Below are 72,089 nucleotides of genomic sequence, written 5' to 3' on the forward strand. Positions count from 1 at the left end.
CTTCCGACAGTTGGGGGAGGCAGAGGAAGAGGATGGCTTTCTGCAGGACTTTGAGCGGCAGTGTGCCCTTCATCAAGTGAAGCCGGAGGATTGGGTTTAGATTCTGGCCAGCAAGCTGACAGGCCGGGCAGCGGACGCCTATTGCACGGTACCTGATGAAAATTGTATGGACTATGAGCGGGTCAAAGAAGTGATCTTGGCCGGTATGTGCTGAAACCAGAGGCATACCGCCAAAAGTTCTGCGGACTTATAAAACAGGTAACAGATACCCACGCTGAATGGGCCTGTAAACTGCGGTGGTCACTGCTACAGTGGGTACAAGGGAGCCAAGCAACCTCTAAGGAGGACATCCTCCAGCTCTTCTTGTTAGAGCGATTCTTTACTGGACTAAACCCCGAGACACAAGAATGACTTCGGGACAGACGGCCAATGACTCTTGAGGAGGCCGCTCGTCTGGCCAATGAACATCATGATGCCAGGAGGTCTCAGTTGTCAGGATCAAAGACTGTCACTAGGGGCCCTCCCATGTGTCTGGAGGCCCCTAAACCACAGAAGATTGTCGGGGGACCAGCTAAAACCCCGGCTTACCAGAGTCCCCCTGGGGTGCGATGCCACACCTGCCATCAGCTGGGCCACCTGCAAAGACAATGTCCCAACCGGACTCAGCGTACCTAGTGGCCAAAGGCGGGAACAGCTACCGTCAACCGGGCCGCTGTACACTACTACCAGGGCGAAGCTGACCCGGCATTGGGGGCTATGACTAATCCGGGGATGAAAGAGATGGAGGAAGTGCTGCATGAAGTAGAACCCGTGCAGGCAGCCCGGGCAGATAATCGACAACAGCATCGACAGGCGGTGTGGGTTAATGGGAAATGTATGCAGGGACTAAGAGATTCCGGAGTAACTTTGACCCTTGTGAAGCCTCATCTTGTCCGGGACCAAGAGAAGATGGACCGGACAGTGGCCGTCTGTGTAGCAGGGGGAGCCATACATCAACTGCCCACTGCCAGGATTCACCTGAACTGGGGAGTTGGGGTTGGCCTTGTTGAGGTCGGCCTGATGGAGGATTTGCCTGCAGACGTCTTGCTGGGAAATGACTTGGGGCCCATGTTGTCTGCATTCTCGGTCTCCCCTCTGGCTGAGACCTATCCTGTGACTACCCGGAGACAAGCTCGAGCTGCGGAAGCAGAATCACACTCAGAGGAGGCCCAGATAAGACACCCCAGCCCTACACGTATCCCCATAGCCAGACACATTTCTTGGGCCACCCCAGCTGAGTTTAAAAGGGAGGTACTTGAGGATCCCTCATTACAGGGGTATCGTGGGAAGGCACAGGAGGGAAGAGGAGTACTGGAAGGGGAACAGTTTGTATGGCATCAGGGACTCCTCTACCGGGTTACAGAGCAGCACCACACAGGGACGAGCCCCACTATAAAACGACAGCTGGTAGTTCCCAAGAAGTATAGGCTGGAGCTACTGCGAATCTCTCATGACATACCCTGGGCCAGGCACCTCGGCGTCAGTCGCACCAGGCATCGTCTGACACAAAACTTCTTTTGGCCGGGGGTAATGTTGTGAGTTCATTTTCCCCTTCACCGTTGATGTCTGATGAACTCCCTCTGCTGGTGAAGAGAGGTAGTGAAATTGATTGGGTTGAGAAGAACCTGTCATCTGAACAGGTGGAGCCTGATTGGACACCCGGAATCACTGAGTGGATATAAGGCAGCCGATGCCCTACAGGGGTGCTGGTGATCCTTTCTGCTCTGAGCTCTTGCAACCAGTTAGTCCTGTCTACTGAAAGCTAAGTTTTTGCTCTCTTATTTTTCCATGAGATTTTGTCTGTTTGCTTAGTGTTTTGTGTTCATCCTGCCTTTGTTGGGACTGGCTGAGCTCCATTTTTGTCTCTGATCAGTTTATCTCTTTGCTCTGTTTTCAGAATATACCTGAGTGCTGATATAGTGATTTTGAAGTCTAGCGACTTCAGGGCCTTTTTTCCCTATCAGACGGTCGGAACATTTTTGGTAGGGTTTTTGCGGATTGCAGCCAGCATCTTTTCTGTCCTTTCCTATTTAGTTAGTTGGGCCCCATCGTTTGCTCAACCTGTCTTTCTGTCTGTGTTTGTGTTTTCATCTGCTTTTCACCGACAATACATGTTGGGGGCTGTCTATTGCTTTGGGGTCTGCTCTGGGGCAGTTTAGATTTCCCCTTTCTTTCTTTAGGCTTATTTAGTTCTCCGGCTGTGAACGAGGGGTCTAGGGTCTAGGGCACCGTAGGAACCCCCCACGGCTACTGTTAGTTGTGGTGAATAGGATTAGGGGTCTGCAATCCGATAGCTACCAACCTCTCCGGTTTTCTGGACTTAGCTTGTATTTTTGTTTTTTCCTCCTTCGGTGACTCATTCATAACAGGGTAACCTATGATGTTCATCAGTACTGCCAGACCTGTGACAGTTGCCAGCGCATTGGCAAGAGGGGAGATCACTGCAAGGCCAAACTACACCCCCTACCCATTGTGGAGGAGCCATTTAGTCGAGTAGCGGTCGATCTGATAGGGCCGTTAGCCAATCCCAGTCCGTCAGGGAAAAAGCATATATTGACAGTGGTAGATTATGGCACACGGTATCCAGAGGCGGTTGCATTACCTAACATACTGGCAGAGACAGTGGCGGCTGCCCTGCTCCAGGTTTTCTCACGGGTTGGAATTCCCCGGGAGGTTATCTCGGACCAGGGTACTCAGTTTACAGCAGAGGTGACCAACCAACTGTGGAAGCTGTGCGGTGTAACGTCAATTAGAAGCGCCCCGTACCACCAGCAAACCAATGGGTTGTGTGAACGTTTTAACAGAACATTAAAACAACTCATTGGGACTTTTACCAGGACCTACAGGGACTGGGAGAAATTCTTGCCACACCTCCTGTTTGCCTATCAGGAGGTGCCCCAAGAATCCATGGGGTTCTCCCCGTTCGAACTGTTATATGGGAGGCGGGTAAGGGGACCCCTATACTTAGTGCGAGAACACTGGGAAGGGGAGGGAACCATAGAAGGGATACCTATTGTGCCCTATGTGCTGGAATTCCATGACCGCTTACAGGAGCTGATTCAGGCTGTACGTGGGAACATGCAGGCGGCCCAACGGCGCCAGCGCGTATGGTACGATCGGAGGGCCAGAGAACGCACCTTTGAGATAGGACAGAAAGTCCTGGTGTTAGAACCAACTAGGCAGAACAAGTTCAAAGCTGCATGGCAGGGGCCCTACCAGGTAGTGGGGAAAATAGCCGACACCACCTACAATGTCGCAGATTGTGACGACCCCAGGGTTATCCGCATGTTCCACGTGAATATGCTGAAGCCCTACCGGGAGCGCCCTGAAGAGGTAGTGGCCATCTGTGCACCCGAAGCAGAGGATTTAGCAGGACTCCCCTTGCCTGATGTCTTAGGGGAGAGGACTCAATCTAAAACATGGGACCAGGTACACTTGGGGGAAAACCTAGGGCCCCGGGAGAGACAGCAGGCAGAGGCGTTGTTGAGGCAGTGACAGAGGATGTTTTCAGAGAGACCGGGGTACACCCGCCTGGCACAGCACAAGGTTGAGACCCAGGATCAGACCCCCCTGAGACAACCCCCCTTCCGCGTCCCTGAGTCTGTACGAGAAGGGATGCGACAAGAGATACAAGAGATGTTGCGTTTAGGGGTCATTGAAGAGTCAGTCCCTGGGCATCCCCCGTAGTGTTAGTGCCCAAGAAGGATGGGACTACCCGGTTTTGTGTAGACTATCGCAAGCTAAATGAGAAAACGGTGACGGATGCGTATCCCATGCCGCGTGTGGATGAGTTGTTAGACCGGCTGGCGGGGCCAAAGTATTTGACCACCATCGATCTATGCAAAGGCTACTGGCAGATCCCCCTAAGTCCTGACGCTATTCCCAAGTCTGCATTTATCACCCCGTTCGGCTTATTCCAGTTTTGAGTTATGCCATTCGGGATGAAGAATGCCCCTGCGACCTTCCAGAGGCTGGCTGACCAGCTTCTGGATGGTCTCCAGGACTATGCTTGTGCCTACCTGGATGACATCGCCATCTACAGGGCGACATGGGATGAGCATCACCTAGAGACCGTATTGGACAGGATCCACAAGGCCGGAATCACCTTGAACCCCAACAAGTGTCACATAGGCAAAGCAGAGGTTCAGTATTTAGGACATTGGGTGGGAAGTGGGAAACAGCGACCAGAACCAGCCAAGATTGAGGCCATAGCCAAATGGCCCACCCCACGCACTAAAACCCAGGTCATGGCGTTTCTAGGGGCAGCAGGGTATTATAGGAAATTTCTCCCCAATTACAGCAGCGCAGCCAAGCCACTCACTGATCTGACCCGTAAGAACCTCCCCCAACAGGTAACCTGGACCCCCGAGTGTGAGGAAGCCTTCCGCCAGCTAAAGGACGCCCTCACAAATACCCCGGTATTGGCCGCACCCGATCCAACTAAACGTTTCCTGGTTCACACAGACACTTCTATGTTTGGATTGGGGGCAGTGCTGAGCCATGTCGGGCCGGACGGTCAAGACCACCCGGTAGCTTATCTGAGTCGGAAACTATTGCCCCGTGATGTATGCTATGCGGCCATCGAGAAGGAGTGCCTGGCAGTAGTATGGGCACTCAAGAAGTTACAACCATATTTGTATGGACGACAGTTTTCCCTCCTAACGGACCATAATTCCCTAGTGTGGCTTAATCGGGTCTCTTGAGACAATGCCAGATTACTGCAGTGGAGTTTAACCCTACAACCTCTAGACTTCACCATCCACTACAGACCCGGCAAACAAAATGGTAATGCCGATGGACTAAGTCGACAAACGGAACTTGTACCAACCCCATAGACTTCAGTCAACCCCAAGCCGATCCGTTAAGGATCAGACTGTGTATGCTGATCGCGTCGCTGAAAAGGGGGATCCGTGTTACAGAACCCCCCAGCACACCGAATAGGAGATGTATGCCCTTAATGCAGCAACAGACCGGCTGCGACCCCCTGGGCAGAGGTAAACAAGATATCCCTCTTCTGATCTCCCCCCACCTTTGTAAATCCCACGGCTATTGTAATGCATGTCTGGTGTCTTAATTGGAGCCTGTTATCTACTGGCACGACACACATTGATTGTCCTGCCCTCTGTATGTATATATATCCTGAGACCGATGAGTAAAATGTTGTCACACTGGAAATACATGGAGTAGCAGTGTCTTTTATATGTTCCCATGTTACAAAGCATTTCGAGCCAGCACCCTTCATTCAGAAGCGAGGAAAAGCAGAGTGGACCTCTTGAAACACGGGGTGGTAATGTAAGAGGTATTACAGCCCAGAAGACCCCATTACAGGGGCCAATCATAACAGGTAAAGGATGGATCCCTGCATACCAGGATAGGGATGGGGCCATGCAGACTTGGACGAGATGGGGACTCTGCATACCAGTATAGGTATGAAGGCGATCATTCCTGCCAGAATAAGGATGAGGTGGACCATTCCTACCAGGAGAGGGATGAGGAGCTATGCATGCTAGGATGAGATGGGGCCTTGCATACCAGGATAGGGATGGGGCCCTGCATTCTTGGATAGGGATGGGGCTCTGCATGCTAGGACGAGATGGGGACCCTGCATACCAGTATAAAGATGAGGGCGATCATTCCTGCCAGTATAGGGATAAGGGGGCCATGCATACCAGGCCAGGGATGAGGAGGCATGCATACCATGATGGGGATGAGGGCCATGCATACCAAGATGGGGATGAGGGAGCCATGTGTATCAGGATGAGGGGACCATATATTCCAGGATAAGGAATTTTAAGTACAGAATTTACCACACTTTTTGCTTCAGGTTTTTTTTCCCCCTAATTTCCTCCTCTAAAACCAAGGTGCATCGTGCAGTCCGAAAAATACAGTGTATATATTGGAAAACCCATTTAAATGAATTATGCCAAGTAATCCCTTATCCCGAGACCTATGTGTCATGAACACCGCACTGCACTTGCTCATTGAGCCAGTGTGCGTGTCCTGAGTACAAAAACAGTGCTCAAAGATACCTGTGGAGCGTAGAGAGAGCGGTAATGATGCGTGCTTCAGACTATCAGGACCTGAAGCACGTGACTGCTGGGGGCGTGACCTAAGCTCCACAGAGCTAGGAGCTGCAGGGAAACTCCTAGAAAAGTAACTACGGAACAAGTTACCAAGGGGCATAGACAGAGACATTAAACAGATCAAGCCAGGTCAAAGCACGAGATAGCAGGACAGTATCAAAGGGTTAGACAGAGCGAATAGTCAGGACGTAGCAATAGATCAAAAAACCAGAACGGGCAATGGACGGTACAATAGGGACAAACTGTAGTGGAGTAACATTAGCCAAGCCAGGAGGTCAGAACCAGAGAAGACAATAATACCAAAACGTGAGACAGAGAACTGAGTGAGGGGACAGACCGGGTCATACATGGGAATCAAACAAGCAATGCAGTATCCATGCACACCAGGGGGGTCAGAAACACAGCCAGAATAACAGTATAGCTTACAGGGAATCCTAGTCTGGCGCGAGTATAAATACCCCTCCCAGATCCAAAGAGAGGCCAGCAAAAGTTAACCCTGTGAGAACAGGACATTAACCATGTCCTAACGATGACAGTACCTCCCTCTTAATGGGGGGCCACTGGACCCCCAGGTTTCTCAGGGCTTCTGGCATGAAAAGCCGGTACCAGTCGATCAGTGGGCACCGAACTGGCCGGAACCCATGACCGATCCTCAACGGAATATCCCTTCCAAAGAATAAGGTACTGAATCAATGATGCGCCCTAGCACGTACTCCAGTTGACCCTCTACCAACACTGGTGGAGCCACAGATGAGGGATCTTCTCTAACTGTCCCCACAGGCTTTAATAGGGACCTGTGGAAGACGTCAGATATTTTGAAGGAGTGGGCAACTGTAATCTGTATGCCACCGGGTTGATCACCTCTACCATCTTGTATGGGCCAATAAATTTTGAGCCCAATTTCATAGAGGGTATTTTAAGTTTGATATTACGGGTGGACAACCAGACTTTTTCCCCCCACTGTTAACGCAGGACCCAACCCCCTCCTTCTGTCCGCAAAATGTTTGTACTTCTTCTGGGCTTTGGAGATGTTCCCCTGCACCTTCCTCCAGAGGGTTTTTAACTGTTGTACCATCCCCTCGGCACCAGGGCAATCCGAATCCATACGGGAAAATTCCCCAAACTGCGGAACAAACCCATAATTGACCTGAAAGGGAGACTTTCCGGTAGACTGATTAATACGACAGTTGAATGCAAATTCTGCCATGGGCAATACCTCACACCAGTCTTCCTGTCTGGAGGAGGCCAGGCATCTCAGAATCTGCTCCAACGACTGGTTGGTACGTTCAGTCTGTCCATTGGATTCCGGGTGATAGGCAGAGGAGAATGGCAACGTGACCCCCAACTTCATACAAAACGCTCTCCAAAACCTGGCCACAAATGGCACACCCCTGTCCGACACCATGTTCACGGGCACTCCATGCAATCAAACAATGTGCTGTATAAACAAGCGGGCCAAGGTTTCAGCAGATGGTAATGCAGGTAATGGCACAAAGTGGGCTTGCTTAGAAAATCTATCAACCACTACCCATACCACTGAGTTGCCCTTGGAAGATTAGTGATAAAGTCCATGGACAGGTGTGTCCATGGTTTATCCGGAATTGGCAAAGGCAACAATTCCCCGGCCGGACGGACCTGAGGGCTTTTAGAGCGCGCGCACACCCCACAAGTATTTACAAACCTTTTTATATCAGTACCCATAGAGGGCCACCAAAAACCCCTAGCTACTGCCCCCCGGGTAGCTGCAATACCAGGGTGTGCACTTAACACAGAACCATGAAATTCTTGAAGGAATGTGAGACAGAATTGTTCGGGTACAAACAATTTACCTGGAGGTTTATTCCTGGGAGCTTGTGCTTCCAGAATCTCTCTCTGTAACTCAGAGGAGATTTCGGCTACAACCACTCCCGGTTGAAGAATGGAGGAAGGAGGTTCTGGAGGGGACACAGAATCAAAACTTCGGGATAAGGCATCCGCCTTTACATTTTTAGACCCTGGTCGAAACGTGATGGTAAAATGAAATCGAGAAAAAAAAAGTGCCCACTGAGCCTGTCTGGGGGTCAATCTCTTAGCAGACTCGATATAGGCCAGGTTTTTATGATCAGTGATGACCAATAAGGGATTGAGCGGCCCCCTCCAAAAAATGCCTCCATTCTTCGAAGGCCAATTTAACCGCTAACAATTCCCTGTTACCGACATCATAGTTTCTCTAGGCCAGAGAGAACTTCTTAGAGAAAAAGGCCCAGGGTTTGAGGTTAGTCAGGGTAGAGGGGCCCTGTGACAATACTGCCCCCACCTCTGAAGCATCGACCTCGACGATAAAAGGTCTTGACGAATCGGGTTGTACCAACACAGGGGCTGTGGTAAAACACTTCTTTAATGTAAGGAAGGAAATTTTTGCGGCCACGGACCAATTTTTTACATCTGCCCCTTTAAGAGTGAGGTCCGTCAAGGGTTTCACCACCTGTGAGAACCCTTTAATGAACTTCCTATAATAATTAGCGAAGCCCAGAAATCGCTGCAACCCCTTCAGGTCATGAGGCTGCACCCAATTGGTAATGGCCTGAACCTTCCCTGGATCCATGCGGAATCCCTCCCCGGATACAATTACACCCAGAAAAGACAGTTCTTGCATAAAAAATGAGCACTTCTCCAGCTTAGCATACAAATGGGTCTCCCGGAGTCTCATAAGAACCTTACGTAAATGGTGTAAGTGTGACTGACTGTCCTCAGAGTATATCAAGATGTCATCCAAGTAGATTACTACATAACGCCCAATCAAGTCAGAAAAAACAACATTAATGAAGTTCTGAAAAACAGCAGGAGCGTTAGTGAGGCCGAAGGGCAAAACCAGGTTTTCAAACAGCCCCTCAGTTGTTAGGAATGCTGTTTTCCATTCGTCCCCCTCCCGGATCCTTATAAGGTTATAAGCCCCTTGTAGATCAAGCTTAGAAAACCATTTGGCCCCCGTGAGTTGGTTGCATAGATCAGGAATCAACGGGAGAGGGTACGTGTTCTTAACAGTAATTTTGTTCAGTTCTCGAAAGTCGAGGCACGGTCGCAACCCACCATCTTTTTTCTTAACAAAGAAAAACCCCGCTGCCACGGTGAGACCAAGAGCCGAATATGCCCCTTGTGAAGGCTCTCTTTGATGTATTCTTTCATAGCTTGGCACTCAGGCCCGGACAAATTAAACAAACGAGCCTTGGGTAATTTGGCTCCAGGTACTAAATCGATAGCACAATCAAATGGTCTATGTGGTGGGAGCACCTCAGCCTCGCTTTCGGAAAACACGTCTTCAAAGTCTCTCAGGTACTCCGGAATACCCTCCAGACCGACAGACGACACAGATACAGATCTTATCAGATTGACAAAGGAATCGGGTTACAACACAGACCCTTATCATTACATTCCCATCGGATGATCTCCCCCTTCAAAGAAATCAATGAGAGGATTGTGGCGTTGCAACCAGGGCATCCCCAATACCAGTCCTACAGGCAGATTATTCATAACGAAACAACTTAACTTTTCCACATGAATGGAACCCAGTTTCATAGAAAAAACTTCAGACATAAAGCAAATTCCATCCCGGGTAAGAGGGGATGAATCCACAGCCACAATTTTAACAGGGTCTTTTAACCTGATTGTTCCTATCTTATTAAAAGTCACAACTTGGGCATCAATCAGATTAAGGGAGGAACCACAGTCAACAAAGGCGGTGGTCATAACAGGACCGCCAGCAAGTTCCAATTCAACCTGCAGCACCATCTTTGTACATGAGGAAAAATGTACCTGGGAGTCTGGACAACCTCCTTGATTGTTGCCAGACTCAGTCGTTTCTCTGATGGTTTCTCTGAAGAAGGGCAGGAGGGGCAATTCCTTTTCCAATGTCCAGAGGCTCCACAGTAAAAGCATAGGAGGTTGTCTCTACGGTGCCTTCTCTCTTTCTCCTTAACCGAGACTGACCCAACCTCCATGGGCTCAGATACAGGTGCAGTGTCACACAATTTGGGGTACAAGGGAGACTCTTGTTGCATCATTCCTCTAGCACGGAGTCTCCGTCCATACGGACCGCCTGCATCATAGCATCCTCCAGGGTATCAGGAGGAGGATGTAATGCCAGAGCATCCTGCAGACGGTCAGACAGGCCCCTGCGAAACAACCCCCTCAGGGCGGCGTCATTCCAGGATACTTCGGCGGTCCAATGTTTAAACTCTGAGCAGAACCATTCAGCAGAGTTCCTCCCCAGTGTCACACTCATCACCATATCCTCTGCCAGACGCACTCTATCAGGCTCATCATAAATGTGCCCCAGAGCCTCAAAGAACAAATTCACAGACATACGTTCAGGAGCAGAGGAAGAGAGAGAGAAAGCCCATGCCTGTGGAGCCCCCCGAAGTAGGGAAATGACAACCCCCACCCTCTGGAACTCATTCCCGGAGGATCGGGGCCTCAGAGAAAAAAAAAGCTTGCATCCTTCTCTGAACGACCTGAGCTCCCTTTTATCCCTTGAGAAAGGGTCTGGCAATTTGACCGGAGATTCGGGGGATGCCAATGACACATCTCTATCCCCAGCACTAGGAGCCCCTGCAGCGACAGCCCCTGCACAGTAACCACCAACTGTTGCTGGGTATGGGCCATCGTGCGCTGTTCCACATTAAGTTTGTGGAACATTTGGGTCAGGTGCTTGACCTGATCAGCCAAAGCTTGTATGGGATCCATGAGGATAACGCACTTTTTTTTTTCCTTCAGAGGAAAAAAACCCTGAAAGGGTCAGCTATAATGTCATGAACACCGCACTGCACTTGCTCATTGAGCCAGTGCGCGTGTCCTGAGTACAAAAAGAGTGCTCAAAGATACCTGTGGAGCGTAGAAAGAGCGGTGACGATGCGTGCTTCAGACTATCAGGACCTGAAGCACGTGACTGCTGGGGGCGTGACCTAAGCTCCACAGAGCTAGGAGCTGCAGGGAAACTCCTAGAAAAGTAACTACAGGACAAGTTACCAAGGGGCATAGACAGAGACGTAAAACAGATCAAGCCGGGTCAAAGCACGAGATAGCAGGACAGTACCAAAGGGTTAGACAGAGCGAATAGTCAGGACGTAGCAATAGATCAGAAAACCAGAACGGGCAATGGACTGTACAATAGGGACAAACTGTAGCGGAGTAACAATAGTCAAGCCAGGAGGTCAGAACCAGAGAAGACGATAATACCAAAACGTGAGACAGAGAACTGAGTGATGGGACAGACCGGGTCATACACGGAAATCATAGAATCATAGAATCATAGAATCGTAGAGTTGGAAGGGACCTCCTGGGCCATCTGGTCCAACCCCCTGCTCAAAGCAGGATTCGCTACATGATCCCTGTCAGATGTCTGTCCAGCCTCTGTTTGAAGACTTCCATTAAAGGAGAACTCACCACTTCTCGTGGCAACTTGTTCCACTCATTGATCACTCTAACTGTCAAAAAGTTTTTTCTAATATCTAATCTGTGTCTCCTCCCATTCAGTTTCATCCCATTGCTTCTAGTCTTTCCTTGTGCAAATGAGAATAAAGTTGATCCTTCTACAATGTGACAGCCCTTTAGATATTTGTAGACAGCTATTAAGTCTACTCTCAGTCTTCTCTTTTGCAAACTAAACAATCCCAAATCCTGCAACCTTTCCTCGATAAGACAGGGTTTGCAGACCGGTCACCATTCTGGTTACTCTTTTCTGCTCCAGTTTGTTGATGTCTTTTTTAAAATGTGGTGCCCAAAACTGGACACAATATTCCAGATGAGGTCTGACCAAAGAGGAGTAGAGGGAAATAATGACTTCACGTGATCTAGACTGTATGCTTCTGTTAATACATCCTAGAATTACATTTGCCTTTTTTGCTGCTGCATCACACTGTTGACTCATATTCAGTCTGTGATCTATTAGTATACCCAAGTCTTTTTCACATGTGCTGTTGCTTAGGCCTATTCCTCCCATTCTGTATATGCTTTTTTCATTTTTATTGCCCAGATGTAGTACTTTTTCCCTGTTAAAAACCATTCTGTTAGTTGCTGCCCACTTCTCCAGTTTATTTATATCTTTTTGAATCCTCTCTCTCTCTTCTCTAGTATTAGCTATCCCTCCTAGCTTTGTGTCATCAGCAAATTTAATCAGTTTACCCTCAATTCCTTCATCTAAATCATTGATAAAGATGTTGAACAATACAGGGCCCAGGACAGAGCCCTGTGGTACCCCACTTGAGACATTCTTCCAACTGGATGTGCAGCCATTTACGACCACTCTTTGGGTCCAATCACTAAGCCAGTTATGAATCCACCTAACAGTTGCCTTGTCCATTCCATACTTAGTCATTTTTTCAATAAGGATTGTATGAGATACTTTGTCAAATGCTTTGCTGAAGTCAAGATATACTATATCAACAGTATTTCCTTGATCCACCCAATCAGTGATTCCGTCATAGAAGGAAATTAAGTTAGTCTGACATGACTTATTAGTTACAAACCCATGCTGACTCTGTTTAATCACTTCATTCTTATCCAGGTACTGACATACATGTTGTTTAATAATTTGTTCAAATATCTTTCCTGGTATAGAATCAAACAAGCAATGCAGTATCCACGCACACCAGGGGGGTCAGACACACAGCCAGAATAACAGTATAGCTTACAGGGAATCCTAGTGTGGAGCAAGTATAAATACCCCTCCCAGATCCAAAGAGAGCGTGCGCTGGTATCTAGGGTAAACAGCGAGTATCCAAGAGCTGCGCGGCTCTTAGTTACCCGATGTTTACGTTGGATACCAGCGTGCATGCTGGTATCTAGGGTAAACAGCGGGTATCCAAGAGCCGCGTGGCTCTTAGTTACCCGATGTTTACATTGGAAACCAGCGTCCAGCGTCGCTGATCGCTGGTCTCTCGCTGCCACTCTGTCAAGAGTTTGATCTGAGTATCATCTTGGTGTGATCTGATTCTCTCGTATAAGAGAATCACAGTACAGGTGCAAAGAAGATGGAAAACTTAATTTCTTCAACTTTTCCGTTCTCTGTGTCAACGGATGCCAGACTGAACTAGGATGACATCTGAGTGCAGTCTGATGTTTCATACGCACCCATACGCTTGTATGGGTGCGTGTGATCTGAATATCGGATGCATCGACAGCATGCTGCGATTGTTTTCTCATGCCCTAAAAGGGCATTTTTTTTGCAAAACATATAGAGTGTTATTCAGAAAAAAAGTGTGACTATTGGTGTTTTTACACCAGTTTTGTAATCTTTTTTAACATCGATTGGCGCTTAGTGGGAGGGGGCACAGACCAGTGAGGTCCAACAAATTCCCTATAAATTTCACCACAAAAGTATCATAAAGTATAGTGGACATTTACTCTAATTAATCTAAGTTAATAAGTGACACAACCTCCTAATAATTTTGCTCTAATTTACTACAGCAGATTTTGGATAAGAACTGGAATGTGAAATGCTCATCTCGATCAATTCCCCCTAATCTTACATTAATTAAGTTGAATTACTATGTGCCAAAATATATACAAGGTGGGCCATTTATAAGGTTAGGCCTGGGTGGGCCATTTATATGGATACACCTAAATTAAATGGAAATGGTTGGTGATATCAACTTCCTGTTTGTGGCACATTAGTATATGGGAGGGGGAAAACTTTTCAAAATGGGTGAGACCATGGTGGCCATTTTGAAGTCGGCCCTTCCAGGTGTATCCATATAAATGACCCACCGAGGTGGATCCATATAAATGCCCCACTCTGTATATGTGTGTGTGTGTATATATATATATATATATATATATATATATATATATATATATATATATATAGTGCAAATCATGAAAGTCATTTTTTCCTGCAAATTTCCACAAAATTCTGGTGTATTTAACTTTATCATTCACTTTCGGTGTTTTCTCTGTAGACTTTAAATAGTTTTCTCAATGTAATCCTAATACAGCCTCAATAATATAGGTTTAAATTGAAGTGACTTCTGATTGAGACAGAAGACCTTGTGTGATCCTGCAAGTCTGATGTTTGGTAATTTGATGCAGTCGAGAACCGGAGTGGCACTGATATTGTGAGAAGGCAGCTATCGATAAGTACAAGGTGGGCTATTTATATGGATACACCTAAGTAAAATGGAAATGGTTGGTGATCTCAACTTTCTGTTTGTGGCACATTAGTATATGGAAGGGGGGAAACTTTTCAAGATGGGTGGTGACCATGGTGGCCATTTTGAAGTCGACCATTTTGGATCCAACTTTATTTTTTTCAGTGGGAAGAGGGTAATGCGACACATCAAACTTATTGAGAATGTCAAAAGAAAAACAATGGTGTGCTTGGTTTTAACATAACTTTATACTTTCATGAGTTATTTACAAGTTTATGACAACTTATAAAATGTGTTCAAAGTGCTGCCCATTGTTTTGGATTGTCAATGCAACCCTCTTCTCCCACTCTTCACACACTGATAGCAACACCGCCGAAGAAATGCTAGTCTAAGGAGGTCATTCCTTGTAGGAATGTGTTTTACCACGTCAAAGTGACAGGGTGGGTACACCCAAATTAGGCACACTGAATACAGTTTTATGGTAAAACAATAATGTAACAATTTATTAAGATTACATCAGGATAATGCTGAATTATGGTATGACAGATATAATATTACCCTGTTTTGTTAATTTATTTCATGTGAATCATAGAATTAATATGAATTATAGTACATAGAGAAATAAGCATCAATACATTACCAAATATTGTAACATCACTTCTCCACTGGAGGGACCACAGTGTCAGCGAGAGGGAAATACTCTGGTCTTGTCATCACAGAAACCGTGCATCCACGATACCTTCTGGAATGTCCCTACCTCGCTGACACAGTGTCCCCTTTTTTATAAACAGCTTCCACATCCTCCCCTATCACATCTGTGCAGTATGTTTAGGCCGAATCATCAGTATCTTGCCATTGCGCAATAGGTTGTTTTCTAACAATATCACAATGCTTCAAGGTTGTTTGTTACTGATTACAACCCAAGATTTGTTTGCCACTGGCATGTCTTCTAACAATAGCACAATGCTTCAAGGTTGTTTGTTACAGATTACAACCCAAGATTTGTTTGCCACTGGTATGTCTTCTAACAATAGCACAATGGTTCAAGGTTGTTTGTTACTGTTCAAAGTTCCCCTATATGTTGCTTGTCACAAAGTTAACTCTTCATGATCATAGCATGACGCTCTAAGGTGGTAGCATATGGGCAGCATGACTTCCATAATCACCTATTCTGAAAACTGGATACCTATCGTAACCCAGGCACACATTCATACTTGTCTCATTTGTATCACAATCGGTCCTTGATTATTGATGTCATGCATGACCATTGCTACATGAAACCATCAAAACATTTTGGTCTCCCTTGTCTCTGAGCATCACACTATCATTGAACACAAGACTTCCTTGTTCAAGCAACATAAATATTCATTATCTGTATGGCTGTTATTTTTCCTATTGTTTTTGTAATTTTTTTCTAGCACATGTGTAAGAATACACCACACAACTCTTAACCCTATATATATTAAAATACCACACAGAATAAGTTGGAAAGCTCCTTGTAGAATTCCCATCAGCCACCCCCAAATTCCTTTAAACCAATTGGCAGGGTTTAGAAAAGAGAAAGTATTCCCCCACCAACTATCTTTATTTTCATCATTATCTTTTTGATATTTTTCCCTTAGTTTTTGTATACTGTCCAATTTTGTTTGCAATTGTAATTCTCCTTGTGGATCTATGTAATGACAGCAGGCAGGTCCAATTATTTGACACATGCCCCCTTGAGCAGCTGTAAGATAATCTAATACTAATGTATGTTGATTAGTAACTGTCACTAATTGTTGTTGGACTGGTATTGTTATATTGAGTATATCCAATATCTTGAAAATGTTCTCATCTAAATAATCTGTAGATTCTACCAATTTATCCCACATCTGCATAATCATTGGATATACAAATAGAGTACTGACAATCTTATTTGCAGTACCCATTTGCACCACATGAGGTTGTCCTGACTCCCGAGGTCTATTATCTGCTGCTCTTTTGAATATCATGTGTTTTGGTAATATCTTAGCATCTAACTGAGAATAGGGTACAATAAATGTAGCTGGGGTTAACCGAGCTAATGTACATGTCCCTTGGATTCCCACAGGAAGCCATTAATGTGCATTTTCCCCACATACTCAATACATGTTATGTGGAAGATCCCACAATGCTGAATGTTGCAATACTGAACTAAATCAATAAAAACACTGACATTAGATAATACACACCAACTAGGACTTTGTCCAATAGGACTATAATAACCCACATCTATCACTCGAGTGGCTACAGCAGCAGCCAACTCCTCCCACGGATAAACTTGCTGGAAGTCATCCCAAGTGACCTTTTTGGGCTTGACGACTTCCTTAGTCTTTTCCGCTTTTGACTCATTAATCCCTTTGGTTTTGGTTGTAGATTTTGTATCAATCTTTTTGGCAGAAAGGACCTTCTTTTTGTATAGTTTCCACAATTCTCCAGTTTCTTTCCCATCAATAGACTCTTTGGATATCCCAGCCTTTATTAAAGCCTGAAACACATCTATCCTAGACACCCTTGGGTTTTCCAAAGGATTATTATTATTAGAAGCATTCTTCCAATCAGGATTAACAGGTTTAGAGTTGCCTGGGTGACTGGGGGCATTAATCTTTGGTTTAACGGATCCCCAATCCCCCATATCTTGCAACTCTCTCATACGTGTAATAATATTACTACAACTCTCTCCTGTGAGTGCTACCATTAAGGTCAGCACCACAGTCTTATAAGCTGGGGGAGCAGCGTTAACAATCCGGCTTCTCATGGCTTTATTGATAAAGCTACCTGAGAGGTGCGAAACGCGTGTCAGGGTGTCCCGGGTAAGCGCCGCTGTGCCTTTGATGTGAGTATTCACTCATTCTCTCCTTTTCCTTCCTCCTTGTTGAGCTCTTTACATTAGTCTCCTGTTACTACGGACATGATGTGTGGAACACAATGAGGCCATATAGCTGGCCGAGTTTCCAGTTTACTGTTATGGGGTTCTCCATTGGAGATGCATGAGGTTTAACCCATTTTGATATGGGAGGAGTACTGTTTGGGGAGAGGCATCATGGCTTTACCTTACAGCTTGGCGCTACATATTCCGGATGCTGGGTGTTGATTCTTATGCATTGTCTATTTTTTGTAATGCTATTTTATCTTTGTATACATTAATAAAGATTGTGCTTGCTTTTATGGAAAACTCCTGTTGTTCTCTGGTTTTTCACACACTCATACTTGTCTCCTTTGTATCACAGAATGCTCGGACCTGACACCCATAATGTGGTGGTGCACCATGTTGCTGGAAAAACTCAGGGAACGTGCCATTTTCAGTGCATAAAGAGGGCAACACATCATCATGTAGCAATTTCAGATATCCAGTGGCATTGAGGTTTCTATTGATAAAGAATGGCCCCTCTATCTTTGTACCCCATATACCACACCATACCATCAATTATGGGTGTCAGGTCCGAGCATTCCTACATGAACAGTTTCCTGGAAAGTGGATTGGTCGTCGTGGGCCAGTTGACCCCCTTAGACTTTTATCTTTGGGGTCATCTGAAGGCAATTGTCTATGCAGTGAAGATACGAGATGTGCAGCATCTGAAACAACGGATACTGGAAGCCTGTGCTAGCATTTCTTCTGCGGTGTTGCTACCAGTGTGTCAAGAGTGGGAGAAGAGGGTTGCATTGACAATCCAACACAATGGGCAGCACTTTGAACACATTTTATAAGTTGACATAAACTTGTAAATAACTCATGAAAGTATGAAGTTATGTTAAAACCAAGCACACCATTGTTTTTCTTTTGAAATTCTCAATAAGTTTGATGTCACATGACCCTCTTCCCATTGAAAAAAATAAAGTTGGATCCAAAATGGCTGACTTCAAAATAGCCGCCATGGTCACCACCCATCTTGAAAAGTTCCCCCCTTCCATACACTAATGTGCCACAAACAGGAAGTTGATATCACCAACCATTCCCATTTTATTTAGGTGTAGCCATACAAATGGCTAACCCTGTATATAAACCCAAGTACTGTAGAAAATCATATCTATCACAAAGGCAAAAAAAAAATTGAAAAAAAAAAATTGTGAGTGCTTCTAACACGAAGTGAGATACAAATCTGTCTGTCAGGTTTCACTAGCCATCTTCCTCTAATAGCTCTTTCCAATTTTCCAGCTTTACATTGCTAGTGCTATAGAGTGGAGAAGGGGTTGTAAATAAAATGGATGCCTTCTGGGACAAATAAGTAACACTAGGTGCATTATGAAAGAGATGTGACAAAATATCATTTACACGCTACCTTGAAAATCTGCAGCATAAATCGACCAGTGTTGCAGTTATGAAATGCTCATCTGTATGTCCATTCACGCCGCGGATATAACCTTTTAATATAAAAGGTTAAATATAGGGCAAATCTGCTGCAACGTATTTTGTTACTAAGGATTTTGCCACAAGTTTTGATAAGCAGTAGATGTAGAGTGGAATAACGGAGTATAACGATCTCAAGAGTTGCTGGATGAACCTGTATGGGTAGTGGACACATGGTATATTTGTTGAAGATTAGAAATTTCTGCAATTATTCAGTTCTGAGTTGGATGTGCAGAAATGCTTGCACAGAATGATCTTATGTATTTAACAGAGCTTTACAGTTGCAGATTTTTCAAGAACACATCTCCAACATATGAACCTTCCCTTATTTATGATGGAAGAATATTTTTATGAGAATTAATCAGCAAGAGCAGTAAACCAAAATAAATATTAAAATAAAATAAATTAAACCCGACATACTTGCTTGTCTAAGCAGGTAATGGTTTATTTGTCACTGTAAAGGCAAAAATAAGGTATTTCTAAAAAGAAGAGAAATTTAACATTTTGTAAATTTCATAATTCACTATTGTCCAAATGTTTTTATCTAATTACTTCACTCGCTGTCATTCTGCAAAGAGAAACAAACAAGATTATTTTTATTAATAGATTTATTTTGTTGAAATAAATTAAATGTGCTATCCTGTACCTTGCCACTAATGTTGCGGCTCTTTGCTCGGAGTTTGTTCACTTGGGACTCAGCTATATCTGCTCTTTCCTCGGTTTCCTCCAACTCATGCTGGACTTTTCTGAAGCGGGACAGGTGGGTATTCGCCTGTTCCTCCTGGAAATGGATAATAAGAAAGGTCATTTAATAGATTAATATTAAATTGCATATTCACTAATAATATTATTTCCAAGTGATGCCTTAATTCCAACTTACAGATTCTTCAGCCTGTCACTTGTAAGCCTTGACCTTCACCTGCAGCTTGTCTACCAAGTCTTGAAGTCTCATGACATTCTTCCTATCTTCCTCACTCTTCAAAAATAAGCACTCATATTCTTGTAGGCAAATCAAACAATCCTTTATGAATTACCTACAACTTTCACTCTTCTTTCATATTTGAGGACTACTTTAATTGCTTCGGTACTATGTTTCTGTTCATTTTCCAGCTCATTTTCTAACTCGCGTACCTAAAATAATAATGCTATTTCAAAATGTTTCCTTTTTATTTGCTTACCTTATACAATACATATAAATGCTTGCAGAATATTCCTACCCTAGCTTCCAGTTTCTGGAGCTGTTTCTTGCCACCTTTCATTGCCAGCTGTTCTGCTTCATCTAGTCGGTGCTGAAGATCCTTCACCATCTGTTCAAGGTTCTTCTTCATTCTCTCTAAGTGGGCGCTGGTGTCCTGCTCCTTCTTCAGTTCTTCTGCCATTAGTGCAGCCTATAGAAAGATGTGGAAACATCAGGAATCAGAGCTTCTTATACAGCATCTAATATATGCTTACCTTGTAATGTCTTCACATCCTGTTCCGTCCAGATGTGTCCGGATCCCAGAATTCACTGACCGCCATATTGGGAAACCCAAGTGATGGGTGTCTCAATATGGAAACTGCTGGTGGTACCAGCCTCTTGCGCGGTACCACCAGCCGGACACCGCCGCACCACACACACACACACACACACACACACACACACATACACACTGTATATGCCGTACCACCACACACACACAAACACACACTGTATATGCCGTACACACCACACACACTCTGTATATGCCGTACGCACCACACACACACACACACATACCCACTGTATACACCGTACACACCACACACACACAAACACACACAGTATATGCCGTACACACCACACACACACTCTGTATATGCCGTACGCACCACACACACACACATACCCACTGTATACACCATACACACCACACACACAAACACACACTGTATATGCTGTACACACCACACACACACACTCTGTATATGCCGTATGCACCACACACACACACACACACACACACACACTGTATACATAGGAAAGAGTACACACAGGGGGGAGACAGCTCAAATGAGAGAACACATGAGGGAAGAAGACAGCACAGTGGTGGAGAGAGAGAGCAGACAAGGGGGAGAGCACATGGGGTACACAGGTCAAAGAAGAGATGACATGAGAGGAGAAGACAGCAGATGGGGAAGAGAGACAGCACACAGGGATGAGAAAGACAGAGCACACGGAGGAGACAGTTCAAACGGGACAGCATATGAGGGGAGAACAGCACAGGAAGGAGAGCGACCGCAGACAAGGGGGATAGCACATGGGGTAGATAGGTCAAAGAAGAGAGCACAGACGGGAGAAGTCAGCACATGGGGAAAGAGAGAGTGGATAGGTGGGTGAGCACACGGGGGGAGAGATTCTCAATGCTGCAAAGCCTGCCCCCATCGTGACATTACTGCACTCCCGATGCAATAGCATCAGGCCTCCATCTAGTATATTTATAAATGCCTTTGTAGGTCATCTAATACATACATCAGTGATTTCTTTCTTGGCTTTTTCTTCTGCATTTCTGGATTCTTGGACTGCTTCCTCAACTTCATTCTGTAGTTGACTGGCATCATTCTCTAACCTCTTCTTGGTGTTGATGAGGCTTGTGTTCTAAAGTAGAGCAGCATAGCTATTATCAGCCTCTACCTCCACATTTTATATTCCTCCAACTTTTATATTCCTACCAGTAAGTCTCACCTGAGAGTGGAGAAGTTGAAGGCGTTCATTTGCATCCAGAAGTTCCTGGCTCCGCCACCTTACGGGACCTCTCTGTCTGTTCCAGAGCAGAATGCATCTCCTCAATTTCTGCCTGTTGTAGTATATTCCTACGTTCCACAACAGCCACTTGTTCTTTTAGGTCTTCCTGGCTCCTGAGGGCATCATCAAGCTGGAGCTGGGCGTCCTTTAGGTATAACAAAAAGTGATGTGTAATTTAGGAAAAGTATGTGTTTTTAGTTTCAAGTTATTACCAAGCAGTTTATTGACCAGAAAAAGCTTAATGCTCCAATGATATGTTCTTTCATTGGCACATCTTGTATTACCTTCAGTTGTGTTTGAATATTTCTTAGGTGCTTGTGTGCCTCAGCGGCTTGACGAGTGGCATGGCTCAACTGAATCTCCAGCTCATTCAGGTCTCCTTCCATCTTTATTTTCAGTCTCAATGCATCATTCCTGCTCCTGATCTCAGCATCTAATGTGGTCTGCATGGTGTCAATGACTCTCTGGCTGTTTCTCTTCAGTTGTTCAATCTCCTCATCTTTCTCTGCAATTTTCCTTTCTACCTCAGATTTAACCTGGTTTAGCTCAAGTTGGATGCGGAGGATCTTTGCTTCTTCATGTTCAAGAGATCCCTATAAGGATATAACAAACTTTTTAGAATCCTGTTGATTAAAAAAATAAGTTTAGAACTTTTTGATTTTCAAAATGTGTCAGCACCTCTGCTTCCTCCAAGGCAGCTTGCAGGTCACTCTTCTCCTGTTCTACTTGCTTTTTGGATTTCTCCAGCTCATTGATGGTCTTGCCTGATTCTCCAATCTGTTCGGTCAGATCTGAAATCTCCTCTGTCAAGAAACATGCAAACATGTATTCTATGACTGTTCTCTGGACTTTTTGCTCTCTACAAATTATGGTATGCCTCTTTCATGCAACAATTTTGTGGTGCACTTGATGTATCCGTTTGTACTGTAAAAACTTATGATAGAATGGATACATCTGTATTTGCATAGAATACAATGTGAAAAAGTATGTCAAATGGGTATTTCATTTGTGGGTATGCATTTAGGAGTGTTGCCCTTTCCTCGACAGTGCACCCTCATCCACCCATCTTCCCCAGAAAGATTTTCATTGTGTCAAAACTCATAAGGTACATTTATATGTTTGCATATTGGCCACCACATACTTGTGCTCTTGTACATTTAGTAATAAATTAAAGTGTGAGAACCTTTTTTTGTTTGTTTTATTTTTTAAAATATGCAATGTCCTATGGTTGAAGCCGTTTTTTGTTTTTTTTGTCATTCATTTATTTATTTATTTATTTTTACAAAAAGCAAGTCACATGATTTCCTGACACACTCCTTTTTGTCTTTAAAAATACATATTTTTTTAAGAAAAAATAAAATGGATGCAATGTTTGTCAATAACACTGATATACTTTAAAATGCATCAGATTACTTTTTTTTACAAAGTAAAAGGTGCAGCTTTCAATGGTTACGAAAATGGGGTGTGAAACATATCAAAGCCTAAATGGAAGTATTACTATCTCAGTATCCAATCATTCTCTTTGTTTAGTTTGTGATCAAGATAGTAATATATATTGTAACAATGTTTGTTTAAATTGTGTTCCATTAGCAGCTGACTTTACATTAAAGAAATAAAAAATGATATAAACTGCTTACGTTGTAAGTTCTTGTTTTCTCGTTTCAAGGTTTCAATTTGATCTAAAGCTTCCTCATAGGCATTCTTCATCTTGAAGATCTCTGTGCTCAGGCTACGGGCTTCCTTCTGAACTGCCTCCAACTCAGCCTGACCCTCTTCATATTTTTGTTTCCATTCGATAAGAACCTACACAAGGGCATATATTTTTTATGAATTCTACCCTTTATAACAACAAAAATTACTATTTTTCTTTTATTGATCATGCAAATTTTACATGCAAATCTTGCCTTATCAAAGTTCCTCTGCTTCTTATCTAGAGCAGCAGCCGTGCTATTTGCCCTCTCAGCATCAACCATCAGGTCTTCTACTTCAGCCTGCAGCCTCTGTTTAGTTTTTTCCAGGTAGGCACATTTGGAGTTTACAGCTTCTACATGCTCCTCTGCATCCTGGAGACGTTGCGCAAGCTTTTTCCTGAAGGTGAATAGTTGGAAGATGAGTTACCCTAGATACATATCTTTTGTTTCATACATATACATATAAAATTATACTTGGCTTCTTCCAGTTCCTCAGTGCGCTGAATGGCATCAGTCTCATATTTGGTTCTCCATTGTGATACTTCACCATTGGCTTTGGACAGAGATCTTTGGAGTTCTGCCTTTGCCTCTTGCTCCTCCTCATATTGTTCACGAAGCAGATCACAGTCATGACGAGAAGATTGCAGACTATGGGCAAGAGCATTCTTGGCCTATTGAATTAAAGTATGGATCAAATTATTAAAGCCCATGGCAATTTTATAAACATTAATGTAGATCGCACAATATTTAAATGTAACCTTTTTAAGTAGTAAAGATTGTTGCTAAATAGGCGATTGAGAATTTATGCATTGCTAAAAGGTTAACTGATCATGAAACAGAAGGATGTTAATTTTTTGTACTTTTATATACCTTGCTTTCCTCCTCTAGCTGCCTCTTGAGTTCTTCAACTTGCTGGGTAAATCCTTGTTTTCCTCTGGTCAGTTGAGAAATAAGAGATTCTTTTTCCTCTAGTTGACGGGATAGCTCACCTAATAATATGAAATAACATGCAAAAAATATAAACTATATACTATTGATAGAAATATTAGTGCTGCACAAGAAAGCTGATATATGATATGGTGAATAGTGTAGCATTGTAACATTTCGTAAAATGATGTACCATTTTCAGTCTGATATCGAGCTCTTTGAGCTGAAAGGTCATTATTGAGACGCTGGTGCTCTTCATTTTTTGCCTTAAATTCACTGACTTGGTTCTCAAGAACGCGGCTTACTTTTTCAAGGCTGGCCTTTTAAAGCAAGTAGCAAAATTACTTTTGTTATGTTTAAAATTATCATCTAAAATTCAAATAGACATCCTTTCCAGAGAGTGGTTCTTGTACCTTTGATTTTGCAACATTCTCCTTGTTGCTGGCAAGGTCGTCAATTTCCATCTTCAGCTCACTTTTCTCCTTCTCAAGTTTTTGTTTAACTCGCTGGAGATTATCAATCTGTTCTCCAAGTTCAACAACACTGTCGGCATGTTTCTTGCGCAGGGCAGCTGAGGTGGCTTCATGCTGGAGTGTGGACTCTTCCAAGTCACGTCTCAGTTTCTGGAACTCTGCCTCACGTTTCTTGTTCAACTCAATCTGAGCTGATGTTGCGCCTCCAGCTTCTTCAAGCCTTTCACTGATCTCCTCAAGTTCTCTCGAGAGATCCGACCTCTGCTTTTCCACCTTTGCGCGAGCGGCACGTTCCGCTTCGATTTCCTCCTCCAGTTCTTCTATACGGGCCTAACATGAAAGGATGAATTATGTTACATTCTACCTATTTACCCTGATCTATATGATATTAATAACTCATTATATCACTTTACCTGCAGCTCCTTGATCTTTTTCTGCAGCTGAGAACCCAGGGACTGCTCATCTTCAAACTTTCCTTGCAGTTGGTTTATTTCAAAGTCCTTTCTGCATTTGTAAAATGGATATTTGTTAGTAAGTTCATGTTTAGTCTTTTCATGGTAAAGCTGAAACATACTAACTTCTTGAGTTTTTCTTCAGCTTGCTGTTTTTCATTTTCAAGATCCATAACTGATTCTTGAGATAATTTCAAATCTCCTTCAAGCTTTCTCTTGGCTCTTTCAAGGTCAAGACGAAGCTTCTTCTCTTGTTCCAAAGATCCTTCCAGCTAAATAAATAGCATTAAAAAAATTTTGATTTTATGTCTATTATATTACATTTTATGCATTATAAATATTTATACTCACATCATCTAATTGTTGTTCAAGTTTGGCTTTTGCTTTGGTCAGAGAGCTGACTTTGTCCTCCTCAGCCTGCAGGTCATCAAGAGTTTGTTGATGAGCCTCCTGGAGTGATTTCTTCTCTTTGGTAATCCTTGAGATGTTCTCATCCAATGCAGCCAACTCTTCTGTAAGGTTTTTAACCTAAAGATAAATGATCAGTTATCTAGTGGAAATTCTAGTGAGAAAAAAGGTGCTTTGCTTTACCCATGGGCTATATCCTCTCCTCAGACAATAAAGAGCTCCGTTTTAGCCTAATATCTGTTGGCGGCAGACTCGGCCAGTATGGGGTTTGGTTTGAATCATGCTTATGACCTGTAAGTCGCAGTTTGCCAAGTTTTAACCCTACAGATTGGGTTGTACATAAGGTGATGTAAACTGCTTTGCACTAGGCTCTACAAATTATCACTATATTGCAGTATATAGTGCAAATTGCAATCTCTGCTTAAGCTCTCACGTAGAGATAGATCAGTTCCTGAGATCTCTTCAGAGATGGGCACCAGTGCAATGATGTACTTACATGTCTTTTTGTGTTACGGGATTAAGTCGACATATTTTGTTAGAGTCTGTCTAAGCTACTATTGTTTTCCAAATGAGGGTGTTTCTTTGATGCCAGATGGTATATTAGTCGTGTTCATACAAAGTTATACTGGGATGCTAATGGGGAGTATTGACGTGTGTATTAGTGATCATGGACATATTGCCCTACCAAAAGCCTATCTTGTGACAAAAACTAATTTTCTTTTAGTTAAATGACATTGGGCTAATAAAATCCCCTACCTTGTTTTCAGTGGCATGCTTTTCCTTCTCAACTTTGGCCAAGGTAAGCTCTAAGTCATCAATATCTTTCTTCAATTCTGAGCACTCATCTTCCAGTTTCCTCTTCTTTGCAGTCAGTTCTGCATTGCTTTCCTCCTCATCTTCAAGCCTTTCTGTGAGTTCTTTAATCTTGGCTTCCAGTTGGATTTTGTTCTTAATGAGACCTTCACACCTCTCTTCTGCATCAGCCAAGCTTTCTCCTTCCTTAAATGTAAAAATGAAAGGATTTAGCATTTGAACAAACATCTCATGAAGAAATCATTAACTTGTCCAATTGTTTTTTTTTCTTACGGATTGAACTTGCAGCATTAAGTCATTCTTTTCCTGCATGAAAACAACAATTTTCCCTTCCAGTTCTTTCCTCCTTGCTTCTGACTTGGCAAGGGCTTCTTTGGTTTTCTCAAACTCTTCCTTCATGTTGGCCATTTCCTTTTCAGTCTCAGCACTCTTCAGAAGAGGTTTGATCTTGAAATACAGTTTCATCCATGGCCAGTGCTTAACATTCATGAAGGCCCTAACATTGTACTGAATGATAAAAATTGCATCCCTAAGATAAAAAAAAGTGATTAGATAAAAAAACGATAATTTGTTTATTCTTTTTCCCCATGTATAATATTGACATTTTAGTCCTAATACCTTCTTTCAAACATTTTCCTGAATTCATCTCTCATTAAGAAACCTGTGCACAGAGCCTGAGTACGAGTGATGAGCTGTGCCAGCTTATCATCTCTCATTTCTTCCAGAGTACCCAGGAGACCAGCTTTGAAGAAAACCTGTCAGAATGTAAAGCTAATAATATCTATTTTCAAGTGCTTAATTTTGTCTATCGTTCTACAAGGTGTTTCTTTACCTTTGTATGTCCAAACCTGTACAGGGTATGATCTACATCAATAGAGCCAAGGAGTTTTTCAGAGGCCTTCTTACTGTCAATAAATTGTCCATCTGGGATTGCGCTGGCATTGAGGATCTTGTAGCTGAAGATAGCCATGGAAAAGTAAAACTGTTTAAGTACAAACAGAGCACTTGCAGATATCATAGTTACACTTTACATAATACTTAAAATGAGTTGTAGCATTGACATTCCCTTTCTATTCCCTTTCCCTTTATTTGTTTAGCTTGAGACCCACTATGTGAGCCAAAGCAATGTAATGAATCCGTTGTGCTCAGGCATTCTCTTCACAACCAACAATTACACAATTGTTCTTTGTTCCTTTATTTAAAACTACATTTCTAGTGACACCAAAGAGCTTCTCCCAAAAATAATCCCCAGGGATTAAAGAAACTGTACTTGTGGTAAGCAGGTGACTGCTGGATCAGCTTCAATTCCAGAGAGGATTATCTAAGTGGAATAACTTCTTTAATAAGAATTGGGTAAATGAAGGATCAAGTATATACCGTTGTTTAAAGTCACCATAGAGGATTCTGCTGGGGAATCCCTTTCTGCAGATTCTTATACCCTCCAGCACACCGTTACATCTCAGCTGGTGCATGATCAGATGATTCTCCATAGTTCCTGTAGAAGAGCAATATAAGTGATTATTAACATAATCGTAAGCATATGAACATTTATAATGGTTATTTAATATTTTGTGGAAGGGTTTTTACCTGGAGTCTTGGTCTCATTGGGAATCAAGCAACGAACAAAGTGAGGATGAGTGCTCCTCAGGTTAGTCATAAGCTTGTTCAGATTTTCCTATTTAGCCAAAAAAAGACTTGTTACTGAATTTCACCTGTTTTTAAAAGCTAGGAAAACATCTCAAGTTGTGGAAGAGCTTACTCTGAAGAGAGCAGAGACTGTTTGGAAAGATGAGCCCTTCTTCTTCTTTTCACCTTTTCCTCCAGCATCAGGAGCTACAAATTACCAATACATTTTTAATACGTGCGACCATCCAGAAGAAAAGTTTCTCATAAATTGACTTGGTAAGGGCACCAATGGCATTGTAAACCTAGCAAAGAACATTGCATACGTTTACAGATCACTCATTGTGTTATATTTTTACCTTCCACATCTAACACTTTTTTTTTACCTGTTGAACGGTTTGTCCCTTGGTGACATATTCATTTCCAACTTTGACCCTTGGGTAGCACAAAGCCTTCAGAAGATCAGCAGAGTTCAGACCCATCAGGTAGCCAATTTTATCAGCAACTAAGGAAGCAGAAATGGTCATTTATATTCACTGAATCTAACAATCTACAGAAGCCTGATATATGATTATTTTCTTTACCTTCTGTGCCATCGGGTTCAGCCTGCTCCTCTCTTTGCTTTTGCTTGAATTTCATGTTACCGTGGTGCATGACTGCGCCAGTCATCTTGTAGATGCCATTCTTTTCATCGGGTGTGAAGCCCAGGATATCAATGGCACATACGCATATATATTATATTTCATTATACACTTAAAGCTTCTAATAATACATGAAGAGTGAAGCTCTACAGTGTGTGTCTGTGTATATAAAATTTACTATATGTGTCATTATAATCATCAACCTTAAGAAAACTAAAGATTATTGCTCTAAAAAAGTGCGTGTACTATATATAACTAGAGTTGAGCGACTTTTGGTATTTTAGGGTCGAGTTTCGTTTCGTGAAACCCGACTTTTCCAAAAGTCGGGTCGAGCAAGATTGTCCGATTATAGGGAAAAGTCAGGGTCGTCCCGAAACACGAAACCCAATGTAAGTCAATGGGGAATAAAAGTCGGCAGTGAGAGGAGGACAGGAAACACACCTACAGTGCCCATTTGAATGCCAAAAGCATCAATTCTTCTTACTTAAGCTTGTCAACCTTAATTAACTTCATAATACAAGTTACGCACTGAAAAATGGGGGTTATTTGGCTAAAGTTGTGGGGGGGAGGGCTGGCTGCAGGTTTTCATGTGCCCTGGGCGAAAGAGCGCCCCTTTAACACATACCACAACTCATCATGCTCCGATACGGCAGAGAAATAGCGGTATAGTACAATGAAAAATACCTCACTTTTTACATCTCATGACAAGGCCCATCTATTTCTCCATACAGAATCATTGGTCCCATATAATGTTTGAAACAGTATATGATGAGCTCCACATAATGCTACAGTATATGTTGGTCCCCATGGATGAAGCTCCACTGTCTTATGGGCCCAAATAATGCTCCAAACATAATGGGCCCCATTTCTAATGCTCTAGTGTATAATGGGCCCTGTAAATGCTGCTCCAGTGTCTGATGTCCACCTTTGGAATGTTCCAGTGTATGGTGGGCCCCATCTATCATTCTCCAGAGTATAGTGCTCCCCAAAAATTGCTGTCCCAACATTGAAAACAATCAAATAAGTCTCCTCGCTAGGGAATCCCTGTACTAGTCTTGACTCCTCGTCGTCCCCATCTTCCATCTCACTGCACAGTATTTCAACCTTGCAAGTGCTGTGATCCTGAGCAAGCAGGGGGGCACACTCGTTGGCGACGGCACTGGCACAGGGCCTCTGATAGTACGGTGGTGTGTCTGATGGCGGGTGGGCCGAACCTGCACTTTCATCTGCAGCTTCCTCTTTGTCACCGTGTAAGATGGAACTGTATATGGGAAGGGTAACCTGAGTTTCATCAGGGTCAGATTCAGGCCGTGTGGCGTGCGAGGGGAATGTAGTGGTCTGGGTCAATGTACCAGCAGATTCATTGAGCAGTGGCTGGGCATCAGTGCACTTGTGTCGCCCCCAGGAGTACGGTCGCCACAGTGGCATTACCTTCTTCCTAGGGAGTGTGATGTCATGCTTGGGAGCAACGAACGATCTCTCTAGCAGGTTAACTGTTTGGGCGGCGTTATTCCCACGAGTCATGACCCTCCAAACAGCGTTCATGAAGGCAAAGTGTTTGTTTTACGTGGGCAGTATGGTTGCAAAGCTAAACCTTAAAGGAATGTCCAGAAGGGCACCACCAGGAGTGGAGCCTACGGTTAAATTCGACTCCACCTGGGAAACCTCAACCATGCCAGCTACAGAACAGATGCACACATTGCAAGCTTAATTCCGTTAAAGAACGAGACTCCGTCATGCCCCGCGGTCCGAGTCCGGCTTACTAGAGGGACACGTGAGGCTCTGGAACATGAGATTGGCCAATAACTGGTGTGTCATGCCCTTACATGTCCGTGGCTGCATGTGCGCTACACTGAAAAGGCCAGCGTTTGTCGCTTACAGGTGCAGATAACCCGCTGAACAACGTTAGTGATGGGGATCACTGATTACAATTATTACCCGCGAACAATGATTTCCCAGTAAGTGCAGGTCAACTGCAGTTCCGGAATTAGGCCTAACCGTCATTCCTGAAAAAATGAAAAACTTACGTGTGCAAACCACAGGTGCTATAGCTTGCTTAACAGCTCGCCAGCCGTTCTCACGCCCAGTATGGATTACACGTGATTGCACAAAGGTTAGAAAGGGTACCGTATCCCCGGATAACATGTATGGATAGCGTACACATTCAAAATATATGTCTCAGGAGGCAGGCTCAGACGGTGTTAGGCCCAGTATGGATTGCACGTGATTGCACAAAGGTTAGAAAGGGTACCGTATCCCCAGATAACATGTATGGATAGCGTACACATTCAAAATATATGTCTCAGGAGGCAGGCTCAGACGGTGTTAGGCCCAGTATGGATTGCACGTGATTGCACAAAGGTTAGAAAGGGTACCGTATCCCCAGATAACATGTATGGATAGCGTACACATTCAAAATATATGTCTCAGGAGGCAGGCTCAGACGGTGTTAGGCCCAGTATGGATTGCACGTGATTGCACAAAGGTTAGAAAGGGTACCGTATACCTGGATAACATGTATGGATAGCGTACACATTCAAAATATATGTCTCAGGAGGCAGGCTCAGACGGTGTCAGGCACAGTATGGATTTGACGGCCCAGATTACACAGCGGAGGAGCAGGGAGAGGTAAAGATTGCAAATGCTGGGGCCCTGCCCAAGCAAGGGGGGCCCACTCGTGGGCGTCGGTACTGGCACTGGGCCCCTCATAGTACGGCGGTGTGTCTGACGGCGGGTGTGCACCACCACCGTCAGAGACACTTGATTGCACTATGAGGGACCCTGTGCCAGTGCCCGCGCCCAAGAGTCGGCCTACCCACCTGTCCAGGGCAACAGCACTCGCACGGTGTCGTGCGCTAGGTGGTGACCCCGGCCATGGGGGGGGAGGCAGCACAGTTAGGGAGTTTTAGAAAGTGGCATATGTTGATGTTGGACATTCAGCTGATGCAAAAGGCGAAATAGGTCAAGTCCCAGGAAGAGGTGGACCAAAGCAAGCCATTTTTCTGTCACCCTATGTGTCATCAGGGGAAGGTGGGACAAAATCCTTGGAAACCCATGCATGGTTCATTTTAATGAAGGTTAGATCATCCACATTTTGGGTTGACAGACGGGTCCTTTTTTCTGTCAGGATTGATCCAGCTGCACTGAAGACTCTTTCCGATAGCACACTTGCAGCTGGGCAAGCGAGCTCCTGTAAGGCATATTGTGCCAATTCAGGCCAGGTGTCCAGTTTAGCGGCCCAATAGTCAAAGGGGAATGACCTGTGTGGGAGAACATCGATATGGGAGGAAAAGTAGTTTGTAACCATGGTTGACAACTGCTGTCTCCTGTCACTTTCCATCGATGCAGTATTACCAGTTGTGTGAGCGGTATTTGAAAAATCAGTCCACAACATTGTCATGAAACCCCTGTCTCCAACGCCACTTCTGCTGTGTGCACCACGAACACCTCTGCCAAGCTGCCCCCGGCCCGTACGGCTTGTGTGAGAACCATCACCGCTGCTGTGTGCTGGGAATGCCTCAAGCAACCGATGTACCAGAGTTGCTTGTTTATTAGCCAATATAAGGTCAAGGTTCTCCTGTGGCATGATGTTTTGTAATTTGCCTTTATAGCGTGGATCCAGGATGCTGGCCAACCAGTAGTCGTCATCGTTCATCATTTTGGCAATGCGGGGGTCCCTTTTTAGGATCCGCAAGGCATAATCTGACATGTGGGCCAATGTTCCCGGTGTCAATGATGCACTGCGAGTGCTGGGTGGAGGAGCACCTTCTGGCAAATCCACATCCCTCCAGTCACGCACAAACCCTGTACCAGACCTTGCCACGCCAACATTTTCACTTGCCCCACGAGATGCATCCTCCTCCCCTAAGTAATCATCCCCATCATCATCCTCTTCCTCCTCTTCTTCCTCCACCTCGTCCAGGAAAGGTCCCTGAGCAGACAATGGCTGAATGTCATCAAGGATTCCCTCCTCCTCTTCCTCCTCATCAACATTGGCTGCAGACGCCTGCTCCTTAAGGTGCGTCAAAGTTTGCATGAGCAGACGCATAAGTGGGATGCTCATGCTTAGGATGGCGTTGTCTGCGCTTACCAGCAGTGTGCATTCCTCAAAACACTGAAGGACTTTACAGAGGTCTTTCAGCTTCGACCACTGCACACCTGTCAACTCCATGTCTGCTCTCAAAGTGCCTGGCCGTGTATCCTCCCACAAATGCATTATGGCCTGCCTCTGCTCGCACAGCCGCTCCACCATGTGCAGGGTGGAGTTCCACCTTGTTGCAATGTCGATAATGAGGTGGTGGTTGGGAAGGTGGAGCAATCGCTGCAGCTTCTGCATACGAACGGAGTGTACAGGCGACCGGCGGATGTGCGCGCACAGTCTTCGCACCTTCTGGAGCAGGGCTGTTAACTCCGGATAATTTTTGAGGAAGCACTGCACCACCAGGTTCAAGGTGTGAGCCAAGCAAGGTATGTGGCTGAGTTTTGAAAGGGCTATGGCTGCCACAAAATTACGGCCGTTATCACTAACTACCTTGCCTGCCTCAAGATGTACACTGCCCAGCCATGATTCAGTTTGTCGCTTCAAGTACTCGGCCAGCACCTCAGCGGTATGTCTGTCGCCCAAACACATCATCTGCAACACAGCCTGCTGATGCTTTCCACTAGCTGCTCGATAGGGGGACACATCGTGTGCAACAGTGGCAGCTGCAGATGGAGTGCTCGTACGACTGCACTCTGTGGACGAGCTTTCGCTTCTGGAGGAGGAGGAGGGTGGAACGCCTACAGCCAACTGTTTCCTATACCGTGGGCTAGGCAGCACTGTCCTACCAACGCTGTCCCCTGTGGACCCTGCATCCACCACATTAACCCAGTGCGCAGTGATGGACACGTAACGGCCCTGGCCATGCCGACTGGACCATGCATCAGTTGTGAGGTGCACCTTTCCGCTCACTGACTGCTTGAGTGCATGGACAATGCGGTCTTTCACATGATGGTGGAGGGCTGGGATGGCTTTGCGAGAGAAGAAGTGGCGACTGGGTAGGTCATAGCGTGGTACTGCATAGGCCATGAGTTCGCGGAAAGCTGTGCTTTCCACCAACCGAAAGGGCATCATCTCAAACGAGATTAGTTTGGCAATGTGGGCGTTCAAACCCAGTGTACGCGGATGAGAGACTGAGTACTTTCTTGACCTACTCATAGTGTCTGGGAGGGTGAGCTGGACTTGAGAGCTGCATATGGTGGAAGTAGCGGTGGACAGGGCGGACTGAGAGAGGGTTGATGATGGTGATGGAGTTGGTGTTCTTTCTGATGGCCTAGAATCAGTCTTTCGTTGATATAACAGTGGGATTCCCTGACTGCTGTGGCCTTGCAACGACACCTCAACATTTGCTGCTGTGCTAACCGGTGGGCTTACAGTGGGGGAAACAATGTAGCGTTGATGACTACCTTCGTTGTGATCAGTTGCACATGTGGCACTTGAGGTTTGGTGTTGTGTCCACGCTTGCAAGTGCATGCTGGTTAAATGTCTAAGCATGCAGCTGGCATTCAAATTTTTCAGATTTTTCCCTCGGCTAAAGGTCTTTGCGCACTTCTTACAGATAACCTTGGCCTGATCATGAGGATTTTGTTCAAAAAAGTGCCACACTGCACTCTTCCTACTTTGGCAGACATTTTGCGGCCTAGCACGCTGTGATCTTTTGACCCTCTGGACAAGCTGTCCAGCAACTCTTTTGATGTTTGGAACCTGTCTTTGGAGTGCTCCGGGCATGCCAGATAACAGCTGTTGCGATGTCGATGTCTGCTGTGGATGCTCCTCATCTGAGCTATTGGAAGCAGCACCCTCTTCCCCCAATGGATGCCAATCTGGGTCAACAACTGGGTCATCCATCACCTCCTCTTCTATGTCATGTGCACCTTCCTCTGTGTCACCGTGTATGGTGGTATAGTGTGCGGGAAGGGGCACCTGAGTCTCATCAGGGTCAGAATCTGGCTCTGTATACTGCGAGGACAATGTAGTGCTCTGAGTGAATGTACCAGCAGAATCATCCATCAGCGGCTGTGCATCAGTGCACTCCATGTCAGATTCATCTTGGCCTGGGTAATTCACCATTTCACTTGATAATCCAGGCATGGTATGTGAAAACAGCTCCATGGAGTAATCAGTAGTATGGCCTGCGTCATCCTTCAATCTTGGTTGGGGTGAAGGGCACAAGGAAAGGTGTGGTTCATGAACATGAGCCTCCAATGACGACTCAGTGCTTTTACTTTTTACAACTGAAGAAGAGGAGGCGATAGAGCTGGAGGCTGAGTCAGCAATGTAAGACAAAACTTTTTCCTGATGCTCTGGCTTTAAAAGCGGTTTGCCAACTCCTAGAAAACTAAGCGTTTGAGGCCTTATGTAGCCAGACGATGACGCAGGCTCAACACCTCCTGCATTCGGTCCTATTTTGCTCTTGCCACTACCATCAGATCCACCACCAACACCATCATTACCAGCTGCCAACCCCCGCCCAATTCCACGGCCTCTTCCACCAGCCTTCCTCATTTTTGGTAGAAATGTAGACAAAATCCAACAAACTATATAGTATGTAAAACAAGGTACAAGGTGTCTATAGGACAGGGGAGATTTTGAATTTCTGCACACACTTTTGGACACTGGACACTTTTGGATTGTGTGAGGCCCACTGATATCTGAGCGCTATGTGACAGGCTCGATGGCACAGCTGTGACCTAAGTGACTAGAGGATAAGTGAGATTTTGAATCTCTGCACACACTTTTGGACACTGGACACTTTTGGATTGTGTGAGGCCCACTGATATCTGAGCGCTATGTGACAGGCTTGATGGCACAGCTGTGACCTAAGTGACTAGAGGATAAGTGAGATTTTGAATCTCTGCACACACTTTTGGACACTGGACACTTTTGGATTGTGTGAGGCCCAATGAATATCTGAGCGCTATGTGACAGGCTCGATGGCACAGCTGTGACCTAAGTGACTAGAGGATAAGTGAGATTTTGAATCTCTGCACACACTTTTGGACACTGGACACTTTTGGATTGTGTGAGGCCCACTGATATCTGAGCGCTATGTGACAGGCTTGATGGCACAGCTGTGACCTAAGTGACTAGAGGATAAGTGAGATTTTGAATCTCTGCACACACTTTTGGACACTGGACACTTTTGGATTGTGTGAGGCCCAATGAATATCTGAGCGCTATGTGACAGGCTCGATGGCACAGCTGTGACCTAAGTGACTAGAGGATAAGTGAGATTTTGAATCTTTGCACACACTTTTGGACACTGGACACTTTTGGATTGTGTGAGGCCCAATGAATATCTGAGCGCTATGTGACAGGCTCGATGGCACAGCTGTGACCTAAGTGACTAGAGGATAAGTGAGATTTTGAATCTCTGCACACACTTTTGGACACTGGACACTTTTGGATTGTGTGAGGCCCACTGATATCTGAGCGCTATGTGACAGGCTTGATGGCACAGCTGTGACCTAAGTGACTAGAGGATAAGTGAGATTTTGAATCTCTGCACACACTTTTGGACACTGGACACTTTTGGATTGTGTGAGGCCCAATGAATATCTGAGCGCTATGTGACAGGCTCGATGGCACAGCTGTGACCTAAGTGACTAGAGGATAAGTGAGATTTTGAATCTCTGCACACACTTTTGGACACTGGACACTTTTGGATTGTGTGAGGCCCACTGATATCTGAGCGCTATGTGACAGGCTCGATGGCACAGCTGTGACCTAAGTGACTAGAGGATAAGTGAGATTTTGAATCTCTGCACACACTTTTGGACACTGGACACTTTTGGATTGTGTGAGGCCCACTGATATCTGAGCGCTATGTGACAGGCTTGATGGCACAGCTGTGACCTAAGTGACTAGAGGATAAGTGAGATTTTGAATCTCTGCACACACTTTTGGACACTGGACACTTTTGGATTGTGTGAGGCCCAATGAATATCTGAGCGCTATGTGACAGGCTCGATGGCACAGCTGTGACCTAAGTGACTAGAGGATAAGTGAGATTTTGAATCTCTGCACACACTTTTGGACACTGGACACTTTTGGATTGTGTGAGGCCCACTGATATCTGAGCGCTATGTGACAGGCTTGATGGCACAGCTGTGACCTAAGTGACTAGAGGATAAGTGAGATTTTGAATCTCTGCACACACTTTTGGACACTGGACACTTTTGGATTGTGTGAGGCCCAATGAATATCTGAGCGCTATGTGACAGGCTCGATGGCACAGCTGTGACCTAAGTGACTAGAGGATAAGTGAGATTTTGAATCTCTGCACACACTTTTGGACACTGGACACTTTTGGATTGTGTGAGGCCCACTGATATCTGAGCGCTATGTGACAGGCTCGATGGCACAGCTGTGACCTAAGTGACTAGAGGATAAGTGAGATTTTGAATCTCTGCACACACTTTTGGACACTGGACACTTTTGGATTGTGTGAGGCCCACTGATATCTGAGCGCTATGTGACAGGCTTGATGGCACAGCTGTGACCTAAGTGACTAGAGGATAAGTGAGATTTTGAATCTCTGCACACACTTTTGGACACTGGACACTTTTGGATTGTGTGAGGCCCAATGAATATCTGAGCGCTATGTGACAGGCTCGATGGCACAGCTGTGACCTAAGTGACTAGAGGATAAGTGAGATTTTGAATCTCTGCACACACTTTTGGACACTGGACACTTTTGGATTGTGTGAGGCCCACTGATATCTGAGCGCTATGTGACAGGCTTGATGGCACAGCTGTGACCTAAGTGACTAGAGGATAAGTGAGATTTTGAATCTCTGCACACACTTTTGGACACTGGACACTTTTGGATTGTGTGAGGCCCAATGAATATCTGAGCGCTATGTGACAGGCTCGATGGCACAGCTGTGACCTAAGTGACTAGAGGATAAGTGAGATTTTGAATCTCTGCACACACTTTTGGACACTGGACACTTTTGGATTGTGTGAGGCCCAATGAATATCTGAGCGCTATGTGACAGGCTCGATGGCACAGCTGTGACCTAAGTGACTAGAGGATAAGTGAGATTTTGAATCTCTGCACACACTTTTGGACACTGGACACTTTTGGATTGTGTGAGGCCCACTGATATCTGAGCGCTATGTGACAGGCTCGATGGCACAGCTGTGACCTAAGTGAATAGAGGATAAGTGAGATTTTGAATCTCTGCACACACTTTTGGACACTGGACACTTTTGGATTGTGTGAGGCCCACTGATATCTGAGCGCTATGTGACAGGCTTGATGGCACAGCTGTGACCTAAGTGACTAGAAGATAAGTGAGATTTTGAATCTCTGCACACACTTTTGGACACTGGACACTTTTGGATTGTGTGAGGCCCAATGAATATTTGAGCGCTATGTGACAGGCTCGATGGCACAGCTGTGACCTAAGTGACTAGAGGATAAGTGAGATTTTGAATCTCTGCACACACTTTTGGACACTGGACACTTTTGGATTGTGTGAGGCCCACTGATATCTGAGCGCTATGTGACAGGCTTGATGGCACAGCTGTGACCTAAGTGACTAGAGGATAAGTGAGATTTTGAATCTCTGCACACACTTTTGGACACTGGACACTTTTGGATTGTGTGAGGCCCAATGAATATCTGAGCACTATGTGACAGGCTCGATGGCACAGCTGTGACCTAAGTGACTAGAGGATAAGTGAGATTTTGAATCTCTGCACACACTTTTGGACACTGGACACTTTTGGATTGTGTGAGGCCCACTGATATCTGAGCGCTATGTGACAGGCTTGATGGCACAGCTGTGACCTAAGTGACTAGAGGATAAGTGAGATTTTGAATCTCTGCACACACTTTTGGACACTGGACACTTTTGGATTGTGTGAGGCCCACTGATATCTGAGCGCTATGTGACAGGCTTGATGGCACAGCTGTGACCTAAGTGACTAGAGGATAAGTGAGATTTTGAATCTCTGCACACACTTTTGGACACTGGACACTTTTGGATTGTGTGAGGCCCAATGAATATCTGAGCACTATGTGACAGGCTCGATGGCACAGCTGTGACCTAAGTGACTAGAGGATAAGTGAGATTTTGAATCTCTGCACACACTTTTGGACACTGGACACTTTTGGATTGTGTGAGGCCCACTGATATCTGAGCGCTATGTGACAGGCTTGATGGCACAGCTGTGACCTAAGTGACTAGAGGATAAGTGAGATTTTGAATCTCTGCACACACTTTTGGACACTGGACACTTTTGGATTGTGTGAGGCCCACTGATATCTGAGCGCTATGTGACAGGCTCGATGGCACAGCTGTGACCTAAGTGACTAGAGGATAAGGGAGATTGGATTGCTTTTACAAAAGCAGTTTGCGGAGCAGTGGGTAAACAGCAATGCCAGCCTGTCAGGAAGCCTTAAAAGGCAGCCCAACAACCAACACCACTGATACACCACTATATAGCCTCCCCTTGCACTGCACACACAGTGACTGGTGTGTTGTGCAGGCCAAATTGCTATCAGCAGCAGAAGCAGTTTTTTTTTCTTCTCAGCAGGACAAAAAAAAAAATTGGGATTGCTTTTAAAAAAGCAGTTTGAGGCCCAATGAATATCTGAGCGCTATGTGACAGGCTCGATGGCACAGCTGTGACCAAAGTGACTGGAGGATAAGGGAGATTGGATTGCTTTTAAAAAAGCAGTTTGCGGAGCAGTGGGTAAACAGCAATGCCAGCCTGTCAGGAAGCCTTAGAAGGCAGCCCAACAACCAACACCACTGATACACCACTATATAGCCTCCCCTTGCACTGCACACACAGTGACTGGTGTGTTGTGCAGGCCAAATCGCTAGCAGCAGAAGCAGTTTTTTGGTCTTCTTCCCTGCCTAACGCTCTCCCTACAGAATCAGCAGCAACCTCTCCCTATACTGAGATCGGCAGAAGTAAGATGGCGGTCGGCGTGCATGCCCTTTTATACCCCCTGTGACGCCCACCAAAGCAAGCCAATCACTTGCATGCCCTTCTGAAAGATGGTGGTGACCCGTGCCTATGTCATCACGTTGCCCACAGTGTCCGTGGATCCTGATTGGCTGAAAAAGAGCGCAAAACAAACTTTTGAAACGCGACTTTGGCGCGTAAGTCGCCGACCTCGTGGCCGACCTCATCCTAGGGTCGGGTTTCGTTTCATGAAACCAGACTTTGCCAAAAGTCGGCGACTTTTGAATTTTTTCGACCCGTTTCGCTCAACTCTATATATAACATTTGTAATTATATTCTCAGAGCTTCTAATAATACAAGAAGAGTATTCGGGGAAGAGTGTAATATTTGTCTTACGTCTGTGGCCATAAACTCCTCTACATCATCAATGCTCTTCACCGAAATTTCCCCTTGGCTGATGGCGTGGTAGTCATATGGGTTTGTGGTAATGAGAAGCATTTCTAGGAAGAAGTGGTGCTTGACATAAATCCACAACTCACTGTCAACCTCCAATTTGAATAAATGAATCTAAAATAACTCACCAACAACTTCCGGCCTCTTGTTGGTCTGGATCTGGTAGAAGATGTGGTAGCTCCTTTCTGCTGAAAGCTGGAACGTCACTCTGGATTTTTCCAGCAGGTCTGTAGATGAGTGATGTTACAGGTCAGTGATGGTAAGAAGACACATACTAGATGACTAAACTAAGTCTTCAATCTAAGACTTACAAGCCTCAATATCAGCGGAAGCCAGTTTTCCTGTTGTTCCAAAATGGATTCTGATGAATTTACCCTAAGGGTTGTGTATATATGGAGCTTCAGTAAAGGACGTATTTTCTTATAAAACAAGTATATGTATTCTAAAACATCTTTGCTACTTACAAAACGAGAGGAGTTGTCATTTCTCACAGTTTTGGCATTGCCAAAGGCTTCCAGCAGGGGGTTGGCCTGGATGATTTGATCTTCCAGTGTTCCCTAAGACACACAATATATGATGTATTCCCACACCAGGACGTGATGTAATGCAGTATACAGGTATCTGTATTGTTAGGCATTCATGTTGGTCATTATTCACAGTTTACCTGCAGCTTGTTGCTTGACTCCTTCTTTTGTGAATCACCAGCAGCTGCAATTGTTGCAAAGTATTGGATGACACGCTTGGTGTTTACAGTCTTTCCAGCACCAGATTCTCTGCTGGAAACAGCAAAAATATGTCAGTAAAACATTGGAACAAACATAAGAACATATATGCTGGAATTTTACTTACGTAATCAGGATTGACTGGTTTTCACGATCTAGAATTCAAAATGAAAGGAAAATCTAAGAAATCAGTTCACATAAAACTCTGGAAAAGAGAATAACGTAATGTAAAAAGCAAAAATGACCTGTTAGCATGAACTGATAGGCGTTATCAGAGATGGAGAAGATGTGTGGTGGGGCTTCCATACGTTTCTTTCCTCTGTAGCCAGCAACAACTTCTGGGTTGTACACTGGCAGCCACTTGTAGGGGTTGACAGTGACACAGAAAAGGCCGGAGTAGGTCAGCAATTACATGATAAAGGCAATATTTATTTTTTCCATTTTATATCAAAAAATCTTTGTTTATAATGTTATTTTTTGCTTTCTAGGCTTTTTTTTTTTTTTTTTTTACTGCTCAGGTCTGTTATATTTACTAATCAGAGAAAATAACGTACATAGATCATCCAGGCTGCGTAACGCTCTTTGAGGTTGTACAGCACAGACGCCTCATTCAGGTGGGTCAGCATAGCCATATCCTCAATTTTATCAAACTTGGGAGGATTCTGAGGGTAAACTTGGCTGTCTTTAACAGTGACGTCCTGAAAAGAGGACAAGATGTTTGGTTAAGCTGAAAGTTTAGTCTAAGGCTAGTTTCACACTAGCGTTTAAACGACGCGCGCACGGCACCACTAAGCCACGCCCCCTGCCGCCTCCCTGCCCGCCCCTTCCTGTTATCGCCTCCTCCGAGCGCAGAGGGCTGCATGCGTTATGCGCACCCTATCTTTAGCATAGGGTGCGCAGGCCGTGCGCAACTATGAATATAGCGTGCGCTGCGCATATTTGAATGTGCGCCGTGCGCGCCAAAATGCAACATGCTGCGTTCGGCGCGCACGGCGCACCTCCAAAAATGCGCAGCGCACGCTATATTCATAGTTGCGCACGGCCTGCGCACCCTATGCTAAAGATAGGGTGCGCATAACGCATGCAGCCCTCTGCGCTCGGAGGAGGCGATAACAGGAAGGGGCGGGCAGGGAGCCGGCAGGGGGCGTGGCTTAGGCTGGTTTCACATTTGCGTTTTTTTGCGCTGGAAAAAAACGCATACCTGCGCATGCGTTTTTTCCCCTATATTTAACATGGGTGCGCATACCTGCGCGCTGGTAAGCGCACGTATGCGATTTTCATGCGCTGCGTTTTTTTGGGGTGTGCGTTTGTATTTTCCAGACGCAGCATGTTGCATTTTTTGGCCCTGCAAAAAAGCGCATGCGCACGTATGCGCACGTTTTGCGCTAAAAATGGCCATTATAGCCTATGGATGCGCATATGTGCGCACTGGCATGCTCATGTATGCGTTTTTTTGCACATGCGTTTTTTTTTGTTAACCATGGAATTTAGGGGTTTGGGTTAGAGTTAGGGTTAGTTAAGGGGGTTTAGGGTTAGGGTTAGGGTCAGGGTCAGGGTTAGGGTTAGGGTTAGGGTCAGGGTTAGGGTTAAGTATGGTTTGGTTAAGGGTTAGGGTCAGGGTTAGGGTTAAGTATGGTTTGGTTAAGGGTTAGGGTCAGGGTTAGGGTTAGGGTCAGGGTTAGGGTTAGGGTTAGGGTCAGGGTTAGGGTTAGGGTTAGGGTTAAGGTCAGGGTTAGGGTTAGTTAGGGTTTGGGTTAGGGTTAAGTATGGTTTGGTTAAGGGTTAGGGTCAGGGTTAGGGTTAAGTATGGTTTGGTTAAGGGTTAGGGTCAGGGTTAGGGTTAGGGTTAGGGTTAGTTAGGGTTTAGGGTTTGGGTTAGGGTTAAGTATGGCTTGGTTAAGGTTTAGGGTCAGGGTTAGGGTTAGGGTCAGGGTTAGGGTTAAGGGTTAGGGTCAGGGTTAGGGTTAGTAAAGTCATGGTTTGGGTTAGTGTGAGGGGCCACCTAATGTTGGAAAAAAACGCAAACGCGGTAAAAACGCACTAAAAACGCATACAAACGCATAAAAACGCTGCGTTTTTTCATGCATGCTCATAAAAATGCTTGAAAAAAACGCAGCAGTTGTATGCTTTTGTATGCGTTTTTTCAATGCGTTTTTTTGCGGGAAAAACGCGCTGCAAAAAAAAGCAAGTGTGAAACTAGCCTTAGCGGTGCTGTGCGCGCGTCGTTTAAACGCTAGTGTGAAACTAGCCTAATCAAGTTTTATTTACTGTACTTTTTTTTTAAGGTTTATTCTTTAAAGATATTTATTGGTAATAAACTTTTTTTTATATAATAAATTATTAAATATACTGTATACCCTTCCATCATTGGTCTTCACAGTGATTTTGCCACTGTCGCGAGCGGTGATGATGCCTTTCACATACAGTTCTTTGGCATCATCCACAAAGCAATTGTTCTTGGCATCAAATGGTTTGTTCTGTGCCTCCAGCCTTTCCTTATCTGATTTTCAGTAACAAAATAGACACCACAGTAGGAGAATAACAAAATATTGTACCAATCTTTACATAATAAAATAATATAGAATCAAATAATACACATATTAAATTACTCCTTGTATGTCATAGATTTGAATGGAAACCATTCGATACTATAGTAAGAACAAACCACTATGTGTGGACAATCCAAAAAATATATAAATATATAATTGTCTTTATATATTTTTTGGATTGTCCACACATAGTGGTTTGTTCTTACTTATCTGATTTTCGTAGGAATGGAGCAGCTGCTCCAAAAACCGCCATTTCACCATCTCCCATGACTGAAGTGGCCTGTATGAAAATGAATAATATATTGTTCCAAGGTTTTTTTAAAAATATGCAGTGACCTAAATGTAAATAACTTTGTGTCCTTGTACATAAATGATTGTCTAAGTATAACATCATTATTAAGTAATGTTTTTTAATAGTTTCAGATCATTTTTATTACCCTGTATTAAGTTAATGTTTCATACTATATAGTGTATGTGTAGTGCATTACTTTTTTAGTTATATTTAAGAGACCCTGATTTTCTGTGTCATTCTGTTACTATCATCTATGATACGGGCATTAATTTGTTAAAAAGGTATTGGATCATTATCTGTTAGTGTGCTTTGATAGTTGGAATACTAACCTGTTAGTGCTCGTCCTGATGAAAAGATCCTCTCTGCCCCTTTAAAGAAATGAAAATAAAATCAAGTTATAGAAATCAAAGGACTGCAGCTTTTATTCCAGTCTTGAGTCAGTGAAGCCAGAACTTACCAAGGTTAGTAGCGAGGAGCAGGCTGGAGGGTTTATATACAGAACTTTCTGCTCCCTCAGCATTATTGCATTCCTGATAAGGAATTAATTCATCCCCATAATTGTCCATAGAAACCCAACACTTTCTGTTCTTCACAAGTAAAAATAACTGAACATTTAGGTGACATTGGTGTGTCCTATCTACTGATGGGATACAGACCTGGCAATGATCATAGTCACTAGACTAGTGGCACAAGGAGTTACTGCAGATATTACAGCTGGCTTTTTTGTAATGGAAAAGTGTATGTAAATGACTCAATGTATGCACATAATACAGTGCCTTGCGAAAGTATTCGCCCCCCTGGAACTTTTCAACCTTTTCCTACATATCATGCTTCAAACGTAAAGATACCAAATGTAAATATTTGGTGAAGAATCAACAACAAGTGGGACACAATTGTGAAGTTGAACGAAATTTATTGGTTATTTTAAATTTTTGTGGAAATTCAAAAACTGAAAAGTGGGGCGTGCAATATTATTGGCCCCTTTACTTTCAGTGCAGCAAACTCACTCCAGAAGTTCATTGTGGATCTCTGAATGATCCAATGTTGTCCTAAATGACTAATGATGTTAAATATAATCCACCTGTGTGTAATCAAGTCTCCGTATAAATGTACCTGCTCTGTGATAGTCTCAGGGTTCTGTTTGAAGCACAGAGAGCAGCATGAACACCAAAGAACACAACAGGCAGGTCCGTGATACTGTTGTGGAGAAATTTAAAGCTGGATTTGGATACAAAATGATTTCCAAAACGTTAAACATCCCAAGGAGCACTGTGCAAGCAATCATATTGAAATGGAAGGAGTATCATACCACTGCAAATCTACCAAGACCCGGCCGTCCCTCTAAACTTTCATCTCAAACAAGGAATAGATTGATCAGAGATGCAGCCAAAAGACCCATGAATTGAAGAGCTCTACAGCTGTGGTTGGACAGTCTGTCCATAGGACAACAATCAGTCGTACACTGCACAAATCTGGCCTTTATGGAAGAGTGGCAAGAAGAAAGCCTTTTCTCAAGGATATCCATAAAAAGTGTAATTTAAAGTTTGCAACAAGCCACCTGGGAGACACACCAAACATGTGGAAGAAGGTGCTCTGGTCAGATGATACCAAAATCGAACTTTTTGGCAACAATGACAAACGATATGTTTGGCTTAAAGGCAACACAGCTCATCACCCTGAACACAGCATCCTCACTGTCAAACATGGTGGTGGCAGCATCATGGTTTGGGCCTACTTTTCTTCAGCAGGGACAGGGAAGATGGTTAAAATTGATGGAAAGATGGATGGAGCCAAATAGAGGACCATTCTTGAAGAAAACCTGTTGGAGTCTGCAAAAGACCTGAGACTGGGACGGAGATTTGTCTTCCAACAAGACAATGATCCCAAACATAAAGCAAAATCTACAATGGAATGGTTCACAAATAAACGTATCCAGGTGTTAGAATGGCCAAGTCAAAGTCCAGACCTGAATCCAATCGAGAATCTGTGGAAAGAGCTGAAAACTGCTGTTCACAAACGATCTCCATCAAACCTCACTGAGCTCGAGCTGTTTGCCAAGGAAGAATGGGCAAAAATTTCAGTCTCGCGATGTACAAAACTGATGGAGACATACCCCAAGCGACTTGCATCTGTAATCGCAGCAAAAGGTGGCACAACAAAGTATTAAGTTAAAGGGGCCGAATAATATTGCACGCCCCACTTTTCAGTTTTTGACTTTCCACAAAAATTTAAAATAACCAATAAATTTCGTTCAACTTCACAATTGTGTTCCACTTGTTGTTGATGCTTCATCAAATATTTACATTTGATATCTTTATGTTTGAAGCATGATATATGGGAAAAGGTTGAAAAGTACCAGGGGGCCGAATACTTTCACAAGGCACTGTCTGTCTGTCTATCTATACATCCATCACTATTTTATTATTTTATATATTATAATTGCAATGTATGTATATGGATCGCCCGCCAGGGCCGTGGGGTACTCAGTACCGGGCTGGTTCTTTAAGGGATGTGTCACGGCAGCAGTGACCCGGTCCGTGGCCCTGGGAGTCTAATGAAAAATTATGATTAAAGGGGAAATAAAGCTTATATGAGATGATTCATGACGCCACCTGTGGTACTCGGCTAAGGATGGCCGACGCTGCTTAAAGAGACTACTGGGGCTGATGGTGATGCAACAGAGTTGATACAGCTCTCCACAGGTAGAGCTTAGTCCCAGGGCAATTATATTGTTAAAGATGGTGATGATGGACGTAGTGCAGAGTGGATGGTGCAGTAAATAACTCCGAGGACACAGCAGGGTGCAGTTTCCACACTTTTACTCACGGTTTGAAATGCAGGCAGGGGCACTAGTTATTATTATTATTATTACTATCTAATTATAAAGCACCATTGGTTCCATGGTGCTGTACATGAGAAGGGGTTACATACAAATTACAGATATCACTTACAGTACACAAACTAACAATCACAGACTGATATACAGGGGAGAGAGGACCCTGCCCTTTCGGGCTTACATTTTACAGGATGGTGGGGAAGGAGACAGTAGGTTGGGGGGTTGCAGCAGCTCCAGTGATGGTGATGTGGTAGCTCCAGTAGTGGTGAGGAGGCAGCGGGGATCATTGCAGGCTGTAAGCATCCTGAAGAGATGGGTTTTCAGATTCCGTCTGAAGGATTCGGATCCTTCAGAATGTATGTAGTTGATAGTCAGATGTGTTGGGGCAAAGAATTTCAGAGGATGGGGGATATTCGGGAGAAGTCTTGGAGGTGGTTGGGTGAGGAGCGAATAAGTGTGGAGGAGAGGAGGTCTTGGGATGACCGAAGATTACGTGAGGGAAGATATCGGGAGATTAGTTCAGAGATATATGGAGGAGACAGGTTATAGATGGCTTTGTAGGTCAGTATTAGTAGTTTGAATTGGATACGCTGAGGCAATGGGAGCCAGTGAGGAGATTTGCAGAGGGTAGAAGAGGAGGAGTAGCAAGCAGAGATGAATTAGTCGGGCGCCAGAGTTTAGGATTGACTGGAGAGGTGTGAGAGTGTTAGCAGGGAGACCACAGAAAAGGATGTTGCAGTAGTTGAGGCGGGAGATGATGAGGGCATGCACAAGCATTTTAGTAGATTGAGGGTTGAGGAAGGGATGGATTCTGGAAATATTTTTGAGCTGGAGGTGACAGGAGGTGGAGAGAGCTTGGATGTGCAGTTTGAAGGACAGGGTAGAGTCAAGGGTTACTCCGAGGCAGCGGACCTCTGGTACGGAGGAAAGCGTGATGTTGTCAATTGCTATAGATAGGTCAGGTAAGGAAGATCTGGAGATGGGGGAAAGATGATCAGTTCAGATTTGTCCACATTGAGTTTGAGGAAGTAAGAGGAGAAGAAGGAGGATATGGCTGATAGACATTCCGGCATTCTGGGCAGCAGAGAGGTGACGTCTGGGTTAGAGAGGTAGATCTGAGTATCATCGGCATAAAGCTGGTACTGAAATCCATGGGAATTTATGAGTTGCCCCAGGCCAAGTGTATAGATTGAGAAGAGTAGGGGTCCTAGAACAGAGCCTTTGGGGACTCCAACAGAGAGAGGGTGGGATGAGGAGGTAGTGTGGGAGTGGGAGACGCTGAGACTTTGGAAGCGAATGGGAGCAGCGATATTGGGCGATAGCTGGACATGGCTGTTTTTTGGTCGAGGGTTGGCTTTTTAAGGATAGGCGTGATTGTGGCATGTTTGAAAGCAGAAGGGAAGGTCCCAGAAGTTAGTGATAGGTTAAAGAGGTGGGTTAGGGATGGGATAAGAGTGGTGGTGAGGTTGGGGAGGAGGTGGGATGGGATAGGGTCAAGTGCACAGGTGGTGAGGTGTGATTTGGAGAGAAGATGAGCAAGCTCCCCTTCAGTGATGTTAGATAGGGAGGTTATGGGGTTTGTGCATTGGTCTGGTGTGCAAAGGGGTTGTGGTGGTTGAGCAATAAAGACTTGCCGTGTTTGGTCTATCTTGTTTGTGAAGTGTGTGGCAAAGTCCTCGGCAGAGATTAGGGAAGTCGGAGGGGGCAATGGTGGGCGGAGGAGGGAGTTAAAAGTATTGAACAATTGTTTGGGGTTGTGGGATAAGGAAGATACAAGGGATGTAAAGAAGGCCTGTTTAGCAGAATTGAGGGTAGATTTGAATGTGAGTGTTGCTTGTTTGAGTGCAGAGAAGTCGTCTTGCGAATGCATTTTCTTCCAGTGCCATTCTGCAGTTCTGGATGCTTGCCAAAGCTTTTTAGTGATGTTATTGTGCCAGGGTTGTCTATTGATTCGTTGCACTCTGTTATGCGTGACAGGGGTGATGCAAGAGTGGCATTGTAGAAAACTAGTGGCAGTGTCTGTGTCGTGGAGTGAAGATATGGAGGACAGTGGTAGAATAGAATCAGAGAGTGTGCGAGTGTCTAGATATGCGAGGTTTCTGTGGGGGTGCGCATGTTGCTGGACATAGGTGACAGGTGAGGAGGACAGGGATGAGAAAGTGAGTAGATGGTGGTCAGATAGAGGGAGAGGGGAGGTTGTGAAGTTAAATAGGGAGCAGACGGGTGAAGACCAGGTCTAATGTGTGTCCGTATGTGTGGGTGGCTGAGGAGGACTACTGAGTAAGTCCAAAAGATCATGTGAGGGACAGGAGTTTGGAGGCTGCAGATTGGTGGGTGTCAATGGGGATGTTGAAGTCACCCATGATGATGGTGGGAATGTCAGCAAAGAGAAAGTGAAGGAGCCAGGTGGAGAATTTGTCAATAAAGGCAGTGGTGGGGCCCAGAGTTCGGTATATGACAGCCACTTGGAGGTTGGAGGGAGAGTAGATGCGGACAGAGTGGACTTCAAAAGAGGGGTGGATAAGGGAGGGTAGAGGTGGAATTGGGTTGAAGGTGCAGTTGGGTGAAAGGAGAAGGCCCACTCCACCACCATGTCTGTTGCCAGGGCGAGGAGTGTGGGTGAAGTGGAGGCCGCCGTAACATAGCGCAGCAGGGGAGGCGGTGTCGGAGGGTGTCAGCCATGTTTCGGTGAGGCCAAGGAAGGAAACAAGAGGTAAAGAGATCGTGAATCACATTGAGTTTATTGCAGATGGAGCGGGTATTCCAGAGTGGTCCAGAGAGTGGGAGCAGGGTGGTGGGCGTCAAGGGCACGGATTTGAGGTGGGAAAGATTTCTGGTATTTGTATTTGGTTGGGAGCGATGGAAGGGGGTAATAAAGGGAGGTATGAGCTGTGGGGGTCCAGGGTTGGGAGATATGTCACCAGCAGTGAGGAGCAGCAGAGAGACAAAGTATGTGGGAAAAGGAGAGTGGGCAGCTTGTTTTGAGTTTTATTAGGAGAGATCTGAGGTTGAGGAGCAGGTCAGCGGAGGAGGTCAAGTGGGGAGGCAAGAGGGAAGAAGAGATTATTGCTTGGTTAGAGGGTGCTGGGGTTTGCAGATAGCGAAGGAGTGTGAGGAGTAATGGAGCCAAAACTGTTAGAGCGTATGTAAGCATAGTGAGAGTAAGTGTAGAGGAAAAAGAAATTTAGTACATTTAATAACAGTGGTTAGTCGTACCTTCAGTTCACTTCTGGCTCATTTCTGGCATATTTCTGCTGTTATCCTTAAAGAGACATCGTTACAGGAGACAGACCTAAGTCACTAGTTACAGATGACAATGGAGGTCCGGGGAGCCTGGAAGCAACTTAGGATCCACTTAGCCAGATGGGTTTTGAGGCCTCCTTACTGCGCTGTACTCTGAGGTCCTTGCTGCCTAAAGCTATGCTCAGTCCTCTGTTCCTTATTGTTCTGAAGTACTTGCCTGTATGGCAGGCAGCTTGAGCCTATTGCAGGTGTCGCTCCTTTATGGTGGCTCCGGGCTCTGGTCTGTTGCTGTGCCTTCAGGTGTTTGCTGGGCCAGGAGACCTGCAATCCCCTGCCCTCTGGATTTAGCTGCTGGGACTGTTGTAACCATCAGCCACGGACTCTGCCATCCGGCTTCTAGCACTGTACTCTGGGGTGAGCTTGGTCACAGCTCCACTTCCCAGGTTGTCTTTCACTTCTCCTCTCTCCACTCAGACTCTGTCTCTCTCAGTCGCAGACACTGACTGACTGACCCCTCCTCCAGGCCAGAACTAATAGAGAAGCTCCCCTGAAACCGGGTTTAGAGGTCCCACTTCTGGTCTGGAGTCAGGAAAAGTGTTGGATGTAAGTGTTATCTGGTCAGGTAACCCCTCCTTGCTTCCAGGCATGTCATCACCCCCCTGTGAGGGAGGCAATGCCACTGTGGCAACTGGACTCCTGGGGTGCCACATATATATCAATTATATATTAGGTAGCTATTTATGTTATCTATATAGATATTATCTATGTATATATTAATGTGTGTGGGTGTGTGTAAAATTATCTAATCTAAATACAAAAAATGGGGACAGCACTCCAAGGACTGAAAGTGAGAAAACGGAATTTTAACTCATCCAAAATATTTTTTTTAAAATTTTTATACATGAGGTTTCATGATAATCTTGGAGGCTTTTCACCCATTTTTGCATGAAAAGTACTACTATCTACCTATCTATCTATCTAGAAAAAGATTAGTTTTTCTAATTCCAATTGAGTGCTGCTTTTGTTTTTTCTATCTATCTACTGTATGTGTCTGTCTGTCTATCTGCTGAATATATACATCCTCGAGCGTGCCACTGTGTAGGAGTAGGACTCCAGCCAGTATCCCCCAACATAAGCTGTGCTTGACACAGTACACTTGATGCTCTACATACTGTACAGGCAGAGGCAGCATACAGAATCTCACTATTTAATTAACAAACTACCCAGTTTATTAAATTTACAGGCTGAGGTGACTCCATTCCAGACATTATCCTCACCTACTCGGGACCTGCTTTTTCATCATCACTACAGGGGCCCCTTCCTCACCAATTATGTTGCAGTTTATTTTTCTGGTTCACAGTCACACTGCCCTTTCACTAGCATATAGCCCTTGCTAATGAAGCTAAGGCTAGGTTCACATTTGCATATATGTGCGCAGCGCATCATCTGCATGCACAAATGCATGCCCAAACGTATGCAAATGCATGCTAACGCATCAGTTTTTATCCGCATCAGATTACGCATGACGCCAAAAAAACACTGCGTGTGCATGCGTTTTGGCATGCGTTTGCGTTATTTATGCGCATGCGTTCGATAGGACAGTGCTTTTCCAGGAGAATTTCCTTAACACAAGCCACGTCCAGTGGGCGTGTCTCATGGAAATTCTGTATATATAGCCTTGAACAGATGAAATCCTCAACTTTTGCTGCTGTGTCCAGCTGCAAGATGGATCTTGGCATGGAGAGCTTCTATCGTAATCTGGATTTGGACTTGAAATTGGCTGTTGCCTATGCTGTGGCTTGTGAAGAAGAAAGAAGAAGAGAAAGACGGAGAAGACGTCATCGTCGCTATTGGCAACACCCCATCGTTGAAGTCCAAGAGAGCCATGGAGCCTACCACTCTTTGCACACTGAGCTGCGTGAAAATCCACAAGAGATTTTGAATACCTAAGAATGTCGGAACAGAGCTTCAATGACCTGCTGCAACGTGTCCGAGGATCCATCACCAGGCAGGACACACAACTACGTCGAGCAATTCCTGCTGAGAAACATCTGTTGGTGTCCCTAAGGTACGTAATTTTGAAAAAGAAACACCTGTCATTAATGCTGTATTATTGTTATAAAAGCCATGTACTGATTTTTTTCTCCCCATTTTCTGTTCCGCAGATTCTTGGCTACCGGAGAGACCTTATCTCTACATTTTCAATTCCACATTGGAGTGTCCATCCTTTCTGGGATTGTTGGAGACACCTGCCATTCTTTATGTGACGTACTAAGTGAGGAATTCCTCCCCAACCCACAACTGAACTTTGGCTGGAAAATGCTGCAAAATTCCAGGACATTTGTAACTTTCCTAATTGTTTGGGGGCTGTGGACGGCAAACACATTCGGATTATGAAACCTGCTGGAAGTGGATCTGAGTATTTCAATTACAAAAAATATTTTTCTATTGTTCTCATGATGATTGCAGATGCTGACTGTCGATTTGTCGCCGTGGACGTTGGCTCATTTGGATGAGGAAATGACTCACAGACTTTCAAAAACTCTGACTTGGGCCAACGTTTGTATGGGAATAATTTCAATTTTCCACAGTCTCGACCTCTTCCAAACACTAAAGGACCGCGAATGCCGTTTGTTGTGGTTGGGGATGAGGCGTTTCAAATGTGTGCCAACCTCATAAAACCGTACTCAAGTTGGGTCTTGAATCACACCAAACGGATTTACAACTACCGACTGAAAAGGGCACTAAGAACTATGGAGTGTGCCTTTGGTTTGCTGGCATCTAAATGGTGCATTTTGGGAACACCCATCAATCTAAAAATTGAGACAATTGATGAAGTTGTGAAAACGTGTGTTGTTCTGCACAATTACATCCTGGTGAAAGAGCGACACCACGTAGAACTTGAGGAACCTGTTACTACCACATTGTAGGATTACCAAGATCACCCTCTGAGGACTACAATGGAAGTTGCCCAAATGAGGGATACATTTGCTGCCTACTTTGTTTCGAATATTGGACGTGTGGCATGGCAAGACAAAATGGTTTAAGCCACTAAAAAGTACCTGTAATGTTATGTACCTGTAATGTTATGTAACTGTGATGTTTGCTGACTTTAATAATAAAACACCTCTAGTGAAACACCTGTTACAAGTTACCTCAACAATACAATACAATGTTTGTTTGCGGCGCATAAAGAGACAAGAAAACAGAGTGATTGTGCAAACAAAAGCAAATTTTTATTGAACAATAAAACCAGTAATTAGCTTTGGGGTATTCGGAGGGTGAGATATTGTGGAGGATATGAGGTGTGTGGAGCTGGGATGAGTGGCTACCATGAGTGGATGACGAAGGGGTTCCAGGGGAAGGGCCTATAAAATGCATGGGGTCTGGGAGGTCATGAATGGGAGTAGACACATTAGGAGTGGAATCGTGGGAATGAAGAGACACATTGGAAGGGAGAAACAAATTAGAAAGTGGAGAGACACATAGGTAGGTGAAGGTAGAGGTGGTTGGACAGTTTTGGGGCGACGTTTGGTGCTCCTAGTCTTCCTCTCCTGGCGGTGCTGAGTAGAGCTGGTACTGGGCATCTGTTTCCTGCTTTTTTTCCTTGGGTGTGTTTTGGAGGTGGCTGAAACCAGTTCCTGGACCTGCTCATTCTGAAGTACGCATGCGTACGCATGTCCTTGCATACCAATGCGTTCCCATAGACAGTAATGCGTTGTTTTGACGTACTTCATCTGCATTTTCCCTGTGTACACCATGTTAAAGATACTGTATGTATGCATGATGCATGCGGATCTATGTGGATCAAGGCTACGCACAGATATGCAAATGTGAAGCCAGCCTTAGAGATCCCCAAGTCCAAAGTAAAAGTCAGGCATCGAACTACTAAGGGGGTTCCCATACAGGGACAATTTAAAGCAAAAAAGTGTTGTCTCCATCTGGGTAATTAAAACATAATAATCTTCAAATTCCTGACTTCACTTTCTCCTTTTTGGGGTACTGTAAGTCCCAGCATATCTAGACCTACAGACCCTGCTGGGAGTAAACCAGTAGCTTTAATAATGTGAAGTGTGAAGCTTTTGGGTCCCTATGCAGAATTAATAATATTGGTCATCTTGCATGGGCCAAAGAACTGTCTGTCTGTCTATAGAGAAGAAAATCTGACCAACACCACCTAAGTGTGAACAGGTGCAAGCTGCGATAGCTACATTACATAGAAAAAGAAAATACAGCTGTGGTAGGGGCCCAGATTGGGGGGTGGTCCACTGCTTACCACGACCGGACGATGCAAAGATGAGACGGAGGCAGGATTCAGTTGTAACAGATCCGGGTTTATTGGCCGTCCTCCTGATGACCTTAGCCATGCACCGCAGTTCCTTTACAGCTCTCCGTTTCCAGGCCCGGGTACCTTTCACCTTTCCTTTAGTCATGATGACGTCCCTCGCTGATCTTTCGCTGGGGCTGTCCTAGACCAATCTACCGCCAGCGCTTCACCTGCCCGAGGTCGTCGTCCAATCGGTTCTCCCGGGGCCTCGTCTGTCCTGCGGTACGTCGTGTCAGGGCCACCCCCCTGACTGTCTTCTCCTGTCAGTCCCCTGGTCGAGCTCTTCACCGTTCTCTGTCTTCTGTCCTGAGTCTTCCTCTGCTGAGCTCCTCCCGGGACTAGCCTAGCCTCTGGAACCCCAACCAGTCCTATTTATCCCCTCTCTCACTGGGAATTTCCCTCCTGGGTTCCTATCTCCCCACCCCCCATGACTAAGCAGTTTCTATAGCCGTAAGCTGATGTTAAGTCCTGAACTACACTCCCCCTGCCATCTTGTGGTAAAATTTTGGTACTGCACTCCCTTTTCTGTCTTTCCCTGCTGTTACCTTTCTGTCATTGCCAATCTCCGTCTATAGTGCACAAATCGTCCCCTCCTACCTCCAGTCAAGTCACCTTCCCCACACAGCAGCACTCTATATAAGCCAAGATATATGCAAACACTGAAAACATTGACTCTAAAGTGTGTTATTACTCAGTAAGATGTACTTACAAAAATGAAGTTTCTTAGAGCGTAAATTGGCCAATTCATTTATACCCATCAACCAAGGTGACCTCCCTCTGGTGGGTCCCTGTTCTACTGTGCATACCTCTCTTGAGCTCTCAGCCTAGAGTTAAATGGGCAAACATGTCTCTCTGAGCCCACAATTCAAATGGGTATGTAGAACTAATAAAAATCACTTGCTGGTCAATGGGAGGAATGCAGAGTCAGGCTGGAGGCAGTCACACCTCCAATTGTAAAATATACAGAAACAGAATGGGAGTGCAATTGATCACTGGACTCTGTGAGCCGGCTGTCAGCTCGACCGCTGGCTCAGAACAGCTGACTCCCAGGCCAGGGGGCGGCAGAATGCAGCTGCCAGGGAGACATTTCTGACTGAAGTCTTCTTCCTCTCTGAAGAGGCAATTTGCATACCCAGAAAATGAAGCATTTCTCCCATTGTATTGCAATTACACGTTTTGTTATGCACATGTTTATTTCCTTTGTTTGTATTGGAACAACACTAAAAAATTTGAAAAAAAGGCAAATTGGACAGAATTTCATAATAAACCTAAAAAAGGACCATCTTCCAAAAAAGTAAACAACTTTGTTTCAAGCATGTGATGCTCGATCAAACTCACCTGTGGCAAGTAACAGGTGTGGGCAATATAAAAATCACACCTGAAAACAGATAAATAGGGGAGAAGTTGGCTCAATCTTTGCATTGTGTGCCTGTGTTTGCCACACTAAGCATGGAGAACAGAAAGAGGAGACGAGAACTGTCTAAGGACTTGAGATCCAAAATTGTTGAAGAATATCAACAATCTCAAGGTTACAAGTACATCTCAAGAGATCTTGATGTTCCTTTGTCCATGGTGAACAACATAATCAAGAGGTTTACAACCCATGGCACTGAAGCTAATCTCCCTGGACATGGATGGCAGAGAAAAATTGATGAAAGCTTGCAACGCAGGATAGTCTGGATGGTGGATAAGCAGCACGAATCAAGATCCAAAGAAATTCAAGTTGTCCTGCATGCTCAGGGTGCATCAGTGTCAGCATGAACTATGCGTTTACATTTGAATGAAATTAAATGCAATGGTAGAATACTCAGAAGACCCCACTGCTGACACAGAGACATAAAAGAGCTAGACTGCAGTTTGGCAAAATGTACGTGAGTAATCCAAAATCATTCTGGGAAAGCGTCTTGTGGACAGATGAGACCAAGATGCTTTTTGGAAAAGCACATCATTCTAAAAGCAGAATGAGACCTACAAAGAAAAGAACACAGTACCTACAGTCAAATATGGTGGAGGTTCAAAATGTTTTGGGGTTGTTTTGCTGCCTCTGGCACTGGATTCCTGTAGTGCTGGTGTCTCTTTCTCCTGCCCCTCTTTGGCAGAGATGCTGACTTACTAACCACCGCGGCCTCCGTCCCTCACTACCTGCTGCTAATGCCTGGGATGCGCGTTCTGCGTGCCGATCCCCAGGCATCGTGCTTAGGGCATGCAGTTCAGTCCTCTTGAAGGGACAGCACGCAGTCCTAAAGTGTCCCCAAACAATTGCTGGGAGACTTTCATTATTTAAGGCACTTCCACCTGAAGGCAGCAAATGTATCCCTCATTTGGGCAACTTCCATTGTAGTCCTCAGAGGGTGATCTTGGTAATCCTGCCATGTGGTAGTAACAGGTTCCTCAAGTTCTACGTGGTGTCGCTCTTTCACCAGGATGTAATTGTGCAGAACAACACGTTTTCACAACTTCATCAATTGTCTCAATTTTTAGATTGATGGGTGTTCCCAAAATGCACCATTTAGATGCCAGCAAACCAAAGGCACACTCCATAGTTCTTAGTGCCCTTTTCAGTCGGTAGTTGTAAATCCGTTTGGTGTGATTCAAGTCCCAACTTGAGTACGGTTTTATGAGGTTGGCACACATTTGAAACGCCTCATCCCCAACCACAACAAACGGCATTGGCGGTCCTTCAGTGTTTGGAAGAGGTCGAGACTGTGGAAAATTGAAATTATTTCCATACAAACGTTGGCCCAAGTCAGAGTTTTTGAAAGTCTGTGAGTCATTTCCTCATCCAAATGAGCCAACGTCCACGGCGACAAATCGACAGTCAGCATCTGCAATCATCATGAGAACAATAGAAAAATATTTTTTGTAATTGAAATACTCAGATCCACTTCCAGCAGGTTTCATAATCCGAATGTGTTTGCCGTCCACAGCCCCCAAACAATTAGGAAAGTTACAAATGTCCTGGAATTTTGCAGCATTTTCCAGCCAAAGTTCAGTTGTGGGTTGGGGAGGAATTCCTCACTTAGTACGTCACATAAAGCACGGCAGGTGTCTCCAACAATCCCAGAAAGGGTGAACACTCCAATGTGGAATTGAAAATGTAGAGATAAGGTCTCTCCGGTAGCCAAGAATCTGCGGAACAGAAAATGGGGAGAAAAAAATCAGTACATGGCTTTTATAACAATAATACAGCATTAATGACAGGTGTTTCTTTTTCAAAATTACGTACCTTAGGGACACCAACAGATGTTTCTCAGCAGGAATTGCTCGACGTAGTTGTGTGTCCTGCCTGGTGATGGATCCTCGGACACGTTGCAGCAAGTCATTGAAGCTCTGTTCCGACATTCTTGGGTATTCAAAATCTCTTGTGGATTTTCACGCAGCTCAGTGTGCAAAGAGTGGTAGGCTCCATGGCTCTCTTGGACTTCAACGAGGGGGTGTTGCCAATAGCGGCGATGACGTCTTCTCCGTCTTTCTCTTCTTTCTTCTTCACAAGCCACAGCATAGGCAACAGCCAATTTCAAGTCCAAATCCAGATTACGATAGAAGCTCTCCATGCCAGGATCCATCTTGCAGCTGGACACAGCTGCAAAAGTTGAGGATTTCATCTGTTCAAGGCTATATATACAGAATTTCCATGAGACACGCCCACTGGACGTGGCTTGTGTTAAGGAAATTCTCCTGGAAAAGTATTGTCCTATCGAACGCATGCGCATAAATAACGCAAACGCATGCCAAAACGCATGCACACGCAGTGTTTTTTTGGCGTCATGCGTAATCTGATGCGGATAAAAACCGCTGCGTTAGCATGCATTTGCATACGTTTGGGCATGCATTTGTGCATGCAGATGATGCGCTGCACACATATATGCAAATGTGAACTTAGCCTTAGCTTCATTAGCAAGGGCTATATGCTAGTGAAAGGGCAGTGTGACTGTGAACCAGAAAAATAAACTGTCCACATGCTCATCTGCCACAGAATCCCGGTCGCTGCCCTTCCCTAGTTTGGGTGGGCTCGGGTCCCCATCTGTGTTATAGAGGGTCTGTCGGTGTGGAGGCGCCTGCTGGGCCGTGTCCACGACACCACCTCTGGTTCAGCTTTAGCAATCCGCACTAGCCAGCAGTGAGCAGCTCCAGAGGCTGTCCTTTTTGCAGCCTCCTGAGCATGCCTGTGAGATGACTTCTCATTGAAGGTCGGAGGTCACATGCTCAGGTTCTCAAGCAGCTCGGATTGGACCATCAGGAAGGTCCCGGAAGGACGCTGCTATAAAAGGCTCGCATGGCCGCTGTCACAATCAATTTTTGGATGTGTGTCAGATTCCGGATTCTCTTATATAACCTTTTTTCCTTTCAGGCCATCGGGGGTTAATATTAGTTTTTGCCCCGGTGGCCGTTGGTGTTACTACATGTTTGGTTAGTCTGAGTCTGCAGGTGGTGACCACTCCCGCCTTCCTTTAAAAGGTCACCAGGTGCTGGAGCTAAATGTTGGTGATACATTTCCTCTTTGGAGACCAACCAAGCAGGAGTCAGGAGCTGGCTGTGTGCAGTGGAGCTTCAGCTGAATGCTGGAATCTGGTGCCTACCTCTGCTGTTCGGTGCATTGCAGCAGAAAGCTAAGTGTTGTTTGTTTTACCTTGTCTGTTATCTTTCCTTGGTGTGTATTAGTGCAGCGGTGGGACCAGTGTCTGCACTTACCAATTCCCTACTGAGGGATATGTCCAGGATGCAGGGAGTGTCTCTAGGGGTGCTTTTTACGGGGGCTCGTGGCCTTCGGGTTCAGCGATTACGGCTACCGCATAGCAGCCGCGGGGACAGTACTCTTTGTAGTACGACACCAAGTCCCCCTCCCGCAAAGCCCAGCCGTGATGGATGGAAGTCACGTTGATGTATACCTTCTGGCCAGTTGCGAGGTCCCGAATGAACCCGTATCCCTTCTCCAGGTTGGTGTACACAAGTCGCCCCGTAGATCGTGAAGCCGCCATGCCAGCTTCCCCTCTCTCATGGAGCAGGTTCCAGACCTCCCGCTCCCTGGCCTTTTTCTTCTTTATGACCTCCGCGACCCAGACGGAGGGATCGGTGTAGGCCTCGGAGTCCGGTGGGCGGGACACGGCCGGGGTTGAGAGTGGGGCGGAGGCGGCCACAGATTCCGGGAGCCCAGCAGCCGATGGGGCCGGGCGGCGGGCAGGGGCAGCCGCAGGTCCCGGCGGGTAGGCCACAGAGCCTGACAAGCAGGCCGCAGCCGACTCCGGGGGTGATGTAGATGTGGCTGCGGGGCAGGCCGCAACCGGAGTCGCATATGGGACCGGAGTGGCGGCAGGCTGCGGTGGATAGGCCGCCGCCGCAAGATGGAACGTAGTAGGGACGGCCACCGGTGGGTTCCGCACCGGCGACACCGGACATGGCACCGCCGGGCGAGGTGACTCGGGGACATGAACAGAGGCGCCGCTCAGCCCGATGGAGGCCACAGAGCCCTCCGCAGCCAGGCCCACAGGAACGCAGGAGGCCGCGCGGGGAGGCCTGGTGGAAGGGGCCGGTCGCGGAGCCGCCGGTTGAGCCGGGGGACCTCTCACCTTCCCCGGCACCGCAGCCTCCAACAGGCCACCCCACGGCTCCTCCCGCAACCTCTGATCTTCACCCCGCCGTCCGACAGGGCTAGCCTCCAGGCTCGTGGGTCCCACGGAGAGGCTCCCAGACGATGTCTTCGGCGGCTGCTCCCGCAGGGCCCGCCGTCGCTCCTCCTCTCCACTCGATGTCCGGGGGGCTGTCAATGGCTCCAAAAAGCAGGTCTCCCAGCGAGACTCGACCTCTTGACGCCACCGCCATTCCAGGCATCCGAGGCCACGACAGCTGCAGCGTCGCATCCCGTCCGGTGTACAGTAGTCAAATGGCGCCAAGCAGACGCAGCCGGCCTTCCCACCTGGGCCACTCCCGCTCCTGGGTGGGGCGATGGTCGGCTTTTCTACCCATCTTCCCGGGTCCAGTATAAGGGGGAGCCAGTCACCGATATACACCGCTTCCCCCAGGGGTGAATTTGAAAAGGCCCCAGTCCATCCAAAGCAGCTGCAAACGCCAGGGCCTCTTCCTGGCATTGGAGTACCACAACCATGTTGTCCGGTTTCTGATTCCGCCCCGGATCTTCTGATGACGGCCAAGGATCCGGAACCAAGTCTCCAGTTTGTAATCCACAGGCAAGCAGATTTGTAATCCACAGGTGAGCAAATTTGTAATCCACAGGTGGGCAGCTCAAGTCCTTTTGGATTCTCCAGGCGCAGGCCTGCCGCGGAAGATGTAGTATTAGTGGCGGTGATCCTGCCGACTACGCCAAATGTGGTAGGGGCCCAGATTGGGGAGCGGTCCACTGCTTACCACGACCGGACGATGCAAAGACGAGACGGAGGCAGGATTCAGTTGTAACAGATCCGGGTTTATTGGCCGTCCTCCTGACGACCTTAGCCATGCACCGCAGTTCCTTTACAGCTCTCCGTTTCCAGGCCCTGGTACCCTTCACCTTTCCTTTAGTCGTGATGACGTCCCTTGCGGATCTTTCGCTGGGGCTGTCCTAGAACAATCTACCGCCAGCGCTTCACCTGCCCGAGGTCGTCGTGCAATCGGTACTCCTGGGGCCTCGTCTGTCCTGCGGTACGTCGTGTCAGGGCCACCCCCTGACTGTCTTCTCCTGTCAGTCACCTGGTCGAGCTCTTCACCGTTCTCCGTCTTCTGTCCTGAGTCTTCCTCTGCTGAGCTCCTCCTGGGACTAGCCTAGCCTCTGGAACCCCAACCAGTCCTATTTATCCCCTCTCTCACTGGGAATTTCCCTCCTGGGTTCCTATCTCCCCGCCCCCCATGACTAAGCAGTTTCTATAGCCGTAAGCTGATGTTAAGTCCTGAACTACACTCCCTCTGCCATCTTGTGGTAAAATTTTTGGAACAACACTAAAAAATTTGAAAAAAAAGGCAAATTGGACAGAATTTCATAATAAACCTAAAAAAGGACCATCTTCCAAAAAAGTAAACAACTTTGTTTCAAGCATGTGATGCTCGATCAAACTCACCTGTGGCAAGTAACAGGTGTGGGCAATATAAAAATCACACTTGAAAACAGATAAATAGGGGAGAAGTTGGCTCAAACTTTGCATTGTGTGCCTGTGTTTGCCACACTAAGCATGGAGAACAGAAAGAGGAGACGAGAACTGTCTAAGGACTTGAGATCCAAAATTGTTGAAGAATATCAACAATCTCAAGGTTACAAGTACATCTCAAGAGATCTTGATGTTCCTTTGTCCATGGTGAACAACGTAATCAAGAGGTTTACAACCCATGGCACTGAAGCTAATCTCCCTGGACGTGGATGGCAGAGAAAAATTGATGAAAGCTTGCAACGCAGGATAGTCTGGATGGTGGATAAGCAGCACGAATCAAGATCCAAAGAAATTCAAGTTGTCCTGCATGCTCAGGGTGCATCAGTGTCAGCATGAACTATGCGTTTACATTTGAATGAAATTAAATGCAATGGTAGAATACTCAGAAGACCCCACTGCTGACACAGAGACATAAAAGAGCTAGACTGCAGTTTGGCAAAATGTACATGAGTAATCCAAAATCATTCTGGGAAAGCGTCTTGTGGACAGATGAGACCAAGATGCTTTTTGGAAAATGTGGTCATCTCCACATTAGCCAGTCCAGCAGCACATGCCAGTGTTCAACTGTACATTAGCTGGTCCCATCTGTATCTGTGGTTCCTGTGTTCTTATAGCACCTGCATCTGCTGTGTCTTCCTTTGGGCTGTCCCTGCTACCCATCCCTAGAGGGTCAACTGCCATCTACCCAAGGTCAGTACTGGTGTAGCGCATGGTCCACCTCTTTGTCTCTCCTCGGATTATCATATCATATGCCGCCATGTGTCCGAGGTCAGATTTGGCGAGGGTCCTAGTTATGCCCCTCCAGGCTTTCCTTCGTCCCTGGCACAGTGGTTCCATCACCCAGCCCATTATAGTGCCTTGACTGTGTGCAAAGAATCGTGAAATCTGAAGATTACCAAAAAATTTTCGGTCACAATGTAGTCAGAAAGATGGGTTTGCGTCCTAGGTCATGGGTCTTCCAGCAGGACAATGACCCCAAACATACTTCAAGAAGCTGTTAAGGGCTGGCGGAACGCACCAAATAATAAAGAAGGTATTTAGGTGCGTTCGCAGCCCGGGGTCCACCGTGCAGAGATGGTAACTGCTGCTCGGTAATGGCGGACGCTATATGGCGGTATAATAAATGAACACACGCGGGTTAACGTCATCCAGTGAGTACGGGGGGCAGACTCTGTTGCTTCACAGAGCCGCACTACCGCTGAATATAGATGCAGAAGCCTGTTAAGCTCACAGAGCTCGACGAAGTGAGCACTGGTGTAAAGTCACAGGACTCTGTCCCAAGACACAGGGTGGGAGTCCCTCTAGACTCACCAGCACTCGGCGCTGCAGCTGCGGAGCCAGGGAGGACTAACTGAAGAGATACCGCACTAAAGTGCATATAGTGCCACACTGGCGGACGCCACTAACCAGCCTAGACTTAGGACTGGAAAGCGCACTTTAATAATAAATACAGAAGTGCGCACGATGCCGCTCTGACAGGCGTTGCAGGAGATTCGGTACAATAGTGCCTTGTGTTGGATGGCACAACCTGGCGCTAAGAGTCGTTCATAGAACTGGGTGCACAGTGGCGCATAGACAATGCCACTACTAGGCGCTGACTCTAAACCCTACAAACATGCATATCCAAGGGAGGGGGTGTTATAATAAATCAGTCACCAGTTTCATACATCCATCATCACTCACACACATAGCATAAAGAGTCTATACTAGCACATGGCCGAGCGGCTGTCACGATGTGACTGGCCCTGCGTGATGCGACCCGACGATTGGTCAGTCACCAAACAACAAGACGAAAAAAGGGGACACAATTACAATGGTGGGCCCTGCAATAGGGAATGGAGAAAGGAGCACCTCCTGCACTCTCCTGAGGCTGTGTCCTGGACTAACCTGACGTCCCTATACGGCTTCTTTCAAACCATCGCCGACCAGGATACCTCAGCCCTTACGTACCCTGCACATATCCCTCAGTGGGGAATTGGTAAGTGCGGACACTGGTCCCACCGCTGCACTAATACACACCAAGGAAAGATAACAGACAAACAAAACTTAGCTTTCTGCTGCAATGCACCGAACAGCAGAGGTAGGCACCAGATTTCAGCATTCAGCTGAAGCTCCACTGCACACAGCCAGCTCCTGACTCCTGCTTGGTTGGTCTCCAAAGAGGAAATGTATCACCAACATTTAGCTGCAGCACCTGGTGACCTTTTAAAGGAAGGCGGGAGTGGTCACCACCTGCAGACTCAGACTAACCAAACATGTAGTAACACCAACGGCCATCGGGGCAAAAACTAATATTAACCCCCGATGGCCTGAAAGGAAAAAAGGTTATATAAGAGAATCCAGAATCTGACACACATCCAAAAATTGATCGTGACAGCGGCCATGCGAGCCTTTTATAGCAGCGTCCTTCCGGGCCCTTCCTGATGGTCCAATCCAAGCTGCTTGAGAACCTGAGCATGTGACCTCCGACCTTCAATGAGAAGTCATCTCACAGGCATGCTCAGTAGGCTGCAAAAAGGACAGCCTCTGGAGCTGCTCACTGCTGGCTAGTGCGGATTGCTAAAGCTGAACCAGAGGTGGTGTCGTGGACGCGGCCCAGCAGGCGCCTCCACGCCGACGGACCCTCTATAACACAGATGGAGACCCGAGCCCACCCAAACTAGGGAAGGGCAGCGACCGGGATTCTGTGGCAGATGAGCATGTGGACAAGTAGAGGACACGTAGGACTTGATAACACCGCACTTCAGGTATAAAGAAAGTAAAGTTTACTAAAGTAAAGTCACACAGTACATAGACGAAACAGGGCTATGCCCCGCTCTCGATTTCACACCTCCCTGAAGGGTACCACCCAGTGGACCCCAAGGCACCAACGGATCACCGAGGCGCACATAGGTGGGACATCAGGACACAGGCAGGACATAAGGGTACATAAGGACATCAGGACACAGGCTGGACATCAGGACACAGGCTGGATATCAGGTCTCAGGCAGGACATCAGGACTCGGATCTCAGATAGGACATCAGTACACTGGCATCGGACTTGGGACATCTGGCAACAATCGACAGGCTCCGGACATCAGGCTGCAGTTATCAGGCTCTGGACATCTGTCAGCGATCGGCAGGCTCCGGACATCGGGCAGGAAGCATAGGATCCGGACATCTGATGGAGGACATCAGGCACAGCACATCTGGAAGTGGTCATCAGACACCGGACATCGGACCGTGGTCATCAGGCTCCGGACGAGAGGCCACGGTCATCGGGCTCCGGACATCTGGCAGCGACCTAAAAAGGAACCCAAGCGGTCTGGTGCAAGTCCCACCGGGTTGGACTGGAACCGGACGGGGATTGCAAAGAATAACAAGCTAAGCACAAAGTAGCAGAAACTCAGTGGACACACCGGACTCCAACTTCCAAGATGAACCCAGGTTAGATCACAGAAAGTCAGCTAGCAAAGAATCACAGTCACTGGGCACAGGGTTCAAACACAGAAGGATTCCAGAAACATAACAGCAGACACAGTTCAGACAGGGTCAGGTACAGGACAGGTACAGGATCAAGGATTCAGGCCTGGATATACCGCCTCCAGGGCATGGCGCAGGAACCAGACAAAGCAGGAATCAAGGCAGGGACTTTGGTACCAAAACAGACAGGAGAGGTCCAGGGACATAGACACAAAACACACATGGCAAAGTTCAGGAGCTTTGTGAGTAGCTCTGTCCCCGCCCATTGGGTACACAGACTAACCCTGATAAAAGCAGGGGAGGTGTGGCCGCACACGCCCTAAGCACAAACAGAAACCATTGCAGCACAGTTAGTGCAGGAATTGAGGCTTAGAGCACCTGGCAGTGTCTGCAAGCCTAGACACACGAGGAAAGTCATGCACCAGCTGCAAATGACCTCGCAACCCGCAGACAGCTTCCACAGCGGCAACCAGGGACCGCACATGTGGATGGTCAAGCAGCAGAGCAAAGACCTAGCAACACGTGCATGGCTACGCAGCAGAGCAGGGAACTGAGTAGGCTCCATACAGGTAACAGCCAACAGTATCCCAGCTCAATTAGGGAGAAAGGAGTAAAGGGTTAAAGCAAAGACATGCATTCTCACGCCGACAACCAAGTACAGACAGAACGGCGTGACAGGTGGCAGCAGCAACCAACCTGACAGCACTAGCTTGAGCAAGACGCCGGGATCGACGCCTTTGCTGAGCAGCCTCCTCTCCGGTCGGGACTGAATGGGAGACCGCAGAAGACAAGGCTCCGTATTCCTCCTGTGCAGAGGCAGGAACCCGACGCCTAACAGAAGCATCCAGAAATAGATGGAAACAAAGCATTTGAGAGTTCTGAAGTGGCCATCATTGAGTCTGGATCTAAATCTCATTGAACACCTGTGGAGCGATCTTAAAATTGCTTCTAGTAGAAGGCGTCTTCAAATATGAGAAACCTGGAGCAGTTTACAAAAGAGAGGCCCAAAATTCCAGCTGAGAGGTGTAATAAGCTTGTTGATAGTTATGAAAAGCGATAAATTGAGAGTGTGCAACCAAATGTTAAGTTGTGGGTGCCACCAATTTTGTCTGCTCTGTTTTGGGTTCATGACAACCCCCGGGTGTGCCAGCTAGCTACCGCAAGCCTGTTAGACCATGCTGAGAGCATGGTCTAAGAAGCTTCTGTCAGTATATCACTGACAGGTATAAATCATTGCAACGGTGTCAACAATACTGTCCGGCCCATTTTTGGGGTGTTGTGTGAAATTATGTCCAATTTGCCTTTTTTCTCTGTTCTTTTAGTGTTGTCCCAATACACACAAAGGAAATAAACAAACATGTATAACAAAACTTGTGTAATTGCAATAATTTTCTGGGAGAAATACTTCATTTTCTGGAACAATTTCAATGGTACCAACACTTCTGGCCATGATCTACAGGTGCTTCTCACAAAATTAGAATATCTTCAAAAAGTTAATTTATTTTAGTTCTTCAATACAGAAAGAGAAACTCATATATTATATAGAGTCATTACAAACAGAGTGATCTATTTATTTTTTATTTTATTTTACTAATTTATTTAGCGCCATAAATTCCATAGTGCTTTACAAACATTATTGGCACTGTCCCCGATGGGGCTCACAATCTAAATTCCCTATCAGTATGTCTTTGTCTATTTCAAGTGTTTATTTCTGTTTATGTTGATGATTATGGCTTACAACCAATGTAAACCCAGACATCATTATCTCAGTAAATTAGAATAATTAACTAAAAATACCTGCAAAGGTTTCCTAAGCGTTTAAAAAGGTATCTTAAGGGCCTGTCACACTAAGCGATATCGCTAGCAATATCGCTATAACGTCACTGGTTTTTGTGACGTTATAGCGATATTGCTAGCGATATCACTATGTCTGATACTTACCACCGACCGCTCCCCTGCTGGTTATCACTGATCGCGTGAGAATGTCCTGAGCCGTTTCTCGTCGTCAGCTTCCTGCTGTGACGATGAGCGACGCGTGGACACGGGCGGGAGGACGTCAGGATCGCCTCGTCTGACAGGTAAGTAGCGACCCCCGACCCCTGCGATGTCGCTGGTGAGATCTGCCTGTGTGGCAGCTCACTAACGACCACTTAGTGATGTACCAGCGATCCTGACCACGTCATATCGCTGGTCGGGATCGCTGGTACATCGCTAAGTGTGACAGTACCTTTAGTCGGTTTCTATAGGGACCACAATCATGGGGAAGACTGCTGACTTGACAGATGTCCAGAAGGCAGTCATTGACACATTCCACAAGGAGCGTAAGCCACAAAAGGTCATTGCTAAAGATGCTGGCTGTTTGCCGAGTGCTGTATCCAAGCATATAAATGGAAAGTTGAGTGGAATAAAAAAATGTGGTAGAAAAAGGTGCACAAGCAACTGAACTGGGATAACCACAGTCTTGAAAGGATTTTTAAGAAAAGGCCATTCAAAAATTAAGAGGAGATACACAAGGAGTGGACTGCTGCTGGACTCATTGCTTCAAGAGCCACCACACACAGACGTATCCAGGACATGGGCTACAATTGTCGCATGTCTTGTGTCAAGCCACTCATGACCAATCGACAACACCAGAAGCATCTTACTTGGGCCAAGGAGAATAAGAACTGGACTGTTACTCAGTGGTCCAAGGTGTTGTTTTCAGATTAAAGTAATGGTTTGGGGAGCCATGTCATCTGCTGGTGTAGGTCCACTGTGGTTTATCAAGACCAATGTCAGCGCAGCCATCTACCAGGAAATGTTAAAGCACTTCATGCTTTCTTCTGCTTACAAGCTTTTTGGAGAAGGAAATTTCATTCTTCAGCAGGACTTGGCACCTGTCCACACTGCCAAAAGTACCAATACCTGGTTTAAAGACAGCAGTATCACTGTGCTTGATTCCCCAGCAAACTCGCCTGACCATAACCCCATAGATACTCTAAGGGGTATTGTCAAGAGGGAGATGAGAGACACCAGACCCAACAACGCAGATGAGCTGAAGGCCGCTATCAAAGCAACCTGGGCTTCCATAACACCTCAGCAGGGCCACAGGCTGATCGCCTCCATACCACGCCACACTGATGCAGTAATTGATGCAAAAGGAGCTCCGACCAAGTATTGAGTGCATTTACTGAACATACAGGAAAGATGTATATCTTTGTACCGTGTTAGCCAGTAGATAGAAAAATATTCAGGATTGAGAGTCCTGAGTAGTCTCGAAAGCTTGCAATGTATTACCATCTTTTCAGTTAGCCATTAAAAGGTATCAACTACTGAGGACTCTCAATCCTGAATATTTTTCTTTACTGAACATACATTTCAGTAGGCCAACATTTCGTATTTTAAAATAATTTTTCAAGCTGGTTTTATAAAGTATAGTAATTTACAGAGATCATGACTTTTGGGTTGTCATTGGCTGTAAGCCATAATCATCAACATTAACAGAAATACACACTTGACATAGATCACTCTGCTTGTAATGACTCTATATAATATGAGTTTCAGGTTTTGTACTGAAGAACTGAAATAAATTAACTTTTTGATGATATTCTAATTTTGTGACAGGCACCTGTATCTATCTATCTATCTATCTATCTATCTATCTATCTATATTTCTATCTATCCAACTATCTACTGTATCTATCCCAAATACATAGCGTTAAATGGAATCTGTCACCAGGTCAAGACTTCCTATTATGAGTGCATCATAAAAGCAGGACGTTATCTAGGAGGGTTACTAGGGTCTTAAAAAATAAGGGGCACAAGCTCCATGGTATATATCTACCCATAGACCACCCCAACCCACCACTTACAGTATATTGATATATGTTTATGATAACAAGCCCTATTGCTTCTATACCAAGTGCTAAATATTACCTATATATGCTTGCAAACAAAACATAGTACACAAAGACCATTAGTAATACTGCAATACAATGCTGAAATAATACTGTCATACCATGACTACTACCATTAATACAACATAATGAATAAGTAATATTACTATTATTTCTGATTTCTTTCCAAGATACTAATGTATACCCCTTGAATTCTTCATAATTTAGCAGGCTTCCCATAGCAATCCTTGTCCAGGTCGTCTGCCAATATTCTGTCAATATCTTTCTCTGATTTCCCACGCCTACCAATTCACGTCCCATTTTTCCCTCAGATTTCTGTTATTTTTCTCAAAAGATGAAATCTATAATCATCTTAACCCTGATACCTTAGGTACCATAGGCTGCATTCGATATTTTCATTAGGTCTCATTACATAGCTTAGCTCTTTACTTTCTGTGGTCCCAGTAACTTTTAGTATGAGAGACTCTTTACCTGTATATTTTCTGCATATATTCCATTTACCTTGTTTGGGGGTTCTATCTGTGACATACCTTGACTACAAATTGTGGTGATTTTTTTATGTATATTGTTTTTTAGCTCTATTTTGATATAAAGATAATATGATGTGCAGATTGTCTGAGGAAGGTTATTGCATTGACTAAAATGTCTCTTAAATGGAACTTCCACTTTCAAAAAAGTGGTCAATAAATGATTGTAGTCTTGTAAAATAACAAAAGCAGATACTTGCCATTCCTGGGTGTTCTGCCCATTCATGAGAAGCAAGCTAAAATTCATAGCGTAGTACCAGTTACAGCCTTTAGAGGTCATTATTTACTCATTTATCTTGTTTTTGTGTACAAGAGAGAATTTCTCCTATAAGGAATAGTGTGTTCTGCATAGAACCACCCCCTTAGTTTTCCCAGGAAGAAAGAGATATGTAGACATCTTTCACGGGCTTTTCTTAGTGATACACTAGTGTCCTGGTTCTCTCTCTTCAATCTCTCCTCCTGACCAGCGGATTCCGGTGAGACTCTAATGCATTTACTGTATGTGTCTGTGTTAGACAGCCTCTGTTTCTCTTAGATTAGTAAATGCTTTTACACTGCTTACAGGTTGCATTTCTTTACAGAGCAGGATAATGTTGCAGCATGTACTTTGCCATAGCTGTGTTGTAATGTTACTGTGCAGCCTCTGTAATGTTAGTTACAGATGTAATTGCACTCTGTATCATGCTGTTGTCTCTGTTATCTGCCAGTACTGATACACTGTTTATTTCTTTTATAGTTTTTACCATAATATCATCCACCATTGTTGTTCACTGTTACCAAGTTCACATCATCATCTCAATAAATATTGTGGTGTAGTGACCACTATGTCAGCTAGGGGGCGCTGTGTGGGTGTCCCAGGACGGGTGTACAGGCACATTCAGTGTGGTAACAGGAGCAGGGTCCTAAATGACCATTATGGGTCTCAAGGTGGGTGGCCTTGGGATGCAGGCTCCAGGGTGTATTGATCAGCAGAGGTACTGCTGATATTTCTGTTACACTTTGTCAGGGAAGCCTGTGTGTGTCTATGGGCAATAGAACCTTTAGTGATGTCATAGCCATGTGAGCACCTGTGGGTGTGGTTACAGGGCTATGTAATTGAGGTGTTTGGCACATGTGAAGTGAAAGAGAGTGTGAGGGAGTCTGTCAGAGTGTGGACAGACTTCCATGTGTCCAGGTGGGACACTACAGAAAGTGTATATGGGGAGGACTACAGCTCCCAGCATGTGCTGAGACTCTCGGTTCGAGTCTCCAACCACGGACATTTTGTGTTCCTTTGCCTGAGCTGAAGGTTACGTTTCAGTGTTACGCTGCCTTGTGGGTTTATGAAGTGAATAAACCACATGAACTTTGGGAAGAACCTGTCTCATGATTGTCTCCCGCTGCACCTAAGTGAGTCACATCCCTACAATTGGTGACAGACTGCGGGCAGCGATTCCCAGAAGCACGTGGGGCAGTGCTGGCGATTCTGAGCCAGGAGAGCAGATGGTCTGACAACCGTGAGTAATACTGACCGAGGTCAGAGAAAGTGACTGTGGTAATATTTGTGGAATACCTCTGAGGAGAAGAGGCATCTGAGAACCTGTGTGGCCGACAGAGGTAACAGACAGGAGTCTGTGTTGCAGTGACCAGGGTCAGTGAGAGACTGTGTTCCTGGAGGGGTCAGTGAGCAAGGTCCTGGAGGGTCAGTGTTGGGAGGTTCTGGGAGAGGAATCGGATCCCTGGAACATGTGATATGACCTTGGACCTGGTGAGGCGTGTGTTGGGCAGTCTCAGGCGGAGACGGATGTCCTGAAGAGCACCCGCTGAGCCCCTGGACCTGGTGAGGCCGGTGTGTTGGGAGACCCTGGGAGGAGGGTAGGCTCCCTGAATAGCACCCGGTGTGCCCTGTGTGTTGGACGTTCTCAGGTGGAGACGGTACTTCCTGAGTGGCACACGGACAGGACACGTGAGAGACTGTGCATGTGTTTTGTTTTTTTTTCTCTACAAAACCTGAAGGTGCTTGCTGTGGCTCAGTAGGGTCATGAAGGTCTCACAGCACAGGGACCTGGTGTTTTTCCTCTTTGAGCATTGGTAGCAGACGCTGTCTGTCTACACCATCCTGCTGCAGCTTTATGGAGTGTAACTAAGCGGATACAGTAGTTGGCGCTTTACACAACTATTAAGGGTGAGTACCCTGTATTATTGCTTCATAACCCATTATACCTGCACTGGTAAGGCCCTATGGGCGCACTTTTGTGGGGTTTTTTTATCTTTGAGGGTGACAAGCGGCTTCCGGTAACCCGGCGGGGTTACGAAGGGGACAAGCGGCTTCCGGTGGATCGGCGCGTCCACGAAGACGGCGCAGCAGGAACTGCAGTGACATCAGCCACTGTGTGTGGGTGAACAGCTGCCGCAGGTGCCAGTGGTTTGTCGAAGCAGGAGATGTGGCAGTGCCAGAAGGAACTGGTGTGGTGTTGTGCTTAAAGGGCCAGTACCAGCCTGAAGGAAAAAACTGTACTGTGTGAACTGTGGCATAAGAAGTTCTGCAGAACGGTCATGGGGAAATCCCGAAAGGGGGTGGAGTCCCAAAAGGGGGCGGTGACCCGAATCGGGGTGGTAGCCCAAAAAGGGGTGGAGTCCCAAATTGGGGTGGTAACCCGAAAGGGGGTGGAGTCCCAAAAGGGGGCAGTGACCCACATTGGGGTGGTAACCCATAAAGGGGAGGAGTCCCGGGAGGGTGCGGCAACCCAAAGCGGGGTAGTGTTCCAGAAAGGGGCCTAATTGGAAGAAATGACAGCACTGGGTGACTCAGTGGGTATGTCTGGAGTACCACAGTGTATGTGCAGGTCTTTTTCAGAATGTGGAATATCCTTTCCGGGTAGTAATGACGGGCCACAGATGTGTACAGTGATACTGCACCGGGAAGGAGCCTTTGGTCGGCTGGACTCTGATAGGAACTCCTTTCGTTTTCTCTCTCCGAGAAAAACGTCAGGGTTCGCTGTATACACGGGGTCACAGTGAACTACGCAGTAGACAGAGTAGTGTTTGAGGGGACCAAAGGTGCCAAGGTAGTGGGATACCACGGGACTTAGTCTATGCCTGGGAGAGGGGCCGGGACTTTCTTTTGTTTGATGACGTTTGGTCGGACGATGGAGATGCTTCGACTGTGGGGCAAGCAGACACTGAGACAGTGACGGCTCCTGACATGGACAGGTCAGAGGTAGAACTGACGAGAGGAAGAAGGACTTCTGCCCAACTTACGGACCTGACGTCTCGTGATAAGACAGATGGTGGGCTGGGAGAT

General features: G+C 45.6%; 1 protein-coding gene across 1 annotated transcript; it reads right to left on the reverse strand.

The window, feature by feature from the left end:
* Positions 1 to 19,043: 19,043 nt before the first annotated feature.
* LOC141046748 (myosin-4-like) lies at positions 19,044 to 43,348 on the reverse strand. Its single transcript, XM_073541392.1, is given in 39 exon segments — positions 19,044 to 19,179; positions 19,258 to 19,392; positions 19,492 to 19,602; positions 19,653 to 19,742; positions 19,829 to 19,999; positions 21,100 to 21,225; positions 21,313 to 21,360; positions 21,362 to 21,517; positions 21,657 to 21,965; positions 22,051 to 22,175; positions 23,010 to 23,175; positions 23,277 to 23,460; positions 23,538 to 23,734; positions 23,934 to 24,052; positions 24,184 to 24,310; positions 24,404 to 24,793; positions 24,877 to 24,967; positions 25,042 to 25,187; positions 25,267 to 25,443; positions 26,080 to 26,322; positions 26,410 to 26,665; positions 26,755 to 26,891; positions 26,969 to 27,092; positions 27,514 to 27,631; positions 27,724 to 27,811; positions 27,896 to 27,966; positions 27,998 to 28,064; positions 28,146 to 28,264; positions 28,344 to 28,480; positions 39,758 to 39,863; positions 39,945 to 40,043; positions 40,128 to 40,191; positions 40,281 to 40,373; positions 40,481 to 40,592; positions 40,666 to 40,693; positions 40,784 to 40,940; positions 41,093 to 41,236; positions 42,896 to 43,038; positions 43,294 to 43,348. Coding segments are annotated over 39 exon segments (5,244 nt in total). The 3' UTR covers positions 19,044 to 19,164.
* Between the last annotated feature and the right edge of the window lie 28,741 nt (positions 43,349 to 72,089).

The sequence above is a fragment of the Dendrobates tinctorius genome, unplaced genomic scaffold (genome assembly GCF_039654945.1).
Source record: "Dendrobates tinctorius isolate UK_male_01 unplaced genomic scaffold, ASM3965494v1 ptg000120l, whole genome shotgun sequence".
Classification (NCBI taxonomy): domain Eukaryota; kingdom Metazoa; phylum Chordata; class Amphibia; order Anura; family Dendrobatidae; genus Dendrobates; species Dendrobates tinctorius.